The sequence below is a fragment of the Archocentrus centrarchus genome, chromosome 23, assembly GCF_007364275.1.
Source record: "Archocentrus centrarchus isolate MPI-CPG fArcCen1 chromosome 23, fArcCen1, whole genome shotgun sequence".
NCBI classification, from domain to species: Eukaryota; Metazoa; Chordata; class Actinopteri; order Cichliformes; family Cichlidae; genus Archocentrus; species Archocentrus centrarchus.
Genome location: NC_044368.1, coordinates 6610640 through 6671587, shown reverse-complemented (window position 1 = coordinate 6671587; position 60948 = coordinate 6610640). Strand labels below are relative to the sequence as shown.

At 41.6% G+C, this 60948-nt stretch overlaps 1 protein-coding gene and 1 pseudogene across 1 annotated transcript; one reads left to right on the top strand and one right to left on the bottom strand.

Annotated features, from left to right (window-relative positions):
- The first annotated feature begins 296 nt into the window (after positions 1-296).
- On the top strand, positions 297-6532 carry cyb5r3 (cytochrome b5 reductase 3). The gene is made up of 9 exons (XM_030719782.1): positions 297-437; positions 733-858; positions 987-1059; positions 2373-2479; positions 2569-2698; positions 2785-2868; positions 4395-4480; positions 4604-4703; positions 5542-6532. The coding sequence occupies exons 1-9, from the start codon at positions 417-419 to the stop codon at positions 5712-5714; spliced, it is 900 nt and encodes a 299-aa protein (XP_030575642.1). The 5' UTR covers positions 297-416; the 3' UTR covers positions 5715-6532.
- Positions 6533-7937: 1405 nt separating this feature from the next.
- Positions 7938-37056, bottom strand: LOC115773226 (liprin-beta-1-like; annotated as a pseudogene).
- Positions 37057-60948: the final 23892 nt, after the last annotated feature.

Below are 60948 nucleotides of genomic sequence, written 5' to 3'. Positions count from 1 at the left end.
CAGGTCTGTTATGTGGAAGTGACGTTTAGAGCGTTATTGGCACTGATAAGTTAGCGAACATGTCTTTCCGGAAGCTAATTGGGCTCACGGCTTATTGTGCGTTTATTCAATTAAAATATTCACAAACTTGCCATCAGACAACTTAAAATATATTTTAAAATGCACCAAATTATTTATACGGTGCATTATTTTTTATAACTGAATTGCTGGGTTTAATTTTTTGTAAAAATCGAACACTTTTTTAAAGCAGTGGGCTTATTTTGAAAAACTGAAGCCGGATGTTTTGATCTTTCCAGACTAGCTCGACAGGCGTACTTCACAGCTTGGACCTCGGTCACAGTTAGTTGCCTTGAAGTCGTCTGGGGGCTCCTGTCTGCATTGATAAACTACTTTCCAGTTGTCCAAACGGCCTGAAAATGCTATCCTACATCATTCGCGTGAGTATACATTAATGACAAGTTATCCGGCTGCTTAACGCGAATTAATTTGTATGCATTAATCTGCGCTAACGTTCAGTTTGCCCCAGCCAAGTTCTACTGGACGCTGGGTCGGGCCTTCCCACAGGAATCTTTATGACTCATTCCTCCCCGTTGCTGTGTGTGTTAAACAAAAAACAAACAAAAAAAAACGGCTTAAGCCAGGCAACGCCCCACAGGGTACTCAGACAGCTGGTAGCTAATGCTAGCAAGTGGTGGTCTGAATCATTGTCCTGCTTTTGACCTTTTGCCGCAGCTGATCCGAGGTGGATTTGACAGCATCCTCAACCTCATCTTCAGGCTGTTATTCTCAAAGAAGAAACCGGCCATCACCTTAGAGGACCCCAACATTAAGTATGCACTGCGCCTTATAGACAAAGAGGTAACCGCGCACACACTGCACACTCGGGGTACTTGCAGAATGAAACTTGACTTTAAACGCAGCAGATGCGTTCACGCTTCTCCAATGCTTTGTACGTTTCTGTTTTTTTTTTTCTGTTGCTTCTTCAGATTGTCAGCCATGATACAAGGAAGTTCCGCTTTGCACTACCATCCCCTCAACACGTCCTTGGTCTCCCTATTGGTAAGTGTGCACACTCACTCCTACCATTACTGTCAACGTGTTACATGTGTAAAGTAGTTTGACGGCATAGCTCAAGATACATTGTCATTTAGATACCTAGTGTCACAGACTCTAGATTCACAGCTCAAAATAATCAGTATATCTTGTACTTGGCCTTGGTGCAGCCCCTCAGGTTATCCATGATCTGAAACGAGCTGTTTTAGCACCTTTTCACCTCTGTTTAAGTGAGCTTTCTTCTTATTGGCCGCCCCTCGATTTAAACAGCAGGTGGGGTGATCATATAGAGCTCGGGAATTGCGATGCATTCTGAGTAGTTCACATAAAACCAAACAAAGTTAGAAGGCAACCGGTAATACAGAAAGGACTGTTATTAGGAGGGATTGATGGATGAACACAAAGATTGGTCACTTTATTTTTAGGAATTGCAGGTGCACAAGTTCCCTGTTTTCGTAATCCTAGAACACTAATGTGCAGTTTGGAATAATCATCACTAACATAGGGTGTTTTTCACCTGATAATAATATAACTCATGAAACATAGTTCCCATCAAAATATATTAAAGTGCATCAAAATCTGGCAAATTGAAGTACTCTTCTTTTATATCCCCTTATACAACATCTCATAAAACAAAAAAAGGTATCATGGAGGGCTTTATAAAAATGCTCTAAAATTAGTGAAAAATTAGGAAGTCAACCAAAAAAAAAAAACCCATAAAACTGGAAACTTGTTTTTCAGTTCACCCATCTCTGGGACATGTGAGCCTTGCCCAGTGAGGGTGCAGTCTCCCTGCATCACTGACAACTGTGGGAGAGAGAAACAAAAAAACTTCTTTTTTTTTTTTTTTGTTTTATTTTTTTGTTTTTTTAAGGTGGAAAAAAAATGAGCAGCTGACTGTAAAATTTATTGACCGTATGAATTCTGCATGCAACTCAGACAGCAGCCACACAGTGAAAATCACATGACTACATTTGCATTCATTTTGTATTTCAGTTTATATTTTTGCATCTCATAGCAGTGCATAAAACCATAACATTTTATTTATATTGCACTGTGGCATTTTTTTAAGAAATAAAAGCATAAAGATTTTCTTTGATTCTAGTTACTCTGGAGCTACAGCCAAGAGAACAGCCACATCTAAAGTGTGTAATGTAGCAATGGCCCTACGATGCGTTTCTTAATTTACATGTTCATAATCTTCTGTCCACTGACTTTTGTTTCAGCTCTAGATGATCATTTTATGTTGAATTATCATTATTTGAGTCATATGGCTGACATCAACTGTAAAAGAATGGACTCTTTGTTTTCCTCTTCAGGGCAGCACATCTATTTGTCTGCAAAGATAGACGGGAAGCTCGTCGTCCGCCCATACACACCAGTGTCAAGCGATGATGACAAAGGCTTTGTGGACCTGGTGGTGAAGGTAAAGACTGAGGGAATGTTGTTCCCATGTGCATATATTTATGTATGGAAGTGCTGATTTTCTGACATGAGTTTCCTCATTTGTTTCAGATTTACTTTAAAGATGTTAATCCAAAATTCCCAGAGGGCGGGAAGATGAGTCAGTACTTGGAGAGCCTCAGGATCGATGACACGATTGACTTTAGAGGACCCAGCGGCCTACTCGTTTACAATGGCAAAGGTCAGCAGCTTAAGATGCGGTCCCCGAATGCAGCGGGTAAATTGGCTTTATCAGCTTGGTTTAATGCTCTAAATTTCCATTTGCAGGTGTTTTTGCCATTCAGCCAGACAAAAAGTCCCCAGCTGACACCAAGACGGCCAAAAATTTGGGCATGATCGCTGGAGGCACAGGTGAGAGGTGTTCAGTGTGATGTCCGGGGAAGGCGTCTCACTTGTTTTACTTGGATGTGTGTATGTTTGTTTTTAGGGTTGATAGTGATTATAAGTAATTAAGTAATTAAAAACTCTTGATCTCAAAATTTAGGGAAAAGTGTGTTATTTGGACATTTTTGATGTAACAGGGAAATGTGGGCATATTTGTCCTCACAGAAAGGAATCATAAGATTGTGACCTTTAACCTACCTTCAAACCACAACCTCCGGTGGTGTGCCGGAGCTGCTTCAGTCTGAAAATGCACTCCTCTGTGTAGGCTGTGACTCATGTAACCAGATACTACAGATAGTGGGCAGAGCATTGATTAAGACCACAGAGGGTGGTGGCTGCAGAAAGAGAGAGGTAGCTGCGTCAGAGCCAATGTAGCAAAAGAGTAACTATTATGGTAATGGGGGGGGGGGGGGGGGGGGGGGGGGGTGTTGAATGTCAAATCTGATGTGTGTTTGACCCGTAGTTTCCACTGCATTAGTGAAGTCAGCCCCTGATGTTGGGCAACGCCGTCTGGCTCATAGTTCACCCCAGAGTGCAGGCAATGCTCGACTGGAAAAACTGTGTTTGTATGGAATAATTTGGTGCCACAGAGTCTTCTTTAAAAAAAAACAAAAAAAAAAACAGTAACAATCATTATTTTTTGGCTGCTCCGTTATTCAGAAAGGGTCGCCACAGCAGATGGTTTTGCAAATTCCCCCCTGCAGGTGGTCTTTGTCCTTCAGGCTTTTTTCATCACACCTTTCTGCAGCTCTGATAGCTCACCGCCCTCCGTGCTGCCTTCATCTTAGCCTCGTCCTCTTTTCCATGATTTTCTACTGCTCCTTGTGGCTGTTCATCTTATAGCCAAGCATCTCAAGGGTCACTGTTGCTGTGGTATAGATCAGCTAGTTGGTTTCAGTGATGGGCGCAGTAGGGATTGTTTGTAGTGTTGCATTCACATCTTCTAGTAGACTTTCATAGGGTACTTCATGTAGTCTTAGCCACGCTTAGCCATGGTCTTCTTTCAGTCAGCTGATGTTGCATTCAACATATAGCTGCTGTTCTTGGGGCTTGCCGCCCAATATTGGAGTGTGGGGACAATATCTCCCCCCTGACCTGACCGTTTATTTGGGCTGTTTGCTCATATCTGATCAAATCACTCCAATACAACAAGTTATTTGACACTTACACGCTTTAGGGTGATTGTTGTGACTTGGCGCTAGTTAAATAAACCGAAATTGAAGTGAGTTTGAGAGAAGATCAGCTGATTTTAGAACTGGTAAATATCCTTAAATTCTAACTAAAATGTGTTTTTGTTGAATTATAAATTTTTAGAAATAATTTATAGAGAAATACTTCAGTTTGGAAGCTAAGTTTTTATAAACATTTCATTTAATCTGAACTGGGAGGTCCGAACTATGACCAAAGCACACATGGATGTCCACATAGTTATAGACTCGTATTTTAAGGAGATCTGTTAAGGTGACTTGAGCCTGCTCTGGGTGTTATTACAGGGATCACGCCCATGCTGCAGATCATCACAGCAGTGATGAAGGATCCCGAGGACAAAACAGTGTGTCACCTGCTGTTTGCCAACCAGGTCAGTTTTATGAACCACAATCACATGTTTGCAAGGTATATGCTTTTTGATATTTGGCCAGGACTGCAGTGTGAATTTGTTCACAGTAGTTACAAATCCAGTTCATCTTCCCCATGTTCACAGTCTGAGAAAGACATCCTGCTGCGGCCGGAGCTGGAAGAGATTCAGGTCAGCCACCCGGACCGGTTCAAGCTGTGGTTCACTGTTGACAAAGCACCTGAGAGTGAGTCCTCCCACAATAACCATCTTCATGTGTGAACTTTAACTATTTCAAGAGTGTTGGGTCAAGATTTTTCCTACAATTACTTTTTCCAGTCTTAGTAAGTACACTGGTTGGTTTACATGAGGGATCGGCCTGGGTGTGTGTGAGTCAGCACTACTGTAATGATATCACAGATAATCAGGAAACTAACAGGTTCACTTTAAAGTTGCTCTATTTGATATTCAGTCACAGTTACTAGTGAATGCTGAAATGCCTCCATCGTGTTCACGGGACTGGAGAGTTAATCCCAGGTGACCTAGGGCGAGAGGCAGTAAATGAGTTCTTATATAGTGCTTTTCTACTCTGAGCACTCAAAGTGCTTATACAACACATTTATCCATTCACACAAGCACAAGTAACTAAGCTAAGTGCTTTTAACATTCACACTCCAACTTGGGGTTCAGTATCTTGCATGCAGCTGCCAGGAATCGAACCACTGACCTTCCAATCAGCAGGTGACTTGCTCTACCTTCTGAGCTACACCTGTACGAGTAGCCAGTTAACCCCACACACACAGGGAGAAGACGCAGACCCCCCCCCCCACACACACACACACACACACACACACACACACAGAGGGAGAGAACACGCAGACCCCCACACACACAGAGGGAGAGAGAGAGAACACGCAGACACACACACACATGGCCTGGGCCAAGGTGGAATCGAACCCAGGCCTTTCAGATGTTATTCTGACTGTGAGGCAGCAGTGCTAACCACCACACCACCTGCTGCCCTGCTGAAATGTCTCACAAATTAATTCTGAGCAGTATATTAAGTTCAGGCATTTGTGTTTCAGACTGGGAATACAGCACAGGCTTCATCAGCGAAGACATGATCAGGGAGCATCTGCCCCCTCCCAGCGACGACACCCTCATCCTGATGTGTGGACCTCCACCGATGATCCAGTTCGCCTGCAACCCCAATCTGGATAAAGTTGGCCATGCTGATAGCCGCAGATTCACATTTTAGACATCCATCTACACGGAAGTCATTGTTTGGATATTTAATGGTATCCAGATTTTTTTTTTTTTTTTTACCCTGAAAGCATTGAAGCTCTCATAGCTGCAGAGGGTATTGCACTATAATAAATATATGCGATATTTATCATGCAAGAGAATCACAGCTTGGACCAATTCTTGTACGTCTGATGTGAGGGCAGGAAGGTGTGGATATGTAGGAATAAATAGCATGTGAAACAAGAATTTTATGATGGAATAAGAAAGTTTTTGGATCTTAAAATGAGGTTGTTCTAATCAGTTGCAAACAAGTGTTGCTGTAGCCTCACTTTGATTTTAATATAAGGGTCTTGGTTTACTGGCTGTTTCTTTTTTCTGAGTGCCTTAAACACCTGCAAAGATTTTTGCTTTTTTTTTTTAATGCACACCCAAAGCATTGGGATCACTTGCTTCATACAGAATCATATTGGATATTCTGTTATGGCTGTTGAGAATGTGTTACAAGTCTATACCTGTTGCTTATCTCTCGTCATGCCAGGCGTTGATATTTGTTCCCTTGTGATTTGTGTGGTTACTGATGTGTTTTCTGCAAATATGGAAACAGTGGCTGCTTGGGTTTGTTTATGCATAAAAAAAAACCCCACAATGCTATTGAACTATTGGTGTTCTGATAATCATTTTTGCATCATGTTGGTTCCATGGTGCACCCATTCATGACAAATTAAATAAGGATGTTCTAATTGAATTTTAGCTTCTACCATAATTAAGTGAAGACACTTTCTGCAGGGAAAAAAAAAAGCACTTTTATTAACAAAACATAAAAAAAACACAATTGGTATGTATGGCTGTGGCCACAGTCTTAAAAACACACGTGAAGCCTGACTGCAGTCTGCATTGAGGCAAGAACTGGATGTTCAGCTTTAAGCCCTAACTGAGTTGAATATCCTGCAGGCTGCATTAAACTGTGGCTGAAACAGAAGAGCTGAACATTTCGGGAAATGCACTCACATCTGTACAGTAAATGTGACTACAGTCAGGAGCTGATTAGCTTAGGCTAAACCAGAGGAAGCAGCCGGCTTGGCTCTGCCATGGCTCCCTAACGTACATGAGCTTTATTTCAATCATGCAAGAACAAAAATTGTTAGCAGTGATATTTTTAAGACAAATGTGCTTTGACTAGTTAGTAGGGATGGATGCAGGAACTATCTGACCCGATCCACTCCAAAAAAAACAAAATCAAAAAGGGGACAGCTGTAGTCATTTTTGACTTGCTGAGTTTCTCCTGTTTGTACAGCAACATCTAATCTCTCTTAAACAGTGGCTTCCCAAAGCAAACAGCTTTTAGGTGTGTCTCTGCCACCCTCTGGTGGCATGTGCATTAAATACTACCAGGCACTGGCAAAACAAGGGGAAAAATTGATTTTAATCCCCAAATATTTAAAAAGGATGACCATCCCTACTAGTTAGAGGTGAACAGTGATTCCCCCTGAGCCAGGTGTGCACGTTCCCCTGTTTCCAGTCTATACGCCAAACTAATCAGCTCCAGGTTGTAGCTTAACATCACACCTTGCCACATATAGGTACTGTTGGCATTACCTGTCCTGTTCTGAGTGGTTCTCACAGTAGTGAAAAATGTTGACCCCCCCAAAAAAGTAGCCACAGCATTTGTCCAAAGCCTGGATGATTTGTATTTCTACTGAATAAAGCAATTTTCTGAAGACAACGGTGATGCCTTTGGCTTGCACAAAGCCTAGCTGGGTCAAAAATGCAATTCTGTGAGCACCACCCAAATATACTATTCACCTGCCTCACTGGATTTTTGGTGAAAGCATTAATCTCCACATGCGGTCAAATAAAACCATAACCTTGAATGTAAGCATGTACCACAAAAACACAGAATCTGGGTGCAGCTCAGGAAGAGACTTAAGTGAACACAACAGAAGACAAGTCCTTTAAAATACAGGGTGAGACACTCAAAGCTTAAAAATCACTCAGTACTGAAAAAACAAACAAATGCACAAGTAAGAAAATAAATTCAGAAAGAGGTATATTCATTTGAGAACATTTGCATTTTCAGTTCATGCATTTTTTTTGGACAGCTTCAATAAATATAAACAGTCTACATGTGAATGATGAAAGTACTGTTTAAGTCTCACATGTTCTCTTACAAAAAGCTGGTCAGAGGTGGAGAGACATGGAGAGGAGGATGGAGTTGCCACAGTTTGGTTTGTTTTGGGGTTTTTTTTTTTTTTCCCATGAAGCTTGTGGAGCTCAGCAGCTCTCAGATGTTTGAGTTATTGTGCATTTCTGAAGGATCGTCCTCCGGAGGGCACACGGAGACCTCCGGAAAAAACTCGTCATCCTTCAGCATGCTCTGAAACACAAAGAGAGGAGAGAACAGAGGTTTAGTTCAGTGTGATTGGTGGACAGCGTGTTCTGTGTGGAGCAGGTCAGCTTCTCACAGTCAGATTGTTGATTCCCTCAGAAAAGGCGCCTATCTGTCTGACGGTTCCTTCAGAGTCTTCCATCTGTAGAAAAATACAGAAACAACTCAAATTTCCTTAAAAACAAAATACTGTTATTTTACAGAAGTACGACTGGGAGCGTCTGTGTACCTGTTCCAGGTGGTCAAGGCTATTCTCATAGATCCGGACGCTAGTCTGGAAGCTGCTGTTCTTCGGCATTTCTACATTCATGGGGCACACGTACTCCTCACCGTCATCCTGACGTTTCTTCCTCAGAGTGCCAAAACCTCCAAAGGACAGGCGTCTTGGCTGAAGGAGGACAGAGGACACAATTAGCAGATGGCCAAGCTCTTGAGTTGCATTACTCTTATGGACTGGGATTTATATAGTGATTTCTACTCTAATTAAGCACTAAAAGTGCATTTTACTACAAGCCTCAATCACCCAATCACATTCATACTAAAGGTGGGAATCACCAGACGCCCCACAGTACGATTATCATACTCACTCATCAGTATTGCAGTAACAGACATTGCGATTTATCATCTTCTCTCAACTGCAAATTATGTGCTTGAAGTTAAACTTTGTCACAATGTTTTATCCAGTAAGATACAGTTATACCTCTTCAGTTTATTTTCTGTAAAATTAGATTGTCAAGTCAGTCTGCAACTGAAGGGGGTCAAGTTGGCAACTACATGCAATATGTTTCTAATAACAGCAAAATTGTGATAAAGCAAAAATCATGTCTGTTGCTGTCTACACAGAAATTCCCATATAACTATTCCATTTGCAACATTCCTGTTCTATAGGAATATAACCAGCTGCTAATCAGCTGGCAGCCAGACTAGTCGAGTCATTCAGACTGATGACAACATGCTGGCCATCTGTCGGCATTTGTTAATTAGACAGCAGTTATTTGCAAACCAAAGATCTGAGTGATTGCAGTCAGTCCAAGTCAGACTGCGACTGTTTGCAGAAAGGTTGCTTCCTATCAGGCGAGCTGTGGTGCATGAAAAAAAAAATGTTGATATTCGGTGTCCCTTTATCGATGCAATATTGCCATGCAAAGTATCGATTTTTTCCTCCCCACCCCTAATTCATACAGCAGCACTTTTATTCTATGCCTACACACCCTGTCTAACATTCTCGCATGCACACTCAGATAAATACACTGGGGGCAACTCGGGTTTCAGTGTCTTGTCTGTGGAATACTTCAGTGTGCAGACTACAGGAGCTGGGGATTGAACCACTGACCTTCTATGTTTTATAAAATGTTTGCCTGAATGTAAACAGGACATGGCTGTAAAAGGGACTTGCATTCTCTGACTCCAGGAAAATGAGCCTACTGCTCATCTGATTGATGATCATGTTCTAAATTGCTAGTTTTGCATCTTATATAATACATGACATGGTTACTCTGTGACTGACAAGAGGCTACTGAGTGCCTTCAATTTATCAGTCAGATCCACTAGTAGCTTGGTTTCCAACCAACAAGGCAACAGTGCCAAAAAACCCAATTTAAGGCTTTAAGAAAAAAATCTAAATACCAATTGGTCAGGCAAAGGTGGCTACCACCATGTTTTAAATCCAGCCAGGTCTACTCTCCAGGATTTTATGGAACACCACATCTGGGACAAGTCCCCAGGCTTTTCCAACCACAAGCAACAGCAGTATTATTTACACCAGGGCTCTTCAACTCCAGGCCTCGAGAGCAGGTTTTAGATGTGTCCCTGATCCAACACACCTGAATCAAATGGCTGAATTACCTCCTCAGTATGCAGTCAAGCTCTCCAGAGTCCTGCTAATAACTTCTATATTTGGCTCAGGTGTGTTGAAGCAGAGACACATCTAAAACCTGCAGGACAGGGGGTCTCGAGGCCTGGAGTTGAAGAGCCCTGATTTACACCATTGTTTTTTCCACTTCTTTTGTATGTTACGCTCCTTCCTGAAGTTGCTCATACAATTTTGTGCCACAGCAAGGTTATATCTATCCATTTAGAGTCTCCCAAAGTTAAGAGATTAGAGTTTTTCCTCTGTCTGGCAGATATAACCAGTGACAGGGAGGGGTTTGTTTGTGAAGCAGCGTGCGGTTACCTTGACCTTGGCGGTTGCTGTGAGGACAGTGTAGTCTGGGTTTTCCAGACAGTCCTGTTTGAGCCGCTGTGCCTCGGAGCCAATGAGCAGGTTGAAATGGGTGGCCAGGTGGCGTCTCAGCAGGGTTTTGTTAGGAGGAATGTTGAGCAGAAGGGCGAGTGCTTCCACATTGAAACGAGGCTCCAACACCTTCAGAACAGGCAGATAAAACATCACGGTGCGAGGTCAAAAAAACAGGGGGGGAAAAAAAAGGAGCAGCAGGGTTTTTTTTTTTTTTTTTTTTTTTTTTAAAGTGATAACAAGCACAAGATGCCTGCAAAATACACGAGATTTGTGTTGCCCAAAATTTTTAGCATTTACTGTTTCTTTTTTCAGAGCCTATTCACCAAAATAAAATTCCAACATCTCCATTTGAGACAGTTTAAATTTGACACAAGTAGCAGATTTATTACTTGTAATCTGTAAACAAATAGGAGCCTGATTAGAGTTACACAAAAGCAGCTTCTCATACTCAGCAGTTCTGTTCCTTTAAAACTATAAAGAAGGGAATGAGTAGTGCCTTTACCCTTTTACAAATTTTGCTACCTTTGTCTCCTGAGTTTTATCATGTATGCAAAGACTCATTCGACACTCACCATCAGCCCTCCATGAACACCACTCCCCCTCAGGTTGGGGGCATATTCTGCCAGATCCACAGAGCGTAGCCACTCCATCACTCTGTGGTTGGTCCACTGTGAGATCTCTGCTGGTGTGATGTTGCTCTGGACAACAAGGGAATAAAATGAGTACAGATTTCAGAAGCAGAAGCATTAAATAAAACACAAAGAGAAGGCTGTGTTGGGACTTCTGTGTGATACCTCATCAGAGGGCCGACGCCTGAGACAGCTGGGGTCGTAATGGTTGAGACGGAGGACCTGGATGGCCCTCTTGATGCTGAGGTGATGTAGAACACTGCCGACCTTCAGAGACAGCAGGTCCTCCTGGGAAAGGCCAGATAACCATAAAGTGTTAACATCCAGTCATGTCACCTGTCAAATGACTTATTCAAACATCAGACAGAATATGAAGAATGTGAGCAAGACATTTTACTTTATGTCAAAGTAGATCTGAAAGCTTTGACAGAGCTCACCACTGTCATGTAGTGCAGCATGCGTCCATCAACTCGAGCCTCATCAAAGTGGCATTTGTACTGTGGGAGGCCAATGTCATCCAGCCATCCTGAAAACAAATAGTGTATTTAAACAAAGTTAATGGAAACAACGTATGTAGGCCCCAATACAACATCACTCACTGGTCACCCAGTTATGGTCTAGTTTGCCCTTGAGATCATCATCTGATCCGAGAGCCTGCAGGGCCAGCTGCAGCTTCTTCCTGTGGAGAGGGTGCTTCACGCCCAGCTCCTGAAAAGAAGCAGAGCACTGCTGTCACCAGGTGAAACATGAGAGTGTCAGGTTTAGTCTGCCATTTTTTAAAGTAGAAATTTAGCAAATTATGCATTTCTTTTAGGAGTAATGACACTGCTTAAAACAGGAAAGAAAAATCAGCATCAAACAATGCAATTCAGATGGCGTGGAATAAGACATTTCTATTTATAAGCGGTATTATAGTCTTACAAGCCCAGTAAAGGTATAAAGACAAAAAAAAAGATACAAAGACAATAATTTAGGAGTTTTTGTTTCTACTGCTGTCACTGCTACCTTCTCCAAGTCGTGCTGTGATGCCTGCAGTAACGTTTGTCCTGATTTGATCCAGCTCTGACCCAGTGAGGCATAAAACCCGAGGCCCTGCTCATGGAGCCATGCACAGACGTCCTCTTTGCTCCACCGTGAGAAAGGAACATCAACAGCACTGAGAAGAGAAAGAAAGAACATCGACTGGAAGCATTCTTAAGAAAACCCTCCACCATGGGAAAAAAAAATAAAATTATTTTTATATTATTTTGTAGTTTTGCCTTGATATGAAACAGCTTTAGGATTTGTTTTGTAAGCAGCACTCACTCATATGTACAGATAAATTAGGTTCTTAAATCATGTGTGCTAAAACTGGTTTTGAACACCTACGTTTGTTTGGAGTCACGTGACCAGCCGAGTCTGGGGCCTGCCGTAGCTCTGACTCCACCCCTTCTGAACTCCATTTCCGCTGCATCGTCAAGGTTGAAGGAGGTAGAGTGACTCCTCTTTAGCCTGCAGCATATTTACATTAGACACGAATCAAAGATAAAATGACACTAGTTTGAACACAGATGATGCGCTGCTGAGTGTTACCTGCCAAAGAATCTCTTTAACCCTTTGGACTTCTTTTGGTTTCCGGAGAGGATGTCGGAGGAGATTTATCGTAGGATTTCCGGGGAGGAGCACCAGCCAAGTCGAGGTGCTCAGTGCCTTTACGTTCCGTCTCAGCTGTAAAAGTAATATGCACATGTTAGCAAGAGAGCATACAAGCTTGAACAATGATAGACCCACCACCATGAAGACAGAACTAGGTTCCAGAGATCTCAGGATTCAAGCAGCACTATATCAACACAAACTACAAAAGCATCACATGAACAAAACAGCTGCCACCACCCATGCAAAAGTCCACTCATTTACAACAGGTAAGAAATGCATATTTAACTGGAAAAACACTGAAACAGCTCTATTGCAGATGGTTTAATATCTCAGATAAAGGACAGCTGGATGTTTTTGGTGATATCTTTGATAGGGACAACTCACGTCAGAGCAAGGTGCAAGGAAATGGTTGAGAAAAAAAAAAAAAAAAAAAGGCAAATGAAATCCCAATGATAACTTTTTATTAGTTATTTCCAACTTTTCTTGTAACACACAGTCTAGCTTTAACTCTTCCAGCCCTTGAGAAATACTGAAATGGCACAGAACACGTTTGAGCATAAAGATAAAAATATTTTCACTTTAACTAAGATGTCACAAAGTTGGGAAACACGCATTAAAAAAAGTAAATTTAAAAAGGAGAAAAGTTGATCTATCAAAGAACAGCATGACAGTGACATCATGTAAGTTAAATGTTTACATTGCCGTGTCAGTACTGCCTTTAGTGCATCCAGCTGTCTCATCCAGAGCGGCCATACTGCAGACCAAAAAGGCCATTCTGCTTCACTGTACCTAACACAGGTGCACTGGCACTCCAGGTTCGATCTTCCCAATTTACAGAGGCATGAAGGAAACATGAATATCAGTAATAAAACACAAACAGCTTGAAAAAACAAATACAGCAGAAAAAGAAAATGCTGTATAAAGGACAGCAAAGCTCACCAAGGTTTGGGGCGCTGCCTGTCTGCTTGCCTCCACGCAGTTTAAAGAAGCCACGGCCAAAGGAGGAGCGGGCCTTCTTGGTACCAAAACTCTCCACACTTGTGGCATTTCCTTTAGTTGGAGAAGAGGAACTAGATCCTGTTTTATTTAGGGCCTATGAACAGGTGAAAAAAAAAAAAAATTAAAGAATGAAAGTAAAAATCACAAGAAAAAAGTAGTTGCACTGTTTAACCACTAGGTGTCAGAGGAGGACAAGCTTATTCAGGGGATCCTACAACCACCTTGTTAATTATCCACAGCAAGGAGGATCTACTCAGCAGGACCATTTAAAAGTAATGAGCATTTTGATATATTCTTTACAATAGTCATAATAGTGTAATAAGCCTGCCCACATGAGAGACAGCCTGGTTTTACCTGGTCAGTGCTGCAGGTTCCAGTAGAGTTCCTTGGCTCTGGGACATCTAAGGTACTGAAATCACAACAGTGAGAATTTAGGCCTCAGATAGACCATTATTTTAAGCCCGTAAGAGTCTAGAAATGTTCTTAATATCAAGTAGAAGTAATTATACTTAATTAAAATCAAACTTGGTTAATTAAAAAAAAAAGAAAGAAAAGAAAAGGGAAAACCAGAAACTTCTGAATTGAGAATTACTATTCTCCTAACCTGCCATTAGCAGCAATTGTTCCACACAAATGTTTCTGCTTAAAACCTTTGCTCACTCAGTACACCCACACAGGTGTTTTCACATAGGTTCCCAGATTAGTCCTGGTGGGCACAAATCATCCTGACTCATAAATCTTCAGTTGCAAAATGTTGTAGGGTATAAATTTCACCTTTGTTTCTGTAGCGAAAGCTGTGCAGCCTCACATTCCCAACACAGCCATGATGACTTGTATTAACCTAATACAAGTAATCAGCCAAAACAATGCGAGAAATTAACCAAAACTGCTGAATAATTTCAGTAACAGCAGCAGCTGTTATTAACTTTTTACACTTTGACAGTATCACCAACACACCACCTGCTTAGACAATCTAAATTTATTAAAGGTGATGTTGTTCTGATTAGACAAAGGTTAAAAGTTCCCAGGCATCACCTAGAATTCATTTAAATTGTGCACAAATATCAGTCCATTTCATCTGAACCGGGAAATTTAATTAAGCAGAAAAAAAAAATATCTTGATTGCAGTAATTCTGAAAGCTTGGGTTTTACCTTCTGGCAGCCTGTAGCTGTCGTTCTCTGTCCAGTTCATTCATTTCAGAGAGCACTGCTATGCATGGAATAGACTGAGAGAGAAAAATATTATAAACTGAACATATTTTCCTAAAGCAGGGCATGTACCCAGACCAACAAACAGTAAGAAGCTCTGAATTCCTGGCAGAAACAATTTCAGAGTGGGAGGCCAAAATTGAGTTTTTATAAAGGAAGTCCACAGTCTGGGGTTCATCCTCTGTCAGAACTGTTTTGATAGAGGTTGTGTTTACCTCGCCCAAGCTCCTTCCTGCCTCCACCTCCAACTCCAGAGTGACCTGTTCAACCTCCATGCCTGCAGAGACCGAGGGATCATCTTGGATGTCGTCATAGTCATCTTCCTTCAGCTTCTCTGAGAGACGACAGTGAGGGCACAAAATCTCAAAAACCTGTCTTACCCTTTCAAAGTTCATCAGCAGTGTTAAAAGCAGCCTAACACTGAACACAGGGGGGAAGGGGGGGGGCTTTTAACAGTCAAACACAGGCAGTTTCTGGGTGCTTTTTGCACTGACATTTTCTCTCATCGTCGGCTCATTTTAACTGCAATATGAAGTCCTGCACCTCTATGAAAATAAAATAATTATAGCTAGAAATGGAAAGGGTGCTTTGTGAAGAGCTTTCTCTTTTATGAAGTACAGTGAAGAGTTTTTTGTTTTGCTTTTTAGCAAATGCTATTAAAAAGAAAGCATGTTTTTTGCTCCTACCAGCAGGATTTAGGCTCACATGATAAAGAAGCTGGGTAGGTTTTAAACAGCACTGGTAATATCATCGTGAATGCATTTGAATTTTATGAGAAACCTTTATGTGTATGATTTTCTGACCTTTGACCAGCTCTTGCACCTTTTTGCACTTTGTAAGCGACTCCTCCAGCTCTTTAATCCTCCTTTCCTGGAATCAGACACACATTAGGTCACTGCAGTGATGCCTCTAAGCAAGTTAAAGCTGCTACTGAGCTGCTGACACACTACACAGTACCTTCTTATCATTCTCTGACGTCAGTGACTCCAAAACCCTCTTCATCTTCAACATTTCAGAATCTGCAGGAAAGAGACGAGGGGAAAAAAAACAAAAAAAACAAAACAAAAAACAACACTTTATACTTCAGTTCCTGCAGGCTCTGAAGGCAGCCAGCAGAAACACGAAATAATGAAGCCACTGGGGCACGGTGTACTGGACAGAAGGGCTCCTGTTTCAGCTTGTTACTGCAATGAACCCTTGATTTAGTTATCACTACAAATTAACAAACATAAGGTTCATGTGTGTGTTTTTTTTTCCCCCTCAAGGAGCAACACACAATTAAATGTGTGCCAATCACTTGATGTAATCCAAACCTAATGAACTCCTAAACGGTGTTTACATGAGGAAAGAGTGGTTACAGCTTGTGTCTGCTTATTAATCTGGAATAATTTACCCCCCAAATTCCCCTCAATTTTAGGAGACATTTTATCGTCTCTCAGCTTAGTTTGTTAGTTTCACAATTTCCATCTTTACTGCTACAGTTATTCTATTTTAGTTTCCTTGGGTGAGCTCCTACTGCTACAGCCAGGGGACGAGCCTGAAACAAAGCCAAAGTGATCCAGGTTTATAGTGTCATTAATCCTAAACTAAATAGTACAGAGCCAAAGAAAAAAATAGAAATGATAATCCACATCACTGCATCAAGAATTACACTGTTGTGTTTGTAGCCATGCAGCTCAGGTAGGGGGCACCGGGGGTATACATAGGCTGACATGCTGTATAAATTTTTTGCATTCTTCACCTGCTGGACACCCTGCGGGCGTACACCAGTGTAGTGTCGATGCTGACCCACAGACACTACGACCCACTTAATACCTACGGCAAAACAGGCAAATTTAGGAGCTCAAAAGTATTAAAGTATATGAGACCCCGTAGCCTGTTCTGTGCAAGCAAACCAAATGACAACACCATTAATAATTATTTAAGCTGAAACTAACATTGCCCTGGCCTGGAGCTCAGTGTGTGTTTGAGCATTTACACAGGAACAGCTCACCGAGTCACCCTCACCTAAAATCTTATACCAGCAAAGTTTCCCCAGTTGCACATTAGCCGACTCCAAGTAATAATCATTTTTGTTACAGTTTGGTTTGTTTTTGCTAGATTTGTTGTGCCTCTGTGCTGAGATGGTGGAAGACAAAACAAAAGCCTACAGTTGTTTAGGTTTTACTGAGCAGCACATGTTTACAGGCAGGCCAGTGTGGCAGACACCCCTTTAAACAAATAGCATTCCTCCATCATCAGGGTGGATAAGATAAGGTCAGCTCTGTGTGTGCATGTGTGTGCGTGTGTGTTGCAGACTGGTCAGGCTTCTGTAAGGACATGTAGTGTTGCTGGAATGGGAAATGTCTATTTTCTAATCCTCAAACCATTTTTTAAAATTAGAGTTGAAGTGCATGAAATGGAACATGACCATTATTAGAAACAGCTCCCACCTCTTTCTGCCCCCTCTGCTCTGTTGTGGCTCTCCACCCTCAGACTGTCCTCATCCTTCAACCTCCTCAGCTCCAACTCTCGCTCCTCCAGCTGCCTCTGCAGAAGCTGCAGCTCCTCCTATAATCAGGGATGACAAAGCCATAATTTATCGGCGGCATTTAATGCTTTGAAACCAAGAAAAGTATCAAATGCATTAAACAATCTGGAATAAGAGGCTTGTAGGGATATGGTTTAAGTCGGTTATTAAGCTAAATAGATTATTAAAACGGGGCATGACAGCATTAGGGTAAATCTTAAGTGACAGACTCTTTAAAAATTCATTATCAGCGGAACAGATGCCAAGATACTCTGGCTTCAGTTCAAGATTCAAGACATCATCAGGGTTTACTCTGCCCTGCTTAGCAGCATACCGCAACTGAAAAATAAAGTCACTCCAAAGGTGCCAACACCTGCAGTTCCTGAACTGGCCACTTGAGGTTGGCTCCAAAACTGAGAATTAGACTCCCACTTTAAAATAAAACTTTAAAGTGACCAAAAAAAAAAAAGTTCTGCCCACCAATTTCACCTATGTGAGAATTATATGCAGCTGATTTTTTCCCAATTCTACTTGCTATATTATTATTTATATGTAAGCACTAATTAGCAGGTATATGTATCTCTGTCATCTAATCTATATTTGGATGAATCGTGCTAGCTGGGTTAGCAAGACCATCGTCTAACTACTGTTAAGAGCCTACAGACAGCTTTGAAGAGCATCATCTACATGCTGCAGCTGTTTACTGTCCCCAGTTGTCAGTGTCACAAACAACAAGGGAGCTAGTCTTCCTTTTGCTCTTGTTGGTCCTTGCCAGCCACAGAGAAGGGCAAAATTATATAATCATAAATATTAAATAACATACAAAGGGGCACAAAAGTGAAAGAGTGTTAGAAACAATGAAAAAGCATCTCTTGCAGACACTGTCTGTGCTTTTCATGCTGTATTTTTGGATCTTTGGTGGGGTTTTTTTGGCACTTCTCCTGTTTTTGGTGAACTCCACTATCGCTCCCGTCCCTTTTCCGGTCCACTTTTCAACTAATCAGCATTGAACCTTTGTACAGTGTCATGCATTGTTGAGCTACATGCTATTGGTCTTGTGGAAGACTGCACAAAAGCATGTTTGAATAGGTTGTAAATCTGTCTGCATAGACAAATATCTATGCAAACAGATAAATTCACTGTTAGCTGATGACTTTAAACTCGACTTTCTCATCCAAATGGGGTCTCATGTGGCTTCTTCAAAACTGCAGCTTACTAACCAGCAGGTGAGGTCATGGTCCTTTATCTACAGTCTATGTGTAGACTAGACTATCAATGTACCAATGAAGTCCCTTAAAACTATGTATAGACATTTATGTCTTATAACTTGAGACCTGAAACACAAATGAAGCTCACCTCATTCTGAGCAGTAATGTTTAGCTCTAATTAGCAAACGCAAACCCATAATTACAGTGGCAAACTTTATAGAAGTTAAGCCTGTTAGCATTATCATTTTGAACCTTGTCACATTAATGTTACCATGTCAAGCTTCTCCACAGAAAACATGCACACGTGCAGTTATATGAGTAAACTAAAAATATGTAAAATAAGTAGAACCCCATTACCAAAACATTCCTGAGAACTACATTACAAACTGACCTGTTTAACACACTGTGGCATGAGTGACATGATTCAGTGCAAGCTCATGCAAATCACCAAACTGATATTCTGGAAAAAAGTTAGCATGCAGACCAGTGGACACACACAAAAACTGATCAAGTCCCACAAAACAGACCATTTAAAAAACTTAACTACTTTAACCCAAGAACACTAAAATCAGGTGATTTTCACCCATGCAGCTGTAGTCACATGATTTTCACTGTGTTGCTGCTGTCTGAGTTGCATGCAGAACTCATATGGTCCAAAAAAAATAAATAAATAATATTACTAATAGTTTATAGTCAGCTGCTCATTTTTCTCCTCTCAAAAACAAAACCCCCCCCACAGTTTTTTGTTTCTCTCTCCCACAGTTGTCAGTGACTTTTTCTTTTTCCATTAACGGTTTCCTAATTTTTCACCAATTTTAAAACCTTTTTATAGGGTCGCCCCATGACACCTTTGTTTTATGAGCTGTATAGGGAGAAATTAAAAACATTACTTCAGTTTGCCATGTGTTGTTGTACTTTAATATATTTTGCAGGGAAGTATGTTTATATCAGGTCAAATATACCTGACACTAGTGATAGTGTTATAAAACTGCATGTTAGGATTCTAGGACATTTGCAAGGTGTGCAGCTGTTCCATTTAAAAACAATTTTAAAAAAAAAAGGAAGATATTTGCTGAATAGCAACTCGGACCTGACCAAACATCGTGTGTCTGTCAACATTATTTCACTCTACAGGTGTAGAGAACAAAGCTTAATAGAGGATTTGCACCTGGTTCAAAACCAATAACCGGTACTGGTGGGAGCACTTACAACAAGTGTGGTGAAAGTCAGGAAATCAGTGCGCAGCAGTGAAGGATGAGAGCTGGCTTAGAGGATCTTAAGGGTCAGAAAGGAGGAGAGAAAAAAAGGCTGGAGATTAAACCTTCACCTCGTGTCCAGTGAACCGACCAGTGTTCCACTTTGGACGCTTCACAGGTTAGCATGTTGCAGAAAGACGTTAACATAAAGGAAGAAAAGAAAAGCAGGAGCCAAAAAAGAGGGGGGAATGGGAAAGAATAAGGAGAAAAAGATGTCATGGGGGAAATCAGAGGGATTTAAACATGAAACGATGCATTTCAAAAGACTGAAATTCATTCAGATCTCTGGTTATGGTCAATTACGAAAGTGTTCGCTAAATGGATGTGAACTACAGACACTCACTTTGGTAGCTTTGAGTTTCTTCTCACACTGCAGTCTTTCATTCTCTATATCAGTCACTCTGAACCGCAGGTCCGTCACTTCCTGGTACAAGCCCTGGGGAGGAAAAAAGAACTCCCATTAACCGCTACACTCTGATACAAACCTGAACTGGAGGCTGTGTGTGGGAAAGAGGTCTGATTTTTTTTTTTTCCTTCTTCTTTAGCAGGGGAAGAATTCCTGCCAAAGGCATCAACATTATTTTCAGACTAATGTCTCTCAGGAGAGAATATGAGAAGCTCAGTCTACACATGGAGACAAATCCTAGACTTAAGGGAAGGGTCACGGTTAATTAATGTGAAACTCCTTTTATCCCAATCAGCAACAGCGTGGGAGGCCTGGGAAACTGACTTAAAAGTAAATACCCATTACATTTAAACATTATTCTAAACCCTTAATTCTTGAAATTGGGTACATTTTACATTCAAAAGTGTCCAGACAGTTTAAATTTGTTTTTGGTTTTTTTCTTCTGCAAGCACAAGAACTTTTGATGCACAACAAATATCTTGATTACGTCTTGTTCATATCATTTTCATTTGAAATGAGCACAGGTTTTTTTTTTTTTTTTTTTTGGTCTTGTTTCTTAGAAGGGAGCATTTTTAAACAAAGTCATACTTGACTAGTATCATAAAAATGTCTCTTTATAATATTAACACCGAGCCTGTTCAGACACAGTGCCACCAAGTTTATTTTGTTGTAGCTACAGTTTACAGACTGATTAAAACTTTTTGGGGGTTTTTTGGTGTGCGTTTTTTCATACCCCTAGAAAATTCCTGGTTTGAGGGTTAAGGCTTGGTTTTCAGGTTAATTTAGGGTAAAAGTTTGGCACTTTGCTGCGATGATTAAACTTAAATTTGAGATGGATAAACAGCAGGTTGAGACAGAAGAACGAACAAACGTACAGAAATTTATCAAATTATTAATAAGATAATGTTTGAATTTGATGAGTTAAGATGTGTTACATTTTGTGTGGCTATTGTCATGTTAATACACACACACACACACACACACAGCCAGCAAATTAGCCATTTGTAAATGTATTTGGACTTGCTGTACTCTTCTGTTATTCTTGGAGTAAACTGTCTGTCTGGCAGTATTAGCTGCTAGAAGTTGCTGATTACACTGTAACAAAAGGGTGCACGGAAAATTAACTAGATTGAGATTGATTTTAAATCTACAGAAAAGTCTGAGTTTGACATTTATATGGAAAATGTGAATAAATAAAAGGAAATGGGCTCAGCAAATACTGACTCACCAACAGTGATACAGAATACTTTTCTATGTTTTTACCAACTATATACACTCAACTGGTACTAAGAGATTCTGAATGTGTCTAACAGCTGCTCAAGGCTAAACAAAAACATGAGACATCAGAAATACTTTGGACAGACAAGACGTCCAATCATTGTTTTATTTAAAGCTAAATGGGACCTAAATGGAGAAAAAAAATAATAAATATGGGACTCGCAGAAAAACCTGTATAATTCTTTTAGGCTTTTACTGTGTGGAAACACATAATATATCCCAGCTAGGGAGCAGAGTGTATGGAAACTATAACAGCTTTTTAGCCCATGAGAGTGTGGAGAAAGGAGGTATGGGTGGGTGGGGGGATTCTGGCAGGAAACAGCTGCTAGAGCACAAGGAGTGTTTAAATCTCTTCTGTAACCCTTAAAGAAGTTCACGCTGTGCCACATGACAGATCTGAGTCCAGTCGAGTGAGACCGACCTTTGTGACTTTAAAACAATGAGTCGGTGGCTGCCAGGATTCAGAGTCGCACACCACATTAGACAAGGTGCAGGTGCAACTGAGAATTTAACTGCCTGCTTCATTTTATAGCCTCTATCAAAGAACATTTTGAGAAATGTGCTCTACCTCATTGTCATTGTGATCTCTCTCCACAGCAGACAGTTTCAGCTTCAGGTTGGACACCTCGGTCATAAGCTCCAGCTTCTGGGTCTCCAGCGCTGTCCGGTTCAAAAGCTCCTGTGGAGCAACATTCACATGCAGAGAGGAGTTTCCAAGTGGCCCGTCTAGGTTTTCCATTAACTGAGGTTCATTGTGTAGAGAGGCCTTACCTGCTGAAGAAGCTGCTCAGTAGCATTTAGTTTCTCACGATGTTGCTCAAGACAGCCATCTAGATCTCGAATCTTTTCACCTTGCACCTCCACCTGGTCTGTTAAAACGCTTACCTAGACAATAGTGAAATATCTTTAAAGATCATAAAACATGTTCACTAAAGCACAGAGAGACTAGTTTTATATTTTGGGGGGCTATGCTTATGCACGTCCTTGTAGATTTAATGTGGTGGTCAACACTGTTCTCATGTGTCTCTGTATGGAAAATATGCAGCTACATGAAGCAGCCAGTGAGTTTTGCTCAACACAGACTGGAAACTGAGGGAAAACAGCTGACCTGGCTCTGTCTGAAGGTACCTAAAATCAGACTACCAACTGATAAATTACACAAAAACTAAAGAAAACAAACTAAATGTTGTACAGACGGTTGTGCAGGACTTCATTTGATAAACTTGGTCATTTCCTAGAGTCATAACTTTCTTTGCCTGGCAAAGAAACTGCTTTGAAATATAGTCAACTTTAATAGGAAATTTCATCATCTAACCAGCATGGATTTCAATTGAGTCACAATCATGAGCACTTAATTAAGGCTTTTTTTTAATTTGACACTTTCCCTACAAAAGTAGGATTTTGACTTTTACGATCACATATTTGTCCCTGATTTTGTTTCATTTTATTTGAAATGTCCCCTATACATTGTGGCAACTATGTTAATGCAATTTTATATAAACAGACCTATATACCTGCACAGATTTAGCAAACAATTACAATAAATGGTATAAATAATTGAAAAAAAATCAGAAATATCTGGACCTGTACTGACAGAACTGAACTTATGAATCAGAAAAAAGAAATAAAAAGGAAGCAATTTTTGGATCAATTAACTTTCGCCTCTTTTAAAAAGAAATACATATACAAAATGTCTTCTGCACACATGGTAACACTGCGGCTTAAAATAAGAATGGAGAAAAAAATTATTTGTTCCTTTCCATGAGATTTCTTCCAAAATCTGTTTTGGCAATATTCTGCAAGCTTACAAACAGGACTGAAAATTCCTCTTTGAGCCCACTAATTATACAAGTGCTGATTGCCACAATAACACTTAATTGCCTATTCAAGACAAACTGCTCGGCTGTTTTGCAACCATGCTGCAGAGCTTTGCTCACGCACCTGAAGAATAAGACACTCTTTGTCACTCTCGAGTCGTGACAGACGCTCTTGGTAGACTGCTTCGGAGCTGTGGACGTTAGTCTGAAATGAGGAATGATACAACTTCATTTGTGTAGTCTGAACAAACAGAACAGCATTTGCTGTGTGAGTTAAATAAGGCTTTAAGGTAAGGTTTACTTTAATATAAGAGCTCATAAGAGAGGGAGAAGGCCTTTAGGTTATGCTGAACACCATACACACCAGCTTTGAGCCACAAGGATACACTACACACTATTTTCTTGTATGTAACCTCCCAGACAATGATCTCACATGCTTTTCCCTTGAAGAAATCAACTGATATGCGTTTTAAGATTTTCTGGAAAATGTGAGGGGGTCAGTGTTCTCACATGAAAGTGATTTGAAAATTGAATGAAAAGCAAACTCTTCTCAAATATCACATGGAGAGACGAGGCTGCGAGGGAAGAAAAGCACGAGCCTCACACAGAGTCAGCGTGAGTTTAAATGATGGAAACTATTTGCAGGGAGGCTCCTATAGAAACGCCATCATTCACACGGCCCGTCAAAACATTACTTCTAGAATAAACGAAGTCACAATAAAGGCAATGGAGCTCAAGCAAGAGATGAAAAGCATAGAGAATAATTCATAGCAGGCTAAATCTGCACTGTACACAGAGATTAATCATGCACAAAATGACGGTTCTTTCTCTTTTCTGTGCAAAAACCGAGCATCAGCTTTTAGGTTCATGCTAAGATTCTCTCTGGTCAGGACAGCAAGAAAACAGGAGCACATTTTAATTTCCTTGTATTTATCCATATGTAATCATTGGGTGAATCAAATACATTTGATGCAAAACCTAAAAGCAAATGCATCCAAGAGACTGCAATCAACCCAAAATGACCTAAGTGGTTTAAAGGTGCACCTGAGACAGATGTTGAAAAAGTTTCCTTGAGAGGCATATCTAATCCAACTGTGACCAGAAATGTATGCTACCTTGCTCTTAAAAGGCAAAAACCTTACCAGATTTAAATTTAGCTCATCTCCACTTCAAGGCAGTCTTCTTCTGGACCATTTTCAGCACAGATGCAATTTTTAAAAGCTCTCGTTCTGACCACTTGCTAATCAATGACGCATGATTGATCTCCTAAAGTGTTTCATTTTGGAGATGAGGACAAAGCCACAGGGAAACAAGTTTAGCTAGTAGGGCTGGTGGTGTCCAAAATATTGTGTTGGTGTGGCCAAAAAAAAAAAAACAGAAGTGGGCAGACAGTGGCACGCACCACAGTATTTGCACTAAATGCTCTCAGCTGCCTCAGTATAACGGCAGAACTCTGTATTGACAGTCTGACACTACAGACAAATTAAATTTGCCAACTCTGTTTATGTTAAAAAAACTAAAAGCATTCCCCTGACCTGATTTCACTGCCTCTGCTCTTTGGCAAAGGCAGGCTTTGTTAGTCTATGTGTGATAGCCAGTGGACAGCTCTCATCAGCAACAGCAATCTACAACATAAAACTGGGTCAGTTTGACAGAGAAGATGATCTTTGCTCTCTGTACAAGTTTGAACCTCATGGAGAAATCACAGATGCACACACAGCAGTCACACTGGCAGGGGTCCAGAGGTGTACAAGGAGATGACTTCAATGGCAAGGTCATGATACTTTTTGATCACTTAAACATAAAAGACCAGACAAAGAAGTCTAGATAGCGTCCAACACAAGGTCTGTTTTTTTTTTTTTTTTTACCATTCGTCCATGCAGCCACTCTGCTAGTCCCTCCGCAGTGGAGTCAGGAATCTGACACCGCAGGTTGTCCCTCTCCTCATTATCCATCAGCTCCAGTGCTGCTCGCAAATCTTCTAGTAGGTGAAGGACCCGAAGGCCACCGAGGAAAGGTGATGTGGGTGACTGGCAGTCAAACAGCCCATTGGAGTAGTCCATAGCCTTGGAGCCTGGCAAGGTGCAGAGGCAAGATTTAGATTCATATAAATTGTGTGTGTATATATGCGCACACACACACACACACACACACACAGACACACACACACACACACACACACACACACCTAACTGATGCATTCATACAACCACATATTCAAAACTGATTTGTAAATATCAATCACTGAGAAACTGTGCTATTTTTACTGCACACAGTCTCTTATGAATGTCACCAGCTTATCAGTCTAAACACCAAATACATCGACCAAATTACTGCATTTAAATGTCTTGTGTTGAGGCTGGTAATCTTAGTTAGACTGCATACTTTCCAGTACATAGTGACTAGTGCAAACTAATGTTTAATATAGAGTATGAACGCTGTTCTGTTGCATTCAATGAATTAACTTAAGCAGCATCATGCAGCACACACACATGCAGCAGGAGTGTATGACTATGCCCAAAATCAATTATTTTGGTCAATAAGATCATGATTAATTAACACGATTGCTCACGACCTTGGGAAAAATAGTGGAATTATTAAAACTTCAGGAAAAATAATTTTCACTTTCTTTTTAATTAATTCCATGAACATTTGTAATTCAACAAACAACAACAACAAAAAGAGTAAGCTGAAGCTGCCACAGACTGGCAGGGAGTTAATTAAAAAAAAATAAAAAAATAAAAAGAAGCCAAAAGGTGAAACAATTTTGGAACACAGAATGAGGCAAATTACTCATTTAAAAAAAAATCTCAATTATCTTATTATCTTGCCAAAATTATACCAAATTAAATTACTGTACAGCCCTAACAAGAAGACCGAGCTTTTAATGACAACAGCAGTAAAGAAAAACGTTGAAAAGTGTGGTTACACTTTGCTTGAATCAATGCTGACAATACTTGCTGCCACAGGTGCATTAAGATGTGCAAGTACTGGCAAAAATAGCTTTGTGTGCCATGGATCGCATCCTCTCTTCTCACCATGGATGTTCCTAATGTCAGCAACATTAACATAAAAGTGACCTCAGTGTTTAAAAGATTAACAGACTGATGTGCATAACTCATGTGTGAGGAGGGTTATGCATGATATCTTCACAGGTAAAACTCTGTAAGTACATAACTGGTTGACAGTTAAAGCTCTTCACATGCTTCACAAATTTTAATTGGAGTCTCCATCAAATTCTCCAAGACCATTATGTTTGTTTAAGTAGCCGACATGGTTTACCCTCAAGTCGTTTTGCTCCTACTCAAACATTTCAGCAAAATTACAACATCACACCTACTTTTAGGTACTTACTGATATTCTTTCCACCTCTGCATTAAAACAACTGCAAACATACTGAGCAAACCAATGTTTATATAGTGTCCATCAAACAAAATATAAGCAAATAAAGGCAATGAAATGTCTTTCTGTATAAGAGGCGACTACATTTTACTTGGAAGCAAATGCAGCAACATGTTGACTGATCTCGAGTGCATGATGTTCCCACCATGTGCTTCAGCCCACTCTATACCATCTGTCTTAAATGTCAGCCATAATGAAGATGCTCAATAGTAATGAAGGAGCTAGATAAATGAATATGCAGCAATCATGGCTTCCTCCGCAGTAGCAGAGGAGCGGGGCTTGGTGATGCCTGTGGTTTCTGCGGAAACAGTGGGGACTGGGGGATGTCATGTGATCAGCCGCCTCGCTCCCATTGGAAAGGTCAGTGCTATAATTACACACATCAGTGGAAAAGTATGGACTCAAAAACTGAAGCCTGGTCTGCTCATCTGCAGCGGCACAAGTATACAGAGTGCAGCCAAAAGCTTGCAGGCAAGAGGTTTGTATTCCAAACTCACAGAGCTTGAATAATCATTAGTTTCCATCACTGCAGGGACAATGGAAACTTCCTTTAATTTCTCATGCAGTGGAGGCAGACCACTAGAAGCATGGTTTTAGCTGTATTTCAGACTTCAGTATATTCAGAAAGCTTGCATTAAACTGCAGGTAAAAGTGGGAGGAAGACACACTGTGTTAATGTCCACTTGGACTTTGTATTTGCAATTTGATGGTTTCCAGATGTGACTATACCCTCGTAGCCTACCATGCCCACTTAAATAAGTGCTATGCCCAGGTTTTAGAGTCAAAATGTTCACTGTGGTTACCTGCTATGATCCCATCCATTTGCTCCAAGGCTGCTGCCAACATCTCACTGGCGTCGGACATCATCTTGTGCTCAGTGAATCTGAGAGAGAAAAGAGTAAGAAAAGGGAAAAAGCCCATAAAGAACTTGGCCAGAACTAAAAGACATTAAAAATAACTTCAAATCCAATCACTGCACAAACAGTGGTCTGCCAAATATGGGGTATGCAGCTATGGCTGCAGCATTTTTTTAATTGTCATGTTATCAGTTCACTGCATGACCAAGAGGACTGAAGAGTAGTCATCCTCCAAAATGCTGAAGTACTGTAAATGAGGTAAAAGCATCTCCATCAGTGCCTAAAAGCTCTTCAATGATTCAAAGCAACTATGCAAACTCTCTTAGTAAAAAGATGTTTAATAGCACTCAGGAAACTTAAGTACAGCTTCTTAATAGGTCGTGTGATGAGGATGGTGTGTTATGCTCACATAAAACCACATACCACATTAACAACAGCTCCGAAGACAATAGCACCAACAGTTTCTCTTTGCAGAATTCAGAAATTTAATGACACTAATGCAGCATCTGTTTGGATGGTGTTACAAAATTTTTGAAGCTACAGTTTACTAATGTTCCCTAAACATATCACAAGAAGGTGGGTAAGTGTTTAAAATGTGTGCAACTGTGCCTGTTTAAAAAGGTGGCTGTGCAATGGGCAGACTGTGCAGAGAAACACCAACAATCACACAACCCCTATGAGCAAGCACTTGGCAACAATAGGAAGGAAAAACTCGATTTTTACAGGAAGAAACCTCCAGCAGAATCAGACTCAGGGGGGGTGCAGCCATCTGCTGTGACTGGTTTGGGGTGAGGGAGACAGGACAAAAGACACACTGTGGAAGAGAGACAAACTTTAATAATAACTACTGAATAAATGCAGTGGTGTATAAACACATACGGAGTAAAAAAAGGCAAATGAAGAAGGAACACTCGGTGCATCATGGGAAGCCCCCAGCAACCTGAGCATATTGTGGTATAACTAAGAGGGTTCACGGTCACCTGATTCAGCCCTAATATAAGCTTTAATCAAAAAGGAAAGTTTAAGCCTACATGTAGAGAGGCTGTTTGTTTTCCCCGAATCCAAACTGGGAGCTGGTTCCACAGAAGAGGGGCCTGAAAGCCGAAGGCTCTGCCTCCCATTCCCAAGACCACTTTATAATGATGAATTCTGACTGAAACCCTTCAAATAAACCATTCCTCTGCAGATGATCAGTTAGCTGTTTCACAACTACTCTCAAGAATTTTTGAAATAAAAGGAAGGCTGGAGATTGGGCTATAATTAGTTAACACAGCTAGGTCAAGTGATAGCTTTTTAATTAATGGTTCAATTACTGCCACCTTAAAGGCAAGATGGAGAAAGACTAAAAAATAAATACAATTAGATTAAAATAACATCTCTGAACCAGCGTGTGTTTTAAGACTATCAGAATGATTAATTTTGTAAAACTTGTAATTTTTTTGACTGGCTTTTTAAAATTGCTGAAATACGCAAGGCCTTCCCTCAAAAACATAATCTGGATGGGAGCATATGCTACTCTAAATTCCAAAGGCACTAATGCATCTCCCATACCATCAGAGATGCAGACACTAGAGCTGAACAATGATGACAACCCAGAGGGTCCCTCTCCTCTGCAGCCTAGAGGAATGTTTTCCAAAAAGAATTTTTGATTCTCTGTCCACAGAACAATTTTCCACTCTGCCTCAATTTATTTTGACTGAGCTTTAGCCAGTGAAGACTGCAGTGTTTCTGGATTGTGTTTACACATGGCTTCTTCATCGCATTATAGTGTTGACCTGTATTTGTGGATGGCACAGTGAGTGATTTCTGAAAGTGTTCCTGAGCACATGCAATGATTTCCATGACAGAATCATGCCTGTTTTTAATGAGGGCCTGAAGATCATGGGCTCCAATATCCAGAATTTATTTTCAGCTTTGTCCCATGCACACAGATTTCTCCAGATTCTCTGAATCTTCTGATGATATTCCACAATTTGTAGATAGGTTTATTTGCAGATTAGTGAACTTCTGGCCAGAGTGTCTGATGAACTCTGCCTCTCTAAGGAACTCTTTTTATCCCCAGACATGTTACTGACCTGTTGTCAATTAACTTAATTAGCTGCAAAATGTTCCTTTGCCCGTTTCTTTTTAGAACCACTTACTTTTCCAGCCTTTCATTGCCCCAACGCTAACCCTCTGACATGCATTGCTACCACCGAATTCAAAATAAGCGAATATTTTTCATGAAATGGTAAAATCTCTCAGTTTAAACAACTGATCATTTATATGTTCCATTTTGAATAAAATATGGGTTATTTTTTCCACCTTTTTTGGAATTGGGTTTTAAAAACCACATTTGTTTTTAATCCAATATAGCATTTCATGTTCTGTTATTTGTCTCCCTTAAAACATCAGGTCTCAAAGTCTACTGTGATGAAAACACTGGAACTTGGTGGGAGGGATGTTTTGATCCAAAGGACGACCAAAGAGCCACTTCCTGGAGTAGGCAGACAAATTTGCTAACCAGTCATGCCACGTCTAAACAACAGAAATTAACATGCGCAGCACATGCATACATTTTTGATGCCGCCATTGTCCCCATTATATCTACTGTTAAAAACATTACATTGTGGATGTATAATAGCCTGTTGTGAACCACAAAGCCTGTCTGTATGCTTGCATTTGCATTTTCCCTTGAAAAGAAATAACCAAGTTATCACTAATCTTGTTATAGTAAAAGGTCTCGTTCTTCCTTTTCAAATGGCTGCTGCATCAAATTACCCCTGCAGTCTGTGACACAAAAACTGGCTGCCTCAGAGACAAAAAACAAAGTGATTTCAGGAGTTATTACCCAGAAGCCCTTATTTCCGGCAAGCAGGCAGTCACGAGTGCTCACGGCCAGGCTCCTGTCTGAAATAATGGCACCATTCTCCCAGGGGTCTCAGGCCTTGTAGCCCTGGCATGCTTGGCATTTCAAACTTCCATAACAAATATCCCCATGACCAGCGGAATCAAACACTTATCACATGTCTTCTCTTTTACTTGCACTGGCCACTTATCTCTTCAAACAAAATCTGATTTAAAGGAACTGAAATAGTAAACAGTGTAGCTGAGAGAGCCCAGCTAAAGCACAGAACCAACAACACAAAAACAGTAGCCCCACTTGTTCAGACATCCCATGGTAAAAGGGGGGCAGGGACTAGAGGCTTTGCCTCATTTCCTCCCTCTGTGGGGTCACAGTGTCATATCCAGTAGGGTAAGAAATTGGCATTAAGAGTATAATTAAACCAATGACCTCAATATGTGAGCTGGGAGCTACAGTCTGCTGTTAAAACAAGGAGCCCTAAGTGCTTTGCCGCCTAATTTTAACTGCAGAGAAGAGGGTGTAGGTTTGTTCTAAAATGTCACACAAAGTGCTGTATTGTAGTACAACATCAACATATCATTAGGTTTGAATCTAAACAGAATCCTGGTTATGCAGACGCACACATTTGAAGATATAACAACCTGCTTTCCATCTAAGCTGTAAAGTTTCCAAGTGAAATGAGGGTGGAGGAGCACCACCAATTCACTTCTTACTACTCGTATGCTTTACTCCATGATTTGATGGAAAACTCCCACTCTTTCTCATCAGATTGAAAGCTGTATTTAGTCAGTTGCTTATTTAATAAACCCTGTGACAGCAACGTATAGTTTGTCCTTTCTCTCACAAAAATGTTATACTTGCTGCTGAAAACCCCTTTTCTTTTTTTCTTTTTTTAAAACATGTAAACGATGAACTCATGCTCCACTCAGCTCCACTCCACTTTGTCTCTGGAGTAGAAATTAAATAAGATGAAAATATTTGAAGATAAAATAAATCAAAGCGTTTGCATACTTGAGGGTGATTTTCATCTTTCTACACTGTCTTGTGATAAAAGCCCCATCTAATCCAGAATAAGTTTCATGTGAAATCCTATTTAGTAACAATTCACATGAAAGCCAAAATTTCAGGTCAATTTATCTCTGGAAATGAGTCAAAACAGGAATTAAATGAGCATGTGAGAAAAATAAAAAAAAGAAGAAGTCAATTTTGTCCTGGTCATGCAGCAGATAGATGGCACTAAAACCTTCCATGAAAACTGGTTTGTCATTCTTCAGAAGGATAAAGCCAGACCGTTTAAAATGCCAGAGATTTTCTGCTTTTATTCACATCGGGGATGAGAAGGTCATCCGTAAATAATTTTATGGCTAAAACCTCAAGAGAAAAATCTAAAGATGAAAGCTCATCCTCAAGAAGGGTCCATATGAAGTAATAATGATTGATGCCTGAAGTGTAGGAGTGATGACTACATACATTCCTAAGCAGGCCAGTTCTCCCACAAACTAAACACTGGTGCCAGGCACTGACATTCCTGCTGACCTTTTTGACCCTTTTGCCTTCACAAGAAATCCCCTAAGGACTGTATTATGTCAAAGCCCAAGACATTTAAACTGACCCATGAAGGGAACAAATAAAATGCCAACAAGCAACAACAAACAAAAGCTGGCACGTCATACACACGGAGATATCACAAATGAGATCGGGGATATTCTCTATGGGCAACAAATAACATTATAAAAAAAGACCAAAAGCAGAAAAGAACTGATCCTACAAGCAAGTATTGTCTGTCTTGGTAGAGCCAGAAATATCCCATTTCTCTGTGCAATGGAGCTCCATTGTTGGCCACAGCAGTTTGTTTTGATATCACGCATGATCCATCCTGCCACTGGAAAGCTCCCCAAGTCTATTTTTCCACAATGAAAGTCACGAACAAATGCAACATTCAATCCTGCTGAAGTGATTTTTTTCCCCAAAAACAAAGTGTCCAGCTGTTTTAGGAAATTGCTTAAACTTTTTTTTTTTTATTATTATTATTATTGTCTTCAGTAGGAAGGAAGAGGCTTGGTCCTGACTATCACAGAAAGGTTTTCAGACACACACTGTCAAGAAGGCAGACACGTCCACATCACAGGCTGTATATAAGACTAACATTAACCACTGCTGGCCTGCAGTTTGGTACTTTGACAGCACTTAGTTTTTTGAGGCTGAACGTGACCATATTTGGACACTGAGGTGCAGTGCTAAGTTATTAGCTCAATGCTAGCCAGCTTGATTAGCAAGCTGCATCCGAGCACACAGGTGCATCACAGGTGCCTCCCATTGGTGATTATTATTTGTCATATGAGCACTAAAGCATTGAGTATCATTACACCACTACCCCATATATTGAGCTGATGTGATGATACTGAGACCATGTGGAGCCAGCTTCAAGTGGCCATAGCAGGAACTGCAGTTTTTCTTTAGCCCCACTTACTCTGTATGCTGAGCCAGTTGCTGCATAATGTTGGACTGTCAGTGCTGGGAGAAACAGCATAGGGAAACAGAACATTAGATATCCTTCAACTTCATTTCAGTCATAGTTGTATAGCACAGGCATCTCAAGGTTCTTTATATTTAAAGTTAGATCCTACAATAGTAGAGAGAGAACCCCATCAGATGACCACAATCAGATGACCCCCCTATGGGCGAGCATTTGTTGACGCTGGTGAGGAAATACTCCCCTTTAACAGGAAGAGACCTCTGCCTGAACCAGGCTCAGGGAGGGACACACATCTGCTGGGACCAGTCGGACTTCTATGCAAGAGCCTGAGCCTATTCAGCTAAATAATACCCCTTTGATACACTTTTACAAAGCAATTACATCAGTCATGAATGTATAACTTTTAACTGGACTGATCGCAAGCCTTAGTTCACTCTTTAAAATAAAGTAAGTAAAATAAAAAGCCATAATTGCAAAGGTAATGGATAAAAAGCACGAGTTCAACAGAGGCATAGAAACAGCTTCTTTAAATCAATTTCTTTGCCCAGAATGACATCATTTCAAATCATTCTGAGTGGACTTTATTTGGAGCTTGAAGGTCTGAGAGGCAGGCTAACACTATAAAACCACATTATGAACATTATTCACTTACTGCTCTGCCCCTATCATTCAAACAAATGTGTTAAGAAAAGAAAATCAATGCCACTGATCTAAATACATCTGACAGAATAATATTTCAATCTTAAAGAAAGACAAATCAGTCTGAGAATCAAACTCGACTTTTCTGGAGCTGAGAGGTGGTTTTAACATCAACCAGATGGATTGAGAGCAATATGGGGGGGTGGGGGTGGGAGGATCTGAAAAGAAAATAGGCTGGGATTACTTGACCATACGCTGAATGGTCGGTCTCTGTAACACACACACACACGCCTCCACCGGTGCCTCGTGCTCCTATAACTTACCTCCAGCTGTGGTACAGATGTGCATTTCAGACTGTAGCATAGGGAGCAGCAAATGGTGTAATGCTGCAACTCAGTTTGTCGTAGTAAGAGTTCAGACCTGCTCATAATGAGGTGTACGATATGTTTGCTCGCTGGACGGAAGTAAAATTATGGTGTTTTGTAAATCTGTGTGACCATAACAAGTTTAAATAAATTGCTGCCATTACTTCATGCTTTCTGCTTTCTTTAAATTTAACCTGAACAATGCCCTCTCTCCATCAGCACGTCAGCAGCGATTAAGCTGACGAACCGCAAATATAAGCTGATTTGAAACCTTATACCTGAACACAGACTCTCTCAACTATATTAACAACTATATTGCTGCCACTACTTTTAAAACATTTGTTTTAGTGGCATTTGATTAAATCCCCAGTCTCTACTCCAGACAGCTACAGAACTTATTATCAAAAGAAATATGAGAAAGTCAGATTTCATTACTGCACGCTTTTGGTTTAATTTAGAAAGCTTTGCGTTACACTTTGCAGAGATATCGGCCCTCCTCGGTTGATTTGACAGCTAATGACATTGGATCTCACCACATTTTGAAAAGTTACTCAAACATTAATCAACTTGTAAAACCTATTCAGAACAAAATAATATTCATGCTTCTGTACTGACGCAAAGGCCTGCACCCATTGTTTTTCTTCACTGCATTTCTGATCAAATATTCTAGGCCCTCTGCCTTGCTCTTCGTCTTCCTGTGCCACCCAATTTAAGAAAAAGCCATGTCAAAAGCTCCAGTCAAACACCCTCCATTTGTTTACTCTTCCCCCTGAGAAGATGGAGCATTGGACTTTCAGTCTGGGCTTCTGTGAGGTCAGGTTGTTTGACAGAGACAATAGACTTTAAAACACTGCCCTGTTTCTCACTGCAACAGCAGCGGCTGGACCGACACACTATACAAACAAGTCTTTGTCTTTCAGAGACTCACATGGTACTGCCACGACTCTGATCCCAAGTTATTGCAGTTTTTCCACGTGGCCCCAACTACATCACAGGCAGAATCCCACTGGAAGGGAAAAATACATTAAAAAAATAAAGAGAAGCTCTGGAGGAAATGAGTAAGAGAACTCAGCAAGCCAAGAAAAACTACATTTTGTTGCCTTTGTTATCAGTATTGTAACAAAGAAGCAGCCCTAAGTCATGAGTCCTAGTCTTACTCATGTCATGAGGGGGTAGATGCGCTGAAACTGTAAACAGGGTGAAAGAGAGGCATCCTTACACTCAGGAAGACCGTCACTCAGTCCTGTCAGGAAGCGCTTCCTGGTACATTCTGGGGAAATGTCTTCCTCTTACAAAGATACTGCAATTTTCCTGCAATCCCAGCACACACAACAATAACAGCTGCAAATCCAGGAGCTCCTATATTACTTCTGTCACATCATAAAGGAGACTTGAACATCAGCGTTATTGAATATAGAGAACAACAAGCACAGCCCGAGCCATTAATTCTGTGCCTGTGAGACAAATGTTTTAGATTAAGATATTCTAATTAATTTCACAAGAATGTAGACATCCCAGTATATCATGTGGCTTATAAATGACACCTCCCCTCTGTCAAAATACACCACCGCAAGAGAACTGCACCAGGAATGCAAGGAATGCAAACATCATGAAAAGAGGTGCCTGAGATAGAAAAGTCCCAGTCGACTTTCTGGACACGTGGCTTCAAGAAAAAATAAAATCTAAATCTAGAAAACTCTGGGGAGTGTGCCATGTTGATCTTAGGCCAAGTTTGCTGCTGATACAAACATGGGTCAATAATGGACTTTGTCTTCTGTGTACCTGACAGAACAACACACACGCACACACAAATGTCTGCCTGAGGAAACAAGCTTCCAGGAGATTAAGAGACACAAATAAATAAGTCTAAACAATCACTAAGCAGTTGGAAAATTTGTTTTACTATGCCACTGTAACATCAGATACAGCTGTGCAAGCACGTGTGCACCAGGATGGGTTTTTGGAGACATGGACCATTAGCTGCATGAGTGAGGTGAGGATACAAATAAGGCTAATGACAGAGAGGGAAATAAAATCCTTTGTTATGCTTTAGGTTCTCTGCCTGCGGGCCAAGACGTCATCAGAGGGAGGCGGGCAGAGCAGAGGACTGCCAGGGGGTCATGCGCCTCAGAAATTGGAGGGGGTGGGGGGTGTTCCTGATTAAAAATGTACACTACAGAGCTTTAACCATACAAAGGCTTTATTAGTCTCAGACTGATGATGAAGAACACCGACACTGGATCAGCAGCAGCTATAAAGTGCTGGCTCCTACTGTATTTTCTAAATGATGCTGGGCGCCAAACTGAGTCTGACTGGAGGTTCTCGACAGTGATTCACTGTTTGGCTTGCACATTTATGGATGCCTAAATAAAATGTGATGTAATAAGGCTCCTCTCATACAAGCCTAGCACAATTTAAGGTACTAAAAAAACTGTAATGCATTGAAATGAAACAAATCCTTAAACTTAAAACACACTTTGATAATTTTTTTCCGCTTTATCACTTCTCTGTGGATGGCATTTATTATATTATATGAATTAGTAGTTTTTACTACTACTACGTGTATTGTTTGTGGAATTTAAACACGTGTGGTGCATGGGTTGGTGATTTAATCTTAAACTAAATGTTAAAACAGCAAGGAGATATCACAATGAGTCTCAGGGACATTGTCTATGGATTTTTTTTACTGATAGCAAAGCAATAAAGTAAAATATTATTAATAAAAGTAAAAAAGTGCACTGCATTTAACCCACTTCTTTATATCAACATATATTACTGCACATATGGCAGCCTAATGATAAATATCCATTACCATAAGTAATATTTCCAATATTCAGATGTATCCGCAAAAGTTAAAAAGCTAAACTCTGGGTTAATACGTTAGCTAACACGTCCACATCATTTGTAGCTAATTAAACTGAAAACAAAGGGACTTTAGTCATGCAAGCGCTTTAGTGAAGACTGGAAAACTCAACATTAACAGTAACTCTGTTTTTAAAACTTGAAAAAAGTTCATTGAAACTTCGGTGAACTTACAGTTTTCGGCCAAAAAATGTTACTGAAAGCTTTCCGCAGTCTCCGGTTCGCTTACTCCAAACTCTTTGGACGCCTTTCAACGAAGCTTCATGGTCGTCGTTCACCTTCTCATTGAATTTGTCTGTGAAGTGAAGTTTTCGTCCAGCTAAAAAGCCACATAGAGCGGCGTCAAGCTAAAGCCACACAGGAAGAAAATGCAGGAAGTCCTTACTTCAGAATAAAAGCATGAAAACCTTTAGCAGAGGAAAAATCAACTTTGTCCTTCATAATAAAACTCATGTCCTGTGGAGTGAGAATAGAAAAGTGTATCCTTCTTATTACTATTGCCACAAAACAGCAAAAACATTCAAAATTCGGCTGATAATTAGTGCCAGTATTTAAAGACAGCCTTGGAAGTATTCTATATGAGCTTTATTGTATCTTATAGAAATGTTTAACTTATTGTGTTTTATATCACTGGGACAGCTAAAGTTGAGCAGTTTGTGAGAATAGGCAAGCTTGAAATGGTTTGGACCACAGAGAAAATACCTAAATATAGTGAAGGAGGACATGCAAAGGGTTGGTGTGACAGAGGAGGCTGCAAGGAAATGGAGATAGATGATCCACTGTTGTGACGCTTAAGGAAAGCAGCCAGAAGAGGATGATGATAAAGATTTTATTTAGATTTTTACCTTTTAGTGTACTATATTCAGCTGTTTTACAGAGAATTCTGTTCTATTTTATTCAAATTTTGATTTATTAACCTCCTGTATTTTACTTCTTTTCCTTTAATTCAGTTTTTTGTTTGTGCAATTTTTATTGTACTGTGCTAGTTTATTTTGTCATATGGTATTTCAATGAGCTGTTCTGCTTTTTTTTTTAGCTTGTTGTTACTGGTTGTGTTTAATATCTTGGCTGCTGTAACACACCAATTACTCAGCTGTAGGGATAAACAAAGTATATTTTAATATTTTATATTGCAGTTATGTAAATGGTGCATATCCTGCTTTGACTTTTGTACCCACCATGCACAGATAGATAGACAGATAGATAGATAGATAGATAGATAGATAGATAGATAGATAGATAGATAGATAGATAGATAGATAGATAGATAGATAGATAGATAGATAGATAGATAGATAGATAGATAGATAGATAGATAGATAGATAGATAGATAGATAGATAGATAGATAGATAGATAGATAGATAGACAGACAGACAGACAGACAGACAGACAGACACACACTGGCTATAAGAAGCCGGTGTGTGAAAGGCTAGGTTGACTGAGAACAAATCACATCAACGTCACACTGAGTGCAAATTAAAAGCTTTAAAGGTCACATTCATTTTAATTCCACTTTAGAATAATCACCTGTTGCTATTTTTTCAAATGCACACTGCAAGTCTCCTGATAAACATTTTCAGACAGATCTACCAGTAGGTGGAGTTAGAGGTGTTCTCATGAGGTTGGGAGCACACTGAAGGGCACAATTGAAGAAGCCTTGACTTTATAAGACATAAAGTGTCTACTATAGACATGATGTAACACATTTGCCTTGCAGTGCAAGAAGGATGTTTTTCTTTCTATCTAAAGTGTGGAGAAAATACAGACATAGTTCATTATGTGTTTAATGATAGAATGGACTTAAACAGCACCTACTGACATGCTGAGAAATGGGGTGATAATGGTGTAGCCTCCTGTGGTGCAGCATAATGACTGTGCTAACATGTATCCTCAAACCATCCATCCATTCTCTTCCACTCATCCATTTCAGGGTCATGGGAGGGCTGGAGCCTATCCTGGCTGACATGGGGTGAGAGGCAGGGTACACCCTGGACAGGTCGCTAGTCTGTCACAGGGCTAACACAAAGAACTATTCACACTCACACATATGGGCAATTTAGAATCAGCAATTAACCTAGCCCTACTAACTGCATGTCTTTGGACCCTGGGAGGAAAGTGAGGGACCTTCCTGTATAGCATCATGACATGTATGTACACACATTCTGCAAGTGTTTACACTCTATTTTGAAGTGGCATTCTCTTTCTTATATGGCTGCATTTTAATATCATCGGGGAGCATACTGACAAAGATACTGAACAAAAGAACTGCCAGCTAGTATTATTCTGTAGGTGAAGATAATCTTCATAACGAAAAACATCACAGAGGGTGGAGGTAAAACGGGTAAGGAGTGAGGATTAGTGAGGTGGAGTTTTTTTTTTTTCCATTATGTCTTACCAAATCATCTTTAGACTTCTAAAAATACAAAATTAGGGCTGCATCCATCCAACCTCTTCTCCTGGTACTTGTATCTGAATTTGCAGCATCTACCAGTGTTCTCTTTCCCTTTTAAAATCTATTTAAAGCATAAAATTGATTTATTTAAGGTTGCATGAAGCTGGGCTAAAAACTGAGCTGGCAACCTAGTGTTAATGGAAACTCTCTCAAAGAATCTGTTTTTATTGGGCTGGTTGCATCTGGCCTCCAGGTTGATACTGGCATAAGCAGAGGGGTCCCGAGCAACCAATCCACTTTAAATACAGATTCTTTGTTAATCCCGAAAAATGAAGCATCCATACTGTGCAGACCCTGAAAGGGGTCTTAAGCAGATATCTTCATCACAACACAGATATGTAAAGCATTGCTTTGTTTATGAGGGTTTTCATGCTGTAAATAAAACACAATTTTGTGCATGTTCTTTATATGAGAAAGCTAAACAAATAAAAGCTAAAGTTGGATTTAATCAACTGAATATTCTGATCACGTTTTTAATAAATATCCAGCTAGACCTCTCAAATTACAAAAACACATGTGTTCAATTTTTTTGAACCTTCAACACTGAAAAATGAAGCAGTTCTTCTAGTGGCCACTTGAGGCTGGCTTCAATAGCAAGTCAGTCCCTATAGAGTCCCATCTTTAAATGCCCCACTGCGCAGCATTAAAAGAGCATGTTCACAGCCTGGTCCAAGGAAAAAAAAAGGTTTGGGATAGTTAACCCTTTAAGAACAATGTTACCAGAGTCCGGACACAAGCAGCTGTAGCTGATCAGGGTCTGCTGAACTGAACCGCTCTGACTGTTGGTGCTTTTTCAAACACTTCTAATGCAGTTATCTGACAAATACCATTGCTTTCTGTGTTGTACAGACTGCTCAAGAAATCTAGGCTTCAGTTTCAGTCAGTGAACCTCCAGTATTTTATTAGTTTATCACTAAATTACAGGTATCTGTGTCTGTTTGGCGCAGATTAGATTGGCGGCATTATGGGCAGCCCCTGGGGGTCCAGGCCCGCGCCTACTGATACACTTCAAATATAAATTACACGAGTTACACAATGTATATAGTTACACATATTTTTAGAGTGGTTTTGAGCTATAGTTCTCCAGCCTGCCTGGATAAGAGTGGATAAGAGTCAGCACACTTTTGTGCAAATAACTACTAACTAACCACTTTTTAGTTGGGACATTTTGCTTGATATTGAAGCTCTAGTTGCACGGTGGTGCAGTGGTTAGCACTGTTGCCTCACTGCAAGAAGGTCTAGATTCAACTCCACCTTGGCCCAGGCCTTTCTGTGTGGAGCTTGCATGTTCTCTGTGTGGGTTTTCTCCAGGTACTCTGGTTTTCTCCCACAGTCCAAAGACACTGCTTAATTCTAAATTGCCCATAGGTGTGACGTGACTTTGATTGTGAATAGCCCTGCAACAGGCTGGTGACCTGTACAGAGTGTACCCTGCCTCTTGCCCATGACAGAGAGATGGCTGATACAAAATAGCTAATTTAGAAATGTTTAAAAAGAAAGAAAAAAATGGAAATGCATACAAATAACTGCTAAAAGATATACTCCACTGAGCATCAGTCTGTAGAGAAAGAAACTCTGAGCACCTCATCATAAAACAATCATAGCAGCAAAATCAGTTTGCATTTTTTTTAAAACCTCCTTTCTTTTTTCCTTTTGAGCACAACACTCACTGTTGACGAAGTCTCGAAGACCTGCAGTAACTGATCAGAATTCTAACATTACTCTGATCATTTGGAGGGAAATTATGCTGCCGACAGCTTTAAATCTGCAGCCAGTCGGCGTTCTGGCTTCATAAAGTGTTTTGCCTGTCACGCACACAATCTCTGGAGACAATGCCCCCAAAGCATCAGCATGCTGATTTTAGTGGCTATGGAAACATTGTTGCTGGGAAGTACCTATAAAACCCTGTAACAATTTTTAATTTCCTTGCATGGTGACGGAGGCAGAAATGAGAGCAAAAAATGTCTAAATTGATGTCAAGTTGTTCTGGGTTAAACTGAAGGGTGAGGCTCCATTCTGAGGTCAAGTGTGCCTGTTGGTGCAAATTAATTGAAAGAGTCAGGATACTGAAGTATCTGGCAGAGCAGCTAGAAATCATAATTCACGTGCGAATTACCTGCTAGTACTAAAAGCACCAGATCATTTTGTGCTTGAAGAAGTTGGCAAACCATGCACTGAAGAATAAAAAAAAACAACTGCAGAGTATTAATAGACAAAGTACAACAAAAAGGAAAAAAATCTTGTTGGATAAATGTCAGCTTCGTAGAAAAACATTCAATATGAAGAGCACAATAAGATGAGGTTTATGGAGGACGGTCGGCGAGAGCCAGTTTGCATTTGACCCTTTGCCGCTGTTATTGTTAGAAAGTCTAATAACTACAGAAGCTCAATAGAGGCTCAGGCCTGACAAGGACGCATGAGGACACGTACTGTAAATACAGATTTCACAGTCTCTATCACGATTTTTATTCCTCTTTGTTGTTGGCCATGGGAGCAGCTCTCCCTCCTTTCATTTGATGTCTTTCATATATTTCTACTGAACTGCAGAAGCTGTGCGTTCTCCTTGGAGAAGAATGAAATAAACCACAACCGTGCCATACAACAAGCAGTCTAAATTCACTTTATGCCCAAAACAATCCCACGCTTGGAATGCCCAGTGATTCATTCTTAGCTGATCATGACTGTTTGCTAAAAACTCTTTTAACCCCCAGCTAGAGATTTCTTATGTAACCCTGTGTTGGCTGAAGAAACGTACACAGACGGGCAAACAAGCCAGGAGCTGTGGCTGGACACGAGGGGCCTTTAAGCTACATGATAGCAACATGTCACATAAACAATTTTAATGCAACAGTTAATGGGAAAATACATTTATTTGCCTTCTTTCAGTGAGATAGACATAAAAAAAAAAACATTGACACCGCTGTCACAGCTGTAAACTATAGGCAGCCAGATGGTATCCTGGTCCTGGCTATTAGACCCAGAGTTTTACTTTGAATTCTAGTTTATTATTTGATGTTCGATTTGGTTCTTACTCTGTTTATGTTTGTTTACGTTTGATTTTAACATTACTCGGTATCTTGAGCCTCAGTTCTTCAGTTCCTGTTTATTCCATTAGTGTCCTGCTTAGAGTTAATTTTGTATAGTCTCAACCCACTTGTGTCCTTCTGTGCCAAGTTTAAGTGTGTTTGGGTCTTGTCTCATTTAGTCAGGGACTTCCTGTTTTATTTTGGTAGTTGTTTGTCTTCTGTGTCTTGTTCCTAGTTTTTCTTCTCCTGTCTCTTTATTCTTTAATTAGATTCTTGTCTTGCCCCCCCCCCACCTAATAGATTTGCCTACAGAGACTTATAATGACAAGACTGCCATTCTGCCCTAAAGAACTTTGTTCATTCTGAGGAGAAGCAGAAAAACAAAGCAACCATGCAGGAGGTAAAGCACAGCTGGAGTGTCAGGATTCAAACCCTCTGCAAGATCCATTTTTAAAGGATCAGTGATCCCTTCATTAGGCGCTGAGGGATGAGATGCTGGGACAGGTTTTATTTCATCATTTGGCTCCTGTTCTTTTATTTCTTATATTAACACACCTGACAGGGTAATAATTAATGGGATGAGAGCTCAGACAGCAGGGTCCCTGAGGGTTCTGAGAACCTCTCCTCAGTGACAGGTTCAACTCTAAGGTTTAATGTATGCCTGCTTGGTAAAGTGACATTCATTATGGCACATGAATGCCATCAGTTTTGTCGCCCATCTTGCAGATTTTTTACACTAATCATTATCATTCTTCAAACATTACAAATTCAACAATTAAGCAATTTGACTGTCGACAGCTTCTCTCTTTGTGCATTCATGCAGGATTGATTACATGTAGTCTACATGAAGCTACCCAAAGCACACACAGAATTTAAACAGCTTCTCTCATGTGACAACTGATTTGCATACCGTGACAAGACATTAGCGAGTATCACCACTGACTGCAGGCACTGAACACTGCATTTCTACTCCTAGGTAGTGAAGAAGAATCATTCAGCCCTGCGTGTCACACCGTCCCTTCTGCTTCCTAAATGCAAGCTGTACTAACAAAGAAAGGAACACAACAGAAATAGCTTTGTCCATCAGCCATGTAGAACCTCCTGACATCCTATAATTATTCCCTGCTCGTCAGGAGGCTAATAATAAAGCAGAGTCTGCCCTGTGGACAGCAAATTGAAATGCTGCACTCAGATATATTGAACAGCCAGAGCAACATGAAGAGGCCAGGAGACTTGGACCACAAATGAGCTGCAAGGTGACAGTGACTTTCTGCTTTAGGTGAGAAAACAAAGTTGAGGATTACACGAGAACAGTGAAACTGAAGTTATGGCTTGCGTTCATGGATTGTATGAATGTAGCTTCCAGGTTTGTGAAGTAAAGCTGATGTGGAAGTGATTTAAACACACTTTCTTTGTAAAGGCCAGTAGAGGGTGACTCATGTGCTTGCAAAAAGAAATCTGGTTGAACAAAAAATCTAAGCGAAAACGTGCCTCAGTAAACACTCTCCTGATTACTTCCTGAATCCTTCATGGACTCAATTGCCAGTTTCAGGTCTTATTAAATACAACATGCTGTTCATTTAATAAATTATTGTCCCCATCAGAGTCAGTATGGAGGATTAACCAGGGAATGCTTACTGGCTATAACAATTTTGTCTTTCATTTTGCCAGATCCACAGGATAAAAGATAGACATAGCCACAAAGGGGGAAGCTACTTTCTGAAGTCCAAGTTTGAAGCCTTGAGATGAATGTTAATGCTTTTGCCATCTTCACTGCATTGGCAAATATGTCTGAAAGACACACACACACACCCACACACGCACGGCCTTTTTGGTCAGTGTAACGCATAGCACTGTTATTACTAACGAGGACTGAAGTCTAGCATGAAAAATTTGAACTTTTGTGGACATTTCCTGTTGCTCAAGCTGCATGATTATTTCCTGTAGTGCCTCAAAAGTATACTGAAATGGTTTCAGGTAAACTAGGATGAGTTCATACATCAAACCAAGCAGAAATACACAAGCTGAAGCAACTGAAGTGAGTTCATGTAAGACCTCCACTCCCACGAGGATGATTCCAATGTCCTCAGGTGGCTCCTGCAGTCCTTCCTCCTTTTGAATTACTGCCATGGTGGTGGTCTCCAGTTTCATCTGAGCATCATTTCCTTCACATTCCTAGGATTAATATATATAAATTGTCCATGTTCGATTGATAATTAATCACTTTTTTTTTTTAGAGGAAGCGTCGCGGCTGCCACCCAGCGGTCTGGATGGAAACTACTACAAGTCTTCTTTATATGGTTTTTAGAAGGTTTTTTTTTAGAGGACGTATCGCGGCTGCCACCCAGCGGTCTGGACGGAAACTGCTACATGTCTTCTTTACACGGTTATTTAGAGGGTTTTTGTTTAGATCAAGCGTCGCGGCTGCCACCCAGCGGGCTGGACGATAACTGCTACAAGTCTTCTTTATATGGTTATTTAGAGGGTTTTTGTTTTAGAGGACGTATCGCGGCTGCCACCCAGCGGACTGGATGGGAACTACTACATGTCTTCTTTATATGGTTTTTTAGAAGGTTTTGTTTTTAGAGGACGTATCGCGGCTGCCACCCAGCGGACTGGATGGAAACTGCTACATGTCTTCTTTATACGCTTTTTTAGAAGGTTTTTGTTTAGAGGACGCATCGCGGCTGCCACCTAGCGGGCTTGATGGAAACTGCTAGAAGGTTTTTGTTTAGAGGAAGCATCGCGGCTGCCACCCAGCGGGCTGGATGGAAACTGCTACAAGTCTTCTCTATATGGTTTTTAGAAGGTTTTTTTTTTTTAGAGGACGTATCGCGGCTGCCACCCAGCGGACTGGACGGAAACTGCTACATGTCTTCTTTATATGGTTTTTTAGAAGGTTTTTGTTTAGAGGATGCATCGCGGCTGCCACCCAGTGGACTGGACAGAAACTGCTACAAGGCTTCTTCTTTTTTTTTTTTTTTATTGGACAAAAATGTACAAATCATTAAGTTAAGTATCACGTATAGCTTCCCGGCCCACGTTGTTTGCAGCCCATGAAGACTGCAAAGGCCGGACGTGAGCGGCTAGCCTTCATATCAGCGTTGCCTGCCCTCACCTCTGCATAGCTCATGTCGCCTAGGTGAGTGCGAAGCACAGCTGTGTAAAAGCAGCTGGTTAAACAGAGAACGAACTTTTTCTCCTTTTTGTGGTTTAATTTTAATTCTTTAATTCAAAATAATCTGTTAAAACAAGCATAACACATTTCAACATTAAGGAATACAGCTGAGCAAATGATTAATTTCCAACTATATTGAGACATTAATGTTGAATAAAACTATCCAGTTATGATGCTTAACTTTATTTTCAGGAGTTTGCTTATCACAGGAGCACTTCCACCCTTTGCGAAGTTTAAGCTTATGTATATTGATTCATTCATCAACCAAACTTAAATTCATATTTCTCATGTTAAATATTGAAATGTGATTAAAATGCAATTAATTTCGATTAATTAATTACAAAGCTTCTAATTAATTCGATCAATTTTTTTAATCGAGTCCCACCCCTAATATATATATATATATATAATATATACACACCACCACAATGGCTACATGATCGTAATCAATAATGTTCCCCAATGCTGCCTACAGAGATTATATGATATGGATTTTACCCCAGGAGCAACCCAATCATCTTTGGTAGATCCTGGGTCTCTAAGGACTTTTACAATTTGCCACACCATGAAGCCATTTTAAACATGTTTTGCATGGTTTAGAAATAACAGAGACCAAATTTAACAAATATAGCATAGAAGAAAAAGGGCCAAAACAGTAAAATTGTGTGTATTTTGCATGCATTGACTTTAGCCATTCTTTTAATTTTGTGTTGCATTTCTGTATTATTTAATTATGGTTTAAATGTTGTTGCTTAGATAGAATAAATTAAACTGACAGTGAAATACAAAAAAGGGGTATGAACACATAAATTCTGAACTTCATCATGGACTCTTTTCAGCCAGAAGTTTTGTTATGAAAAATGTTAGCAAAAATGTTTTATTACTGCTATTTTCTTTGATTAACTACTGCAAGCACTTCATTCAATTTTTGTTTTTTATTTTGTTTTGTGTTTTTTTGCTTAAAGATGTTCAAATATGAAATGGCACAACTGTCAACAAACTAGTTACATTTAGCCACAATAATCTCTGATCCCACTTTAAGCTTGACAGATGTCAAATCTTCAGCCCCAGTGGGTATTAGAGATATAGGTGGAAATGATCAAACTGACTAATTAAAAAGTATCAGGGGAGATTACATTAACAATAAAAATAATTTAGAGAAAATACCTTTAAACAGAGACTTAGACTGTAGTTAACTTGGTTGTGTTAGCATAGTCATATAAAAAATGAGTTTGAACGTGATATTTTGAAAAAGTGACAGCTGAGTGTCCTCAGTCTACTCCAACACAAAACTGATTTTGTTTTAATTTGAATGTATTTTTCAAATATCTGGAGAAATGTTTTACAGAAAAGGTGTGACTTTTACATTTCATTTGGGAGCAGCCGTGCCCTTAAAACAAGCATGCATTCCACAGTCCTGATAAACCCCTATGCTCTGCTCACATTGGGGTTTCAGTGGGGATCTCACTGAACAAAAGGTGATGTACTGCCATCATTGATATACAGGCTATGGATAATCTCAGTTTTAGAGATCTGCTTCGGCCTCCTTTGGCATTTCAGAGAACTGCAGTTCAGCAGAACTGACCCAGAAATGGTCCTCAGGGAAATCAATACAGCAAACTAAAAGGCAGTAGCAGTTTCTATCATTTCACTACTCCTTGAAACCACTCTTGCAAACTTTATATGACAGCATATATGTTTTTATATATAAAGTATATGCATGTATATAAAACATAGGCATATTACATTTTATAACAAGAACAGTTTATCATATATTGTCTGACAGAATTATATCCATAATTGTAATGGGAATACTTAGCATTGCATACAAGCGTGATCCCTGACTAAAGCTACAATAAACAGTTTTTAACACTGAACTATGTGTCTGACTATGATTGCTCTCTAAGTGGGCATATCCAGATCACAGCACGAAGCCAGGTTTCATTTATGTGTTTACTGATGACATTTACCATCTGCCATCATGGAAACTAAAGGCCCGAATTATTGCTGGCAAAGCTCCACAGGTATTCCATTTCTCTTGGCTTTCCCGTGTCTGAAAAAGTTTGATGTTTGTCACAAAGCCAGGATTCACTGCAGAACTGTGAATCACCTTTTCTCACCTCTTCCATTCACCTTTGATACACAGCAGCCAGCACTGTAGCATCTTTTTCCAGGAAAGACGTCAGGAATGACAATGGAAGCAACCTGCATAAAAGGATGCAATAAAAGGGTACCAAAAAAAAAACCAGCCCTGTGTTGGTGTGTCTAATTCAAAGGTAGTAAATTCCATATTTGGATGCTACACTGCGACCACGCTGTGATGAATTCATGAATTTCATCTTGCAGTTATGTTTCATCTGACAATTTAGATATAAAATAAAGAATTTTCTTTTTAACACTCTAAATGTTTTCCCTCTAAGTAATTCAAAAACGTGGACTTACCACCTGGGTTTAGCTATCATCCTCCGCGGTCACTGCAAATTTTTTTTTCTTCATTGAGAACAAGAACAAAACTCATCCATCTGTTAACTGTAGGGGAATAAATAACATCACAGTTAAGAATAAATATCGTCTACAGCTAATCAGCTCTGCTTTGGAACTTCTACAGGATGTAAGCATCTTTTCCAAATGGACTCATGTAATGGTCATGATTAGGAAGGGAGATGAGCCAAAGATGCCCCTTGGGCTCTGACTAATGCACCTGCTGTGTCTCAGGCTCTGGTGAATGATGGGCTACACGACTGGCTGAACAGATTAGTTTTCACCTACCTGGATGACATCCTGATTTTCTCATATAACCTTGTGGAGCAATAGATGCCATGTTCACCAGGCACTACAACTTCTGGAAAACAAACTCTTTGTAAAAACTAAAAAAATGTAATTTATATGCCTTCTGTGAGCTTCCTCGGTTTTATCACTGAGAGTGGGCAGGTGAAGGTAGACCCAGAGAAGATGAAAGCTGTGTTTGAGTGGCCTCAACCTGTGAGAACAGTGAAAATGTCCCCCTGCAGTAACTGGACTTGAACCTACAAAAACAAAGGAGACTTGAAAACCAGTGTTTAAATATAAACTTTACTAACATTATGAAACGCTGCAAATTCTTTCCTGTGGTAAATTCTAGCAGTTCCAGCTTTTCAGTCTTTTGCACTGATTGTGACATTCATGTCTAATAATGTTGATAGAACACTAAATATTGATAGAAATAAAAGAAAAACAATATTTTTCATTATTTGAAAGAACATGTCGATCCTGTTTATAAGCATACCTGCTGCACTCGCTTGACTAATTGGGCATTTTCCTGAGACAAAAGCATCTGCTTAGTTTATGTTCTGTCAGGTGGAGCACAGGGAAACCTAGCAACAGGCTCCAGCAGAGCGAGCTTGTCGCTGCTCACAGATTATTAAGGTACAGATGACAAACCACACACTCACAAACACTTAACCATGTGAACAAACACGCATCACTTGCTACTCTCAGCTGGTTAGACAGAACACAAAGTGCCATGGGAAGCACATTATAGTACACCACATTGACCTGAACACATACCACCCAGTTGATCCTGTTGATTCCAGCACAAAAACCCAGATGCTCATTTTAGCAAATGCGGAGGCTTCTAAATTGATCCAAATTTCTCTGACAGCGTGTGGGTTAAAGAAACCTGGAAGATAATTGCATTTAATCAGAAAGCGCACAGACAAATGATTCATCTGGTAAACTGTGTTCTTTTGTGCTTGAACTAAATGTGCAGAATGCAAAGCATCCGTGTTTGTCTTTTTTCTCTGAAGCTTTTATCGCTCTATCCCTTGTTTAAAAAAAAGAAAAGGACAAAAATAACCTGGAAAGAGAGAGATAAAGGATGTTGTTTGGCTGCATTTTTTTTTTTTTTTTTTGCAAAAACATCCTTGCAAGAACTAAAATTTTCCAGAGGGTCAATGGTAATGAAATTGCTTTTACATATATGAAAAAAAGGATGCATTAAAAAGCAATGTTTTCTGATGTTCTGTGCTACAAAATGCTTTTTATTGACTGAAATAAGAACAAAATATTGTTGCTAAGCTGCACTCATCAATCCACATTACCATTTGTTGAGTCCATAACCGAGTTTGATAGATTATATGTTATTTTAAAATGGAGAGGATAAGAGCTGCAGATCCCAATAAGAAAGACGCACAAATACAGATTAAAAACCGTTACTGAATTTTAGATGTAGATTCTTATTTTTAGGCTCTAGATTAATCCATTCTCATGATATGTGCTGAATTTAAAGTTAACATAAATATTATTTAAAAGGGACTCCTATAATGCAACTATTGACATCACCATTGCTGCACTGAGTGTAGAGAGAAGCCACTGGGGGTATTATACGATAGTTTTGACAGTTTACTGCTTCATGTGTGATTCATGTTGAGTTAACTGAGCTTCTTGTGTAAAATGCATGGTGTCCCTTTAAATTGTGCTTACATGTGTGGCAGAGGTTTAACAGCCTGTAAAAGCAGTCATGGCTGACATTGTTCTTTGTTTTTTATACTAGAGGTGCATTACTAAACTGAAGGTAAAATAAAGTTGTTCATTTAGCCTTTATTTGACTAGGATAATATTATTCTAGCGATAAAAAATTTATTTTGCAAGGGCTTCCTGGCCAAGACAACAGTACAATCAACAGTAGCTTTCAGACTATAGACACACACACACAAGTCTAATGACTTGTGTACCATACCACAAACCATATGTACCATGCTGTACTGTACTATACCATACCGTACTATACCCCCTACCATACCATACCGTACCGTACCGTACCGTACCATACCCTACCAAACCCTACCGCACCATACTGGAACTTACGTACCGTACCATACCTCATACCATATCATACCGTACCGTACCATTTTATACCGTGCCATTTTATACCGTACTGTCCCATACTGTCCCATACCCAAACCATACCATACTGTACCGTACCCCATACCATACCATACTATAACATACCACACCATACCGTACCATCCCATATCGTAACATACTATACCATACCCTGTACCATATCATACTATACTATACCGTACCGTAACCATACCGCAACATACCATACCATACCATACCATACCATACCATACCATACTATACCGTTCCATACCGTACTGTACCATACCATATCGTAACTTACCATACCATACTATAACGTACCGCACCATACCGTACCAAACTATACTCTACCATAACATACCGTTCCATCCTATACCATACCCCGCACCATACCATACTGTACCGTACCATACTACACCATACCGTACCATATTGTACCATACCATATCGTACGATACTGTACCATACCATACTCCGAACCATACCGTACCATAAACATTTAGCTACTGACGTAACTAAATTCTATGGAAGCTTGTTACTGCCACTGAGAAAAAACAAGGATCCATAAGACAAAATTTTGGGTCATTATGGCAAACCTTCGGGTTAGGTATCTCAAATTTTTAAAATTTCAAACTTACTCATAAGTTTGAGTCAGTAAGTCAAAAAATATTTAGATATGTATGCCGAAATCAACATCTGAAGTGAATTTTTTTTTTTTGTAAAAAAATTGTTTTGTTTTTTTTTCCAGCGGCAAAAACAAGTTTCCATAGACTGCTGCCCCAACGACTGGAACCTGGATAAGCAATGGATGGATGGACGGATAGACAAAACACCCAAGTGTTCAAGAACAAGCAGAAGTTGTGGTGGTTGGGTGATGGGGTGGGGAGTGGAACCTGTCCAAGCTGACTTTGAACAGGATGCAGACTACACCCTGGACAAGTTTGCAATCTGTCACAGGGCAAACACAGAGAGACAATCAGTCATGCTCATATTCAAAGAACCAATTTAGAATCATTAATTTACCTAACAGATATGCCACAGGACTGTGGAAAAAAACCACAGAATCCACCCAGAACATTCTTGCTATGAGGTGCCATGTTAACCAGTGCACCAAAGTGCAGCTGGATAACTGAATATTACTTTGAACAACTGTTTGAGGTAACTGAGTCCTCTAGAATTTTCTGTTCATCACTGGCTGATTTAGTGGCTTGACTTATTGCTGCACTGAGCAGCATATTGCATTCTAATGTCAGTAATGTTAGCTAATGTCATAATAGATTAAAATACACCCAGGAGCATCGTAGCCCCTTCGACACTAAGAAGATGCAACTACAAAATGGCAGGACAATCTGCTAAAAATGCTTGAGCAAGTAATGAAATTCCCATCAGCCACCCTGTGCTTTATGTTCAGTACTAATTATCCAACATCTTCTAAATCCCAGGGTTTCAAATACTGTTTGCCTGTGGATTCTTTGTGATACATACAAGATGTAAGGTGCAGACACCTATTTAAAAGCGTTACAGGTACGAGACACAGCTTTCATTTAGGAGACCTCGGGGGAATTAAGTCCTTGGTTGGTTTTCCTTTCACACTGTGTTTGTAGGATTAAACACCAACACTACTCAACTAAGTTTAGGAAAGTATCATGGTTTGGGTTTAAATGTTAAAAAGTGATGCCAAATGTCCACATGTGACAAACTGGGAGTAGGTTAGTGTGCTAATAAACTGAACTGCACAAGATGTTACATAAATGAAAACAGTCTCAATTGCATCAGAATGTCAGCCTTGCCATTATGTCCCTGTATTTATACTGGCTATGATTCTATCTCAAGGCCACATCTGAAGCACTCTTACCATCATACAGCTATAAGAGCTGATTTGCACACCACACCACATTTTTCACATTTCCGTACCTCAGCTGCCATTCATCTTTGTTTCTTTGTCATCCTCTCTCATGAAACCTTCTCCAAACTGTGGCCTCTGGCTGATCACTGTTGCTCCTTATTTCTTTATCACCATTTCCCAAATTTTCTATCAATCACCCTTCATCATTTTGAGGTTTTGGGGGTTGTGGTCCCTTGGTCATGAAGTGCCTCTTAGATGGCTGATTCCTGTATAAATCTTCTTTTTTTCTTTTTTAAGTTAATTAAATTCCAGTAGACTGTAAAATATTTACCATTATGTCTTGTTTCATGTTGATCAAACATCTGATATAGTTGATTACATACAAAAGACTTTTAAGATAAAACAGATATTATCAATAACTAATAAAATTATATTTAAGTGAAATGATGTCTTAAATGATAAGATCACAGTCTCTTGGGTGACAGTGTCTGTAATGTAAACATCCAGAAAGCCTCTCTTCTGCTTAATAACAAGTCATGGTCTCCAGCCCTAGTTGGCGCGAGTTGCAGAATAAGGAGTCCACAGGAAAAAGGAACAATAGATAATGCAGAATGAAAGGGGTCTGGGGTTTCCTTTTCAGATGACGATTGGCAGAATATGTGTCTGATGCAGCTGACCTCTACAAACTCGAGTGAAATGACAAGTGGTTTTTGTTGGAGGAAGTGTGCAGAAGAGCTGGCTGACCACTATCATATATTCTGGAGTTGCTCAGTCATTTTACATTACTAGGACGCAGTAACAAGAGCAATCCAGTCTGTATTTGGAAGATAAATTAACTTTTCTTTCTGTGCAACATTACGAGCAATTTATGTGTAAAAGATAAATACTTATTAAGGATATTGTTTGCAGGCAGTAGGAAAACAATAGCATGTACTTGGTTGAAAACTGAACCCCCAACTAAGAATGACTGGATTGACATAGTGATAGTGGATTGACATACCAGTCCAAACTTTTGACTGGTACTGTAATGTATAACTGTCTAAAAACTTATGGACCTAACTGTATACTGTATATTTTTCTCATGTATTAACTCTGTACTGGGACTTATAGTTGTAATTATATTATACACACAGGTTCTCTGATGTGTGTCTTGCTGTCAGGGTTTTGGACTTCTGTGCGGTTTATTTGTGTGTTGTGTTTTCAGGTGGCAAGATGGGCTGGTTTGGTGTCCTCATGGGCAGCCGGGGTCACATCTGTGTGTGAATCAGTTCATTGGTAGTTGGGTATTTAAGGACCAGTCGTGGCAGTTTGCCAGTTTGCTCGTCCACTATGGTGAAGCTCAGGCTCATTCTGTTCTCTGCTTGTTTCTCAGTTAAAGTGTTTCTGACTCGAGTCTCGAGTCCCTTTCCCAGATATAGTTGGAGGAGTTCAGTTTGCCTCCATGAAGATCTGCCGCTGGTTCTCTCACTGGTTCTAAGCTTTTGTCTTTCACCTCAGTTGGTGCTCAAGGAGGACACCTATTGTCCGCTGCCGTTCACCTGCCCGGCCACTCTCCACTGACACTCAGCATCTCACCTCGGACCCCCGCTTGCCTCCCTGAGTCTCCCCTCAAGCTCTGCTCGCTCGCACTCCTTCACCTTCACCTTTACCCATACACACCCGCACCTCTTTGTCTCAACCTGGCTCTGTTTAATCAGCCCTCTCCCTCCCCACTCCAGCACCCGTTTGAGGTCAGGCCCAGTCTCCCTTTTCCCAGCTGTTCCCCACTCGTCATGTCTCTATAAATAAAGCATTGTGCATCATTCATTGCTTCTCCTGTCTGTTCTTTGGGTCTGCAAATTGTTTATCATGACACTTGCATTATGTAGTGATGCTGTATTGCCTTTTAAATGGAGGCTTATCTTAAACCCACTTTGGCAACTTTCTTGACTTGCCGTCTAATAAAACTATCTTTTCAGACAAGCTGGATGTTTCTAAAGCTGACCTTAAAGGACTGCATAAACCAAATCTCTCTGAGTACATGCAGTGCATACATTAAGTGCTATTTCCCACATGCTGTGCTATTTCTGCTTGATTGCATTCAGTGTACTTGTACCAGTATAGTACCACCCACATCTTAATAGACTTGGACCAGAATCATGAATCAAAACATTCGATGTTGTCATGGATGGTGTTAGAAGGGCGTGGGATTTAGTAAAGTGTGAACATTAATCACATACAAAGCATCAATCAACTGATAATCATCCTGATTATGAAACAAATGTTCATTTTAAATAAAGAGAGATTAAAATATACCACACTGTAAGTGGTGTAAAGGATAAACATCAGGGATCTGTGTCATACCTTTACAGGTCAAGGTATCTCAGAACCTCACAAGTATGAAGAGGACAAAATACTTAAAATGAAAATCAGATGTGTGAAGGATGTGATTACAGATGAGTGGGCGATGTGGAGAGTAGACTCTTGGTGTGGTTTGAGTCTTATCTAATTCAATCAATTAGCTGCAGTCTAATACGCTATAAGTGGGTGAAGTGATATCCCCACTCCACTCTCTGAATGGGCGACAAAATGGATCAACCCGGCACCTCTCTCCTCTGCTGACTGATGAGATGTGGCGCGTTTCTGTCATAAATGTAATTATGTTTATATTGTGCCTCCACTCCGCCGACTGTCCAACTGCAGGAGATCACATTACCACCGCAACTTGAAATTGCCCTTCTTCAAACAAGAGACACTGCATTTTTCTCTGCATGAGTTTGCACTTTACCACGTGTGTGGCAAAGTGGAATTACATTTCTTTTTTTTTTTTAATCAAGCTGAGTATGATTATGCTGTAACAACTCTTAATAGATATTACAGCGTTAGACAACAACCTTCAAGCAATTATAGCTTCATTCCTGAAGGGTGAGGCATAAAAGTAAGATCATTTACAGCTCTTATCATCATCATTTTACCCTCACAGGGGGGGCTATTACTGCTTGTCTCCATTTTCTACATTCATACACTGTTACAGTGGTGGATGCTCCTATTAAACAAGTACAAGATATATCCAAGTAAGACATCGGATTGGTCTAAATGCTAGTTTTACTTGACAGTTTTTTCTTCTCTTGGCTCTGTATGATGTCATTGAGCCCCGCCTGTCCACCTGCTGTTCACATCTGTGCAAGGTGGAGCCAGTCAGAAGAAAGCTGACTTTAGGATGGGGGAAATTAGGATGGGGAAGGGAGGAGAAAACAAACTGATTCAGACAGCTGAGGTCCAATATATCATAAATAAGGATTGTTTTGAACTATGAATCATGCAAAGACTCCACTTATACTATAGTAAAAACAGGATGGCAGCCTCCTTGTGACTGTCAAAAAAATGATTGGATAAAATTTTTTGACATTCAGCAAACAATTGCAAGTAGTGGTGAGTAGACGCCCAGAGTTTGAGAGTGTAACACCCTCAACCTCTGGGCAACCACAATTTCACAGGTTACATGATGGGAGACAACATGTTGCCAAACAGTCACAGTCTGATTTGGACTGATTACAGTTACTCTTGTCATGGCCGGGGAGGAAACGGACGAGGAAGGACAAACATGCAGGACTCCGGAGATGGGCATAACTTAAAGGCATTTATTAAAGTAGGGAAAAACAATACAAAAACCGTTCAGAAGGGAGACGAAGGGGAACCACAGGGAGCACAGGAACACACGGGCACACAACATCAACGACGCGACAAGGAACACATGGAAACTGAGGGCTTAAATACACACTGGGTAATCAGGGCAAGAGGAAACAGCAGGGAACAACAGGTGAGACAAATGAAACTAATTACACAGGGGAAGCAAAGCTGAACACAAAGCACAGGAAAACCAGACTGTCAAAATAAACAGGAAGTGACAAACCAAGGAACATACTGACTAAACACGGGGAACAGGCACAGACTCAGGACAGAGACGCAGACATATCACAACACTAGGAAACCCAAGACAAACATACTGGGAGGAGAAGCTCAGGAAATAAACTAAACACAAAACGCTGGGCAAACGGCCCAGGACGTGACAGTACCCCCCCCTTAAAGGCCGGCTCCCGACGGCCAAAACCAGAAAACAAAACCAGACAAGGGCGGGAGGCGGGGGACCAGGAGGGAGGGCCCGAAACAAAAACAAAGACAGGGAGCAAAACAGAAATCACAGGGCGTGAACAAAACAAATCAAACCCGTACAGGAAGAAAACAAAAACACAGGACCAGAACAAAAGGCGACGGCACAAGGCCGGAGACAGTCCAACAGGGGGCATCAAAATGAGGCAGAGCAGAGGCAACACAGTCCAAACAAGAACAAAACACGGGGACGAGAAGCAAAAAAAACAACCGGATGAAACAAAAAGCGACGGCACAAGGCCGGAGAGCTCCAATGTCCAAAACAGGGGGTCGAAACAAGGAACAGTCCAGGAGCTATGACAAAACAAAAAACAGCAGGGGAAAAAACAGTCCACAGTTCAGGGGAGTCAGTGGGAAATCCAAAAACACACAGTTCAGGAGGCCGCAGAGGCCAAGGGGCCACAAAGCAAAATCCCAACGAGGGAGGCCGACCGCGCTCCCAGCGGCGGCGGCGACGAGGACGAGAAGGAATCACTGGAGGCCGACCGCGCTCCCAGCGGCGGCGGCGACGAGGACGAGAAGGAATCACTGGAGGCCGACCGCGCTCCCAGCGGCAGCGGCGACGAGGACGAGAAGGAATCACTGGAGGCCGACCGCGCTCCCAGCGGCGGCGGCGACGACGAGGGGGAGTCACTGGAGGCCGACCGCGCTCCCAGCGGCGGCGGCGACGACGAGGGGGAGTCACTGGAGGCCGACCGCGCTCCCAGCGGCGGCGGCGACGACGAGGGGGAGTCACTGGAGGCCGACCGCGCTCCCAGCGGCGGCGGCGACGACGAGGGGGAGTCACTGGAGGCCGACCGCGCTCCCAGCGGCGGCGGCGACGGGGAGCAGGCACCGGAGGCTGACCGTGCTTCCAGCGGCGGCGGCGGAGACGCGGAGAAGACACTGGAGGCCGACCGCGCGGCATGCGGCGGCGACGAGGAGGGGTCACTGGAGGCCGACCGCGCTCCCAGCGGTGGCGGCGACGAGGAGGGGTCACTGGAGGCCGACCGCGGGGCGTGCAGCGGCGGAGAAGGGCGACCCCGGGCTCTGGTGGGGAACCCTCGGGTGACGTGGAGCGCTCGGACTGAGCAGAGACCCCCACCGGCTCGGACTGAGCGGGACCCCCTGGCTCGGAGCGCTCGGACTGAGCGGAGACCCCCATCGGCTCGGACTGAGCGGGACCCTCGTGCGCGGAGCGCTCGGACTGAGCGGAGACCCCCATCGGCTCGGACTGAGCGGGACCCTCTGGCGCGGAGCGCTCGGACTGAGCGGGACCCCCTGGCTCGGACTGAGCGGAGACCCCCATCGGCTCGGACTGAGCGGGACCCTCTGGCGCGGAGCGCTCGGACTGAGCGGAGACCCCCATCGGCTCGGACTGAGCGGGACCCCCTGGCTCGGACTGAGCGGAGACCCCCATCGGCTCGGACTGAGCGGGGCCCTCTGGCGCGGAGCGCTCGGACTGAGCGGAGACCCCCATCGGCTCGGAATGAGCGGAGACCCCCATCGGCTTGGAGTGAGCTGAGCCCATGGGCTGAACGGGGCCTACATAGTGAGGCACCGGATGCGTAGGCTGGGACCGCGGAACAGGGCACACTGCTGCTTTATTGAGCAGCAGGGGCTGCTCGAGGAATAGCCGAGGTGCAGGGGACTGCGTGGAAGCAGGCCGGGAGACGACTGGCTGCGTGGAAGCAGGCCGGGAGACGACTGGCTGCGTGGAAGCAGGCCGGGAGACGACTGGCTGCGTGGAAGCAGGCCGGGAGACGACTGGCTGCGTGGAAGCAGGCCGGGAGACGACTGGCTGCGTGGAAGCAGGCCGGGAGACGACTGGCTGCGTGGAAGCAGGCCGGGAGACGACTGGCTGCGTGGAAGCAGGCCGGGAGACGACTGGCTGCGTGGAAGCAGGCCGGGAGCCAGAGAGAGCGGGCTGTGAGCTAGGGAGATCTGGCTGCGTGGAAACAGACTGCGAGCGAGAGAGAGCAGACTGCGTGGAAGCAGACCGAGAGCTAGGGAGAACTGGCTGCGTGGAAACAGACCGAGAGCTAGGGAGATCTGGCTGCGTGGAAACAGACCGAGAGCTAGGGAGATCTGGCTGCGTGGAAACAGACCGAGAGCTAGCTGACACTGGGGCCTGAGAAGGAGCTGACACTACTGGAGCTACAGAAGGAGCAGGAGCTGAGGGAACTGGGACCAAAACCGAAGGAACTAAGACAGGGGCTGAGGGAACTGACTGAGAGGGCACTGAAACAGCTGACACTGGGGACCGAGGAAGAGTTACTGGAGCTGACTGAAGGCGAGGGAGAGCGACTGGAGCTAGAGCTGACTGAGACCCTGCTGCTGCAGCTAACACAGAAAACCGATGCGAAGGCTTGGACCTGGCTGCCCCCACCCGCGGAACAGGTACGGGTGCAGAGGTCAGCCCGTCCGTGGCTGCCCCCACCCGCGGAACAGGTACGGGTGCAGAGGTCAGCCCGTCCGTGGCTGCCCCCACCCGCGGAACAGGTACGGGTGCAGAGGTCAGCCCGTCCGTGGCTGCCCCCACCCGCGGAACAGGTACGGGTGCAGAGGTCAGCCCGTCCGTGGCTGCCCCCACCCGCGGAACAGGTACGGGTGCAGGGGAAGCTGGAGCTAAGGGAGCTGGAGCAGGGTGAGCAGAGGGAGCTGGAGCTAACTGAGGGGTCTGGGACTGCGACTGAGGGGGAGCTGGAGCTACAGCTGACTGGGAACACTGTGACTGAGGGGGAGCTGGAGCTACAGCTGACTGGGAACACTGCGACTGAGGGGGAGCTGGAGCTACAGCTGACTGGGAACACTGGGAAGAAGCTAAGGGAACTGACAGGAGTGGCTGAGAGGCTGCAGCAGTGGTCTGTGGTGCTGGCTGTAGGTGAAGGGTGGTGATTACAAAGTCTTTCACTAACCCGTGCAAAGAGTCCAACAGCCAAGGGAAACTGGCAATCAGGTCTTGAAGCCTGGTGGTGATGGCTTCCTGTTCCTCCTTACACGGGTCAGATAACAAGTCCAAGCATAATCGGTCCACTCTTCGGATCAGAATTTTCCTGCTCTCCTCTGAGAGGGAGGAAGCAGCAGAGTACATGACGGGCTGAAGTTGCTCTTTCTGCTGCTGAGAGCCAAACTTCCACCCCACGGAAGCAGGCTGAAGACTCGCCTGTGCAGACGGCTGGGATAGCCGTGGCGTTATACCACGCGGCGCCGGAAAAAACTCCTCCCGCAGCTGCCGGGAAACCCTCCTCCTCCCTTGCTGCTCCGTCTGTGAGAGGGAAGAGGGGCGAGCGAACGGAGAGGCAGGTGAGGGAGCGGCCGGCGCCAAAAACAGTCCGCCCACGCGGCAGACCTGCGGTTTAGGCGGGGGCGGTGAGCGGCGTCGCCGGGGACCATTCAAAAAAGCTGGTCCCCCCAGCGCCAGGCGAGTGCCGTTGTAGCGGCCGGAGCTTGCAGGGTCTTTACTATGGTCGCGTCGTTCTGTCATGGCCGGGGAGGAAACGGACGAGGAAGGACAAACATGCAGGACTCCGGAGATGGGCATAACTTAAAGGCATTTATTAAAGTAGGGAAAAACAATACAAAAACCGTTCAGAAGGGAGACGAAGGGGAACCACAGGGAGCACAGGAACACACGGGCACACAACATCAACGACGCGACAAGGAACACATGGAAACTGAGGGCTTAAATACACACTGGGTAATCAGGGCAAGAGGAAACAGCAGGGAACAACAGGTGAGACAAATGAAACTAATTACACAGGGGAAGCAAAGCTGAACACAAAGCACAGGAAAACCAGACTGTCAAAATAAACAGGAAGTGACCAACCAAGGAACATACTGACTAAACACGGGGAACAGGCACAGACTCAGGACAGAGACGCAGACATATCACAACACTAGGAAACACAAGACAAACATACTGGGAGGAGAAGCTCAGGAAATAAACTAAACACAAAACGCTGGGCAAACGGCCCAGGACGTGACAACTCTCAAAGAGACTGGTGAAAGATAAATGCGTGTTGCAAACAATCCCGGCCAGTCTGCGCCAATGAACAACTCATCATAATATGTCTCTTTGCAATAAGAGACTTAAACCAGCCGGTTGCCAGCTAGTTGTATTCTGGTTATATTTCTATACAAAAGCAAGGCTGCAGCATGCCAATGTCATTTTTCAGTTTTTCAAATTTATGAGCTTCTGGCTGGAATCTGAATGAAAGAAGCTCTGTTTAATGCTAACTTAAGTGGCAGCAGTAGCCAACTAGACCCATTCAGTTGCAAGCTGATTGCAGACTGACTTACATTTTGTTGCCATGTTGAAGAGCCCAAATCACTTAGAACATGGCATGTGATTGTGAGTGGTTGCTGATCTGGTCCCAACTTCAAAGTAACCATTTCAAAGGCAATGAGATCGCAAGTTCATTGCACACAGTTGCAATGATTTTGGTCCAACTATTGTTTTCCCTAATGTGACTGTAACATTAAAAAATATATTAAGTTATGTGAAACCCTAAAGAAGCTCTAAAAACCAACCATATATTACTTACTGTTACCAAGAAAAAGGCACAGAAGATAAAAGCTACCAAAATAAAACAGGAAGTAACGCAACAGAAGAACACCTAATCTAGAGACAGACTTAACAAGAAGATACAAGGGGACACAGAGGAGGCGGGATGAACTAACACTAAAGAGATTAAATATAAACTATATAACTAACCACATGCAGACACTAGAT

Bases quoted from the DNA above. Each gene is read 5' to 3' on its own strand.
- cyb5r3 (XM_030719782.1), top strand. From the start codon at position 417: ATGCTATCCTACATCATTCGC. The intron at 859-986 runs GTAACCGCGCAC...TTGCTTCTTCAG, and splicing joins TGCGCCTTATAGACAAAGAG to ATTGTCAGCCATGATACAAG. The intron at 4,481-4,603 runs GTCAGTTTTATG...CCATGTTCACAG, and splicing joins ACCTGCTGTTTGCCAACCAG to TCTGAGAAAGACATCCTGCT.